The 71,886-nt window shown below is 47.8% G+C and overlaps 1 protein-coding gene across 1 annotated transcript; it reads right to left on the minus strand.

Annotated features, from left to right (window-relative positions):
* Nucleotides 1-851: 851 nt before the first annotated feature.
* Nucleotides 852-38,063, minus strand: LOC100750501 (guanylate cyclase D). Its single transcript, XM_027407496.2, has 19 exons — nucleotides 38,057-38,063; nucleotides 34,247-35,005; nucleotides 28,051-28,346; nucleotides 26,647-27,001; nucleotides 25,167-25,251; nucleotides 24,471-24,567; nucleotides 24,252-24,380; nucleotides 22,709-22,789; nucleotides 20,372-20,548; nucleotides 20,035-20,191; nucleotides 19,645-19,794; nucleotides 16,641-16,789; nucleotides 14,586-14,749; nucleotides 11,022-11,214; nucleotides 6,783-6,957; nucleotides 5,929-6,027; nucleotides 5,061-5,155; nucleotides 3,637-3,722; nucleotides 852-1,018 (listed from the first exon to the last, which is right to left on the minus strand). Exons 1-19 carry the CDS (start codon nucleotides 38,061-38,063, stop codon nucleotides 910-912), a joined length of 3,363 nt encoding a protein of 1,120 aa, XP_027263297.1. The 3' UTR covers nucleotides 852-909.
* Nucleotides 38,064-71,886: the final 33,823 nt, after the last annotated feature.

Consider the following 71,886-nt stretch of genomic DNA (forward strand, 5'->3'; position numbering starts at 1 on the left):
GTTTTCCCAGAGCCCCCAGGATAAAGTCCTACAGCTCCCCCTCCAGAGGAACCTTTTGAAGGAGAGCTTGTTTAGTGGCTTAACCTGCCCCTCCCCCACCACCACCCTAGGCCTCTCCCTCAGTGGGGAAATGAGTTACACGTGTGTGCCTGATTTTGCTGATTCTGGAATCACCCGAGGGGATTTGGGGAGCATTCTTTGAAGTGCCACAGTTTAATGAGTTGGGCTTTTTTCTTTCTTCTTCTCCTTGATAGAACTCTCATGTTCCTGACAGCCAAGGAATCTGCAGCCGCCTCCCCCATCCTGAGATTCTGGGAGCACACACTTGACTCTCAGCACAGTGCTCTCAGCTGCTTAAGGGGTGGGCTGCTTTTGATGAGGCAGGGGAATAGGCAGGGCTGGGCACTTCCTGTGGGCTCCGAGTTAGATACACTGTAAGCACTCAGAGTCCTCTCGATGCTCTTATAGAGGAAATCGCACCCGTTCTGTATGTTGGGATTCCATGTGCTGTGATGGGGGGAGGAACACTGTCCCAGCCTGAGGAGCCCTTGCCTGCCTGGCTTTTACTTTTCCCAGAAGACCTTGCCACTTGGAGCAAGGGCCCTCCTTATTCTAGCCTTGGCCCCTTAGTCGTGTGGTGGGGACAGGGTCCTCCATAGGACACAGGGGCTTGGGAACAATGACTGTCTACATCAAAATGGCTTGTCCAACAGAGTGAAAAACTGAGGGGTTGAAGGGGGTATTTTTATTGTTTCCCTGGCAGGAGGTAAGGACACCCTGGGAACCACTAGAGAAGACACCAGCTCATGTCACTCATGGGTGGCAGATCACCAGGGAGCTGATTAGGCATTCTTACAGGGTTAGTGGTAGGGCATCTTGTCTGCCATGGATCAGCCCACTGACTTCCTATCAGGGACCTGGCCCAGCCTCCCCTGACCTCCTGGGCTCAGCCAGATCCTGGCGTGCTTTGGCAAAGCCAATCCGGATTTCTTGGTTTATGCGGTCCTGCCATGGGTCTCTGAGGAGAACAGAAAGATGACTATTATAAACAATTCCTGGAACAATAATGATAGGTGGCTGGGGCTTCCACTCTTGTGTCTACTGAGACCCAGCAGCCTGCCCTGGGCACACTGGGCACACTGAGCACACTAGCTTGATCATCCCTACCTTTGCACTGTGGAAGCAATGCTCAAACATGTGATGTCTTCTCCATGGCCACACAGTGACTCTCTGTCTGCCTGTGAGGCCACCCCTCTGTGCCCTACTTGGGATATGACTGTGGGAGGCACTGGGGCAAGGGGTTCCCTGGACACCCCACAAACATGAGAAAGTAGACACTTTCTCATGCTCTGCTCATAGTGTCTGGAGCTGGTCAACCTGGGCATTGCTTTGACCAAGAGACTGAAGCAGATATCTGAGGGATAGTCAAGACTTCACAGCAATCCACAGAGGACATTAGTTGACACTGGGGGTAAAACCCAAGGCTTTACACATGTTAGGTAAGCATTCTGCCACTGAACCACACTCCCAGCCATCAAGGACAGTTTTTGATGGTGTTTAGCAAGGGCAGAGGGATGTGGAGTGTCTCCCTGAGGTGGGGGTGGGGCATGGGGAGGGCAGGAATCTCTGAGTTCTGCTGCTCTGGTCAGTGGCCATGCCACCACATGGTCAGAGCAGGGCTTCTGACTATGATCCCTGCCTGACTTTTTATGGAAATAGTGTGTGTAAGCAGATGCTTTTGGTGTGTGAGTGCCTACATGTGTGCTTGTGTGTGTGCATGTGCCTGTGTGTGTGTGTGTGTGCATGAGTGCATGTATATGTATGAGTGTGTTTGTGAGTGCCTGCATGCATGCTTGAGTGTGTGTGTGCATGTGTGTATGTGCATGAGTGAGTGTATGTGTACAAGTGTGTTTGTGTGTGTGATTTTGAAGGCCTGCATGTGTGTGTGTGTGTGTGTGTGTGTGTGTGTGTGTGTGTACATGTGTATAAGTGTGTGTGTACGAGTCCAGAGGCCTGCCAGCTCACATGCAGGCTCTGAGTACAGACCCTCCCCTGCCTGCCTGAGCCTCTGGGTCAGGCAATGCTCCTTTCAGCTAATCTCCAGTTTCCTCCCTCCCTGAGCCAGAAGATGAAAATGTTTCTGGCACTTTCTAAAGTTTCTGCTTAGGAATGGAAAAGCCATCAGCCAAGGAAGCTCTGGTTGATAAATGGTGACTAAGCCTGCAGGTCCCCAGTCCTGCGGCAGGGTGGCCAGAAACAGACAGGGCTTCCCTAAGTGTGTATAGGGAGACTGGGGACATGGCAGGAGGGGACTGAGGCTTCATCAGGGTGTGGCCAGATCAGGGTCATAGAGGGAACTTGGGAGTTGAGGCCTGAAGTACAGGAAGGGGCAAGGCTGTTGGGGGTGTGGCTCAATGGAGGGGCAGAATCCTAGTTCTGTCCCAGCCAATGCTAAAAAAAAAAAAAAAAAAAAAAAAAAAAAAAAAAAAAAAAAAGGAGAAGAAGAAGAAGAAACACTTAATGCCCTAAATAAATAAGCAAGTAAATAAATACATAAATAATTTAAGGGTGACAGGGCATCTTAAGGCATAGCAACAGCAAGAGTGAAGGCCTGAGGAGGGACTGAGGAGGGAGACTTGAGGTGTGCTTTAAGATGCAGCTCAGAAGTCCATGAGCAGGTGTCCAGCTGCAGGAAACAGCAGAGCAAGTGCTGGGTAGGGCAGACCCCGAAGTGGCTAAGAGCAACGGTTCTCAACCTTCCTAATGCTGGGACCTTTTATACAGTTCCTCATGCTCTGGTGCCCCCCAACCACAAAATTATTTTGTCGCTAATTCATAACTGTAATTTTGTTACTGTTATGAGTCTCAATGTAAATATCTGATATGTGAACCCAAGTGGGTTGCAACCCACAGGTTGAGAACCCCTGAGTTAGAAGTTCTGATGAAGGGAGAATTTTAACTGGATGCCGGGTCATCTGGGAGGGGCCCAGGGCAATTCCCAGCTCAACCTCCCCTGGTGGACTGAGCCCCTTGGCTGTCATAGTCCGAGGACCTTCTGTTATTTGGTAACACCTGTGCCTGTTGCCTTTGCCTGTGGAGGCTCTCATGGGGGCACGGGGCGAGGGACAGCCTGTTGGAGGAACCTGCTACTGTTCCACATGACCCTCAGTGAAGGACATGGTGTCCCCAATGATGCAGGGCAGAGAGCATGTTGTCAGAGGCTCAAGCTCTGAAGAATCTTCCTCATGCAGTCCTTTGGTGTCCTTTTGATATGAGCCCTGTGACTGAAAGACAGCAAGAAGGGCACTGCTGGTCAGACCCTTGCTGCTGCGTGTATACGGCATGCCCCTGTGTGGTATCCCTGAAAGATGGCCTATTTATGTGGTTTTGTGGGACCACAGGAAGCTCTCATGCAGGCAAACTGAACATCTTGGGACCCCAAAGTGCACCCAAAACAGCCTGGCTGAGCCAGACCTGGGAGCAGACACAGCCACTGCCCAGCCATGCAGACAGTGCTGAACTAGCACCAGGCTAATTATGTATTTTGCAGGTCTTATCATGTCTTTGATAATCTTAAATAACAGATGATCCCTAATGGGGACGTGTTCTGTCTTTGGGGAATGCCTCCTGACTCACCCAGGTCTGATAGACAGAGGTGTAGGGAGGGGCCTACAGAATCCCACCTTCCCTGTCAGCCAGTAGGTCTCCTCCGAGCCCTTACCCTGGAACAAAGAAGAAGAGGTGAGAGGACCAGGCCCAAAGAAACCTCCCCAAGCAAGGAGAAGCCTGGCTCTGCCTCTTGACAGCTGTGTGACTCTTGCCAACTTTCTTCACCAATCTGTGCTTCCTCTGTTATCTCCTAAAGCTATTGTGAGGATTAACTAATATAATACTTAACAGTTAAAGAGATGCAGGCAGGCCTGAAATGCTAAAACCTGAGGCTCGAAATGTGTAGAATTCCTTGCAGCCTCCCCTTGGAAGACTCAAGTGGGAGGGAGCTGTAGGGCACTATGCTATCCCACCCCTCTGAATTCCTCTGCTGATCCAGTCCTGTTTCTCAGGACACCATGCCATGCTCATGTCCCCAAGTCAAACAGTCCACACCCTCCCCCCACAGCCTGCTGTAACCCTGATGACACCAGCAGACACTGACCCTCAGGAGCTTGAGGACCATGCTCTGGGTAGGTGCCCCCTGCAGCTGCACCTCCTGCTGTGACATTATCCCACAGTGTCATGAGGTGAATCTCAGAGTGCCTGATTCTGAGGTCCAGTCACAGCTCATGGGGTCTGTAAACTAGGCAGCCCCTGCCTCATCGTCAGGGCTGCCCCTAGCAGAGGGAGCAACCTGGGGAGGGGACAGGGTGAAGTAGGAAAGTTGCTGACTTCATCAAGCATTGCATTAAAAAGGGGAGGAAGGAAGGAAGGAAGGAAGGAAGGAAGGAAGGAAGGAAGGAAGGAAGGGAGGAAGGGAGAGAGGAAGGGAGAGAGGGAGGGAGGAAGGAAGGAAGGAAGGAAATACCAGGGTTCAAGGCTTTTCTCTGCCTCAAAGGAGCTCGTGGGCAAGCTCAGCCTAGGGTCACACCATGGCGAGATGCTCATGGGTGCACAGGGAAGTTATGGCAGCCATTGGAGAAAGTGGGGATGTTCTTGGGCCAGGGTAGGTTTTAGTGAGTGGTGATGTCTGAACTGGGATCTGAGGGATACACAGAAGCCCAAGAATGTTATAGAGATGGAACAAGCTTAGAGTCATCATCAGATGGGGACACAGGCTAGCCTTTGCTTTTCTAATTGTATTTCCTCAACTATGTACCATGAGGATAACTTGTTCTTTTCATGACTGCTCTGAGGGCCATATATGTTATGTGTGCTGGGCACCAGGGCACTACACAGGTGGATCACTAGTAGCCACAACTTCTCTGCCCTGCCCCTGACTCTAGCAAAGATCCAAATGGCTCCCAGGAAGAAACTTTTTTTATTCTAAATTTGGGGAGCAGAAAGAATCACCTCTATACCCAGCTCACACTGGTCAGCTGAAACCGGTCCCAAGGGCAGTCCCTCACCTTTAGTTCAGTCTGACCTCTGACATCAATGATGTAGCCTTCGTCAAGGCTGAGCAGGGTCTGGACAGTGCTTCGGCTAACATGGATTCTGTATGCTGAGAAGAAAGGCAGAAATCAAGCCACCACTCCCTGGTGGTGTCTGCTTCTCTAAGAGCCATGACTGTAGCTCCAGTCAGTCTCACAACGAGATTATAATGCATGTGATTCTTTCTCCCAGACTTCTCTTTCTCATGGAGAGTTGATAATGGAAAGAGCCCCCAAGAAAAAAGCAAGCCCCATAGATGAAGTGCAGATCCCTGGAACACAATATTTACCTGTGGGGCTACTGTAGCCAGCTATGCAGTGTGTGCACAGAGCTACCTTAGGACCACATAGCACCACTTCTACACCTAGAGGCAGAGGCCCTAAGACCCGGCAGTTTGGGGCTATTTTCTCCAAGCCATCAGAGGAGGTCCTCCCCAAAGTAAGGACCTAAAATGTTGGAGATATCTACATGGTGGTGTTAGAGCTGACCTAGCATAACAGGGGTTGGCATGCAGCCAAATAAAATCCCAAACAGGAAGGGGGTCACCTCACTGTAAAAGGAAGACACCAAGGCCTTCCAGGCAGAGCCTGCTCAAGTTGGTTGCAGAGTTAGGGGGAGGGCCCTGGTTTCCTGCTTCTTGAATCATTATCTTCTCTGCTAATTCTCCCGTGAGATCATCACTAAAAGGCCATGGAAAGTTAAAGAACACGTATCCTTCCCTGTGCTGTTACCTAGGGTATATTGCCACCAGGTGGGGACACAGAGACTAAGTACTGTTTCCCATAGCCAGTCTGGGTTTGTTGAGACTTCCCCAGGGGCAGGGTAGAAGTTGGAGACACTCACGCAGCCCTGTAGATTCCATCCGGGAAGCAGTGTTGACAGTGTCCCCAAAGAGGCAGTACCGAGGCATGGTAAGGCCCACAACACCTGCCACACATGGCCCTGAAACCCAAATGTTCCCTGGGGAGCTCCAGGAGGCCAGACAGAGATCCCAGCATCAGCCTCCCCATGCCACCATGCCACCTGTTGTGTGTCCTGAGATGAGGACCATGCTGTCTGGAGCCCATGGTAACACCAAGGGAGGTGGTTCATGGGATAGACCCGCCATGTGAGATGGGGAAACTAGCCAGGACCAGGGTGAGAGAAGCAACCCAGGGAAGTGATAGCTGACCTATGTCTGGACTGGAAGATGGAAGGGCAGGAAAAGGCAGGTTTGAAGGCCTGGGGAATTATAGCTGAGTGTGGGTGAGAGGCTGGTGGGGAGCCACAGGGGGAGGCTGGAGAGGTCAGTGAGGACTTTGGGGCTACAGGGATCTCTACTTTGCACTTGATCCTGCAGGAGAGAGCTGCAGAGGAGAGGGGCAAAGAGACCCTGCTCTGAGGCTTTGCCCACACCCAGGTCAGCATGCATTTAGTTGCCCCCATAATTATAGGAGATGTCTACCTCTTCCATCAGACTAACGGCTTCTCCATGTGGAAATAGCTGCCCTTGACCAGATGATAAGAACAGAAAATTTCAAACCAAGTAAGGTTTGTGAATCTGAGTGTCCAGACCCTTTGGCATAAGGTAGCCAAGGGTCACAAAGCTTTTCTGGCAGAGTGTCTGGATACCAGGCAGTCGGATGCAGTACTTGGGACTGACCCACCACCCTGGGAGTTCTGAGAGGCCTGGCTGTGGCCCCCAGCCCTCTGCCTACCTGAGTGAAGACCAGCCCTGACGCGGATGGGCACATCAGGTGCATGCCTCATCCGGAAGTTGCCTGCATAGCTAAGTATGTCCAGGGCCATGTTGGCAATCTCAGCTGCATGCCGACTCCCATTGCGCTGAGGGAGCCCAGATGCCACCATGTAGGCATCTCCAATGGTCTCTACCTGAAAATGACAATGTCATGTTGGAACAGCCTGTCCCATACCCAAACCTACATGCCACCAATCAGGAGGCCCACAGCCCCCACTCCCACCCTCAGACTTCACACACTTTGTAGCCTCTGCCAGCCTTCAGGCCCAGGCATTCAGCACTGAGCCATGCGCTTTAGATGGGCTCTTTGCCTGTAAGGCAGATGGCAGGTCTGTCTGTCTCTGATAGCAGACCCAGGGAGCAGTGTGAATGAGGCCACAGCAGTCAGCCAGGGCTTCATCTGAGGAAGGTATCTGTCAGGCACAGTCTGGTGTCCTAACTTTATTGGCTTCCATGGATACTGGAAAGAAAGTGGGTTCTAGAACAGCCTGTAGCAGCCTGTGATTCTCGTCCTCATGAGGCTGTGGCAGGAGGATTGGTTCAAGTTTGAGGCCAGCAATGCTTGGGCTTTATAGTAAGACCTTGACTCAAAAGGAGAAGGGGTGGGGGAGGCTTGAAATAACTTGGTGGGTAAGGGTACATGCAGCTGAGATTGAAGGCCTGAATCTGATCCCCAGAATCCTCATGGTGGAAGGGGACAACTGACTCCCACAAGTTGTCCTCTGTTCTCCACACACATACACACAAGTACTCTCTCTCTCTCTCTCTCTCTCTCTCTCTCTCTCTCTCTCTGCCCCCCCCCTCTCTCTCTCTCTCTCACACACACACAACTAAAGGAGGAGACGGAGGAGGAGATAAAAGAAAAAAAGTCTGGTTCCACCCCAGCTTTGCCCTTTGCACAGGCAGTGGGCTTCCCTTGCAGCTACAGCTTCTTCTCTGTGAGTGGAATGAGTTGACAAAGCCAGCTGTAACACTGCCCCACAGAGCCCCTGCCAACCTCAGGACCCAAGGCCGGTATAGTGCCCCCTCCACTGCAACCCTCTACTGTCACCTCCTGCCACACCCCATGTCAGTCATGTACCCTGGCTCTTACCAGCTGCCCTCCCACAGCCCAGTACTTCAGATCTCAGGGTCAGCCACATGCTGGCCCTCACAGAGGTAGTGTGCCCAGAGATGCCTGGTGATGAGCAGTCCCTGCAAGTGAGGCTGTGGCTGCTTGTAATGTATGTGCTTCCTTCAGGGGCGAGAGTTACAGCAGAGGAGAAACAAGACCGAGGACTGAATTCTACTGAGCACACTAGTGGAGTCTAACTGTGCCACTGACTCACTTGACTCACTGTGTAACCTCGATGGGGGACATTGCCTTCTCTAAGCCTCATATGTGGCAAGTGCTAAATCATTGTACCAAGGACTAAATGCCAAGCTGGGTAACCACACCCTTGTCCCCTAGTCTCCTGCCTCATGCCTTGTACTAGGCCCTGAGCCCCAGCACTCAATTCCATGCTACATCCATAAAAGTGCTTACTCAGTGATGCTGATGTTAGGGTGGTCCTTTCACCCCCACCCCACCCCTCCTCCTAACCCCCACCCCTAGCCCACTCTCCCACCCTCATCCCCACACGTTGCAGGAAATGTTTGTTTGAATGACTGCTTTTCAGACCAGAAATGATTCAAAGCTGTAACTAGATCCTGCTGCTGATGGGAGGGAAACCGAGGCAGATGGTGGGAGTGATGAGAGACGCATCACACATCACAGAGACTGGGCCTGCTGTTTCCCACATCTGGAGGGGTGTGCAGGCCTTGTTTGATTTCATTTCCCTCTGCTGGGAAGATGCAGGCCTCTTGGCCAGAGTTCAGAGCACAGCCGAGGTATGATTCAGAGCTGGGAGGGACACATGTGTGAGAAAAGATTAGCAGGGGCAGGAGAGACAGGCCAGAGTGACTCAGGGTGGATCAAAGCACGGGGGCTTGGGGAGACACCTGTGGGGCCCACAGGAGGCTGGGGTGTGGGACGCCAGACACAATTTGGAGCTGTGGAATTCCTACCCTGGCGGCAGAGGTAGGGTCTGAGGACTCCAATGGCAGTGGCAGAGGCCTCTGTGGGTCACCCCTGTACTGTCTGCAGGAGCTAATGCCTATGGTAGCCTGTGGACACTCCAGTTCCTCCTGGCTGTGCTTCTGTCTGTGTGGCCCCAGTCAGGCCTCCTTCCTCTCTGGCCTCAGGATTGTCATCAAGGTCTGTCAAGGGGAATTTTGAGAGTGCCAATCAGAGCTCCTCACCATGTCTGGGAGGCAAGGGAGCAAATGGGAGAGGAGACTGGAGGACAGCTCACAGGGGAGCAGGCAGAGCGGAAAGAGGTGGGGGAACCCAGAAGAGGAAGGAGTCCATGAGAAGGTCTGGTGGTGTGAGACTCGAACACTCAGACAAATACGGAGATCCATAGGGAAGAAGCATCGGCAAATGCACACTGAGGAGAGGTGTGTCCATTCCAGAGGGTTGTGGGTCCCTGTGACCTGCCACTTTATCCTAAGAGAATCTACGTCATGAAGAGTGTGAACATCCTACAAGGTGCCGAGGACCCAATTGCAAGTTCAAGCCTCAGGCTCGCATAAGCCACTGCACCTCCACCATCTCATCTGTAAATTAGGGGGCCAACACTTTCTTCACAAACCCTCATCACACAAAAGCCCTTAACACAGCATCCTGTATACAGTAGGTATTGTTTAAGTTCTGGGACAGACACTACAAATAGTGCAAACAGCAGTATGCTAGCCTGCTCCATCCCTTGACTCCTTCCAGCATCTTCTCCTGCCCTATCCCCCAGGGGCTATAGCTCAGAGGAGTTGCTGGACCACACACAGGAATGAAAGCCAACAGAGCACAGTAGGATGACATCTTCCCCACTTTCTGTCACATCTGGAGCTGCCCTGGGGCACCAGCTCCTAGACCATAAGAGGCAGGGTTGCAGGAGGCAGGAGTGTGGAAGGCAGGGGTGTGGGAGGCTGGGTTGCAGGAGGATCTCTACGGCACAGTGGAGCTGCAGAGGAATCAGTGAGCTTATCTCCCAATCATAACTGACCACACACTTCTTATGTCTACTGTAAACTGGATGGAGGTTGTCTGATCCACAGATAAGGAAACAGGCCTAGAGCAGGGAAGATATTTGGCCAAAGCAACACATTTGGCCAAGCGGGGACCAGATCTAGGATCTAGAGATGCACTATAAACAGGTTACAGAAGGTCTTGTGCCCCTGCTAAGATGCTTGTCTCCTCACAGCTACTGCTGGTCCAGGTTGTGTCCTGCCACAGTGACCCATCTGGAATTCCCTACTCACAGTCCTCTCAAGTCTCAGGAGCTTGCTCGTGGTCCCCCACAGCCTGCAGAAGTGGCCTCACCCAAGCTGGACGGTGCTAGGGAGAAGTCTCTTCTTCCAGGAAGCCTTCCCTACTCTCCTCACACCTGCTCCTCACTCCCTCCGCGTCTTCTCATTTTCACTGTCACAGGGGTTATTGTCATCTTCCACCTACAGGACTGAGAGCTCCTGCAGAGAGGGAACTAGAGCTGGCTTGTCTCTGTATCCATGTTCCAAGCACAAAAGGGCCTGCCCATAAAAATGTTAAAGAATAAACACACAGACCATGGACGTGTGAATGGTATGAACAAATAAAATCAAACAACACACTCTCCATCCGCTCCTTGGATCCACATCTCTATAACGGCTCCCATCCATATTGGATGTTGCTTCTCCTGCCTCTTCAAGCTGGCCATATTGTCTTCCTCGGACAACAGAATTTATCAAGAAAAGCAGTGGGCCAATCCCAGGCTAGACTTCAAGAAGCCAGCATGCCTCTGTTCTGCCTCAGAGCCCAGCCATGCATGTGAACCATCTCTGAGAGACAAGCAGGCCAGAGATGAGTCCCTCAAGTCAAGGTTCCAGAGATGCAGAAAACCAAGCTAAGATCATAAAGCTACCCAGCTTGCCTGCAGCTAGCCAGAGATGTGTGCAAGTCCAGAGTATCTTCCAGCTCATTCTGAGGCTTGTAACCAATGGTTTCATTGTATGCTACTGGACTTTGAGATTTTTCACTATACAGCAATAGTCAATTGATGCAAATGCACCCATATGTAGATGGAAACAAATTTTCCCAGCACAGCTGCAGAGGGAGGAAGAGAAGGCGAGTCTCCTGTTGTCTCACCTTATACACGTCATGGCTGTCCAGAACAGCATCAAACAGCGTGTAGAGGTCATTGAGGAAACCCACCACCTCAATGGGCTCACTCAGGGCTGAGATGGTGGTAAAGCCCACGATGTCACTGAAATAGATGGTGACCTGGTCGAAGTACTCTGGCTCCACAGTTGTCCCCATCTTTAGAGCATTGGCGACAGACCTGAAAAGATGGAAGGGGACCAGGTGAGGACCCTGTTTTACAGTTTGGAGCCTGGGGACATGGGAGGGAGGAAGTCCCTGGTTGACTGGTGTGCCAGCTATGCTGTGTAGACCTGTCCTGAATTTCTTGGAAGTGAGCTGGGAGCACTGTGGCCACTCCTTGCTCCCAGGCTGTGGGCATTAGAAGCTCAACACTGGTATACATAGCTCAGTGCCCAAGACACAGGGAAAGGTTAGAAAAATAAGTTAAATAGATGAGAAGAAATGGCGGGGTGGTGGTGGTTCAGTCAGTAAAGCTGTTGTGCAAGAGGACCAGAGTTTGATTCCAGAACACACACAAAAGTCCAGGGTGGTATGCATGCTTGTAAGTCAGCACTGAGGAGGCAGAGACTGGAAGATCCCTAGGGTTGTCCATCAACCAAGCCAAATTGCAGACCATGAAGACAGACTATCTCAAAAAAACCAACATGGAAGGTATTCTAAGAAATGACACTCGATGTTGACCTCTGATCTCAAACACATGCACACACATGTTCATTCAAGCACCAAAACACTTGTTGGGGCAGGGAGCTGTTTGTGCTTACAGACATGCACTAGGGGAACCTAGGATGTTAAGCACACTGGGTTGCTCCTTCAAGGAAAGAAATACAAAACCCATTTTCCACCTAGAAGGCTGGAGCAGGCATGCTTTCTAGCCTGGTGACCTCTGTGCAATCTATGTGACCAGAGCTGACACCTGACCCTCCCACAGACCCTTCTCATAAAATTGTCTTTCTCAGTCATTCTATAGAACCCATCTTTATGGGAGGTGTCATGTGCACTTTACAGAGAGTTCCAGCATAGTCAGGCCTAATGTGTACTTAGCTTTCTTTGTTCCTCAGCTAGATTTAGGCATGCTGTGTTGTGCATTCAGGTTTGAGTTAATCACTGCAAGACTAGTTTCTCACCAGATTGTGTTGTGCTTAAATATATGCCTGAAGGAACAACTCTGGTCAGACTCCTGAAGTTTGAACCAACACTGGCTACTGAGTGGTGTTGCACCAAGCTGCCTTCTTGCCTCCAGGGCTGGTCCCTCTGATGCTCGCAAAGGTCGCAGAGACCCCTATAACTGTTGTCCAGAGTGGAGCTATTTTTTATCCTTTGTGGTAAAATTTCACAATGATGTGGGGTCCTTGGCTGTTGATGGATTAAAGTGGGAACAGAGAATGCAAAACATTCCTTACCATCAGAATATAAAGGCATATCGAAAAGTCACTCTTTTAAGTCAACTATAATAATCTAATGTTCTTGAGGAATCATGATAGGAGTGTGAAGCCCTGGCTGGAGGCTGCCCATTGTTTTCATGATGGCATTTATGCCCCTGAGATTGTGTAATAGTTGAAAATTATTCTTTGGTCTTTTATTAGTTACAAAAGGAAGGGAATTCTAAGGATTGACTGACAGTTCTATATATCCTAGTAGTAATTGTTCCTGTACTAGAAGTTGGGACTGTTTCAATTTTTCCCCATGAAAGATCCACTAGCCAATCCATACTGGGTGGTCAATTTCTCCCTTTATTCTGGGGTTGGGGGTTGCCCCTGGGAGTTTAAAGGCTCACCATCCTTGTCAGTTTTAGATTGCTATTTCTTATCTCATTGCTTTCCCTTTTTGCACCTTGGGAAAAGACGAGGGGTCTGGGGCATGGATGGAGCTTGGAGCCTCTAGCTGGGCATGAGGGGTCAGGAACAGCCTCACGGGCAGCTCCTTAGTGGCACTGCCACCACTTGAGCAAGTATGGGAGCCACTCAGCCCCTCAGCAATCCTCATCCCTGCCGAAATGTGTCTGGAGAATCCTCCTCTTTATTGTGGTCCTCTTGAAGAAGGTCCAATACATTACTGCAGTCCAGACTGCAAAATAACTGGCAGGGTTTTTATCCCTCTCCTTCCTTGTTCAGGAAACCAAGGGTTGAATTTTACAGTCACTTGCACAAAGTCACAGAGCTATGCTCTGAATGTTTTGCTCCCCTGTATTTTTAGCAGACACCTTAATAATTGTATAAAATGCTTTGCCTTAAAGGACTGAGAAGGATCTGTGCTACTTCACTCTCACTTTCGGCTGACACTCCTTGGGTGAGGTGACCAAACTCCTACTCTCCACTTCTATTTAAAGAAAAGAAATCTTACCTTTTCTGAGGGTTGAGGCCCACATGTTGGGCATCTGTTGAGAGAGACTCTGCAAGCAGCAGTGGGAAAAGTCCCTAGAGGCGAGAAGGCAGTTTGGTGCAACACCACTCAGTAGCCAGTGTTGGTTCAAACTTCAGGAGTCTGACCCGAGTTGTTCCCTTCAGGCATATATTTAAGCACAACACAATCTGGTGAGAAACTGGTCTTTCAGTGATTAACCCAAACCTGAATGCACAACACAGCATGCCTAAATCTAGCTGAGGAACAAAGTAAGCTAAGTACACACCAGACCTGACTATGCTGGAACTTTCTGTAAAGTGCACATGACACCTTCCATAAAGATGGGTTCTATAGAATGACTGAGAAAGACAATTTTATGAGAAGGGGAGGGTCTGTGTCAGCTCTGGCCATATAGATTGCACAGAGGTCACCAGGCTAGAAAGTATGTCTGCTCCAGCCTTCTAGGTGGAAAATGGGTTTTGTATTTCTTTCCTTGAAGGAGCAACCCAGTGTGCTTAACATCCTAGGTTCCCCTAGTGCAGTGGTTCTCAACATGTGGGTTGTGACCCTGTGTGGGATCAGATCACATGATCCACTAACACCTACAAAGACAACAGAGGATTGAACCATTGTTCTAAAGAAACACAGCTATTGCCACTGCCAAGCAGAGAGAAGCCTCTTTTGGGTCTTCATATCAGGACACTCTGAGCATAAATGACACCTCTTTCCAGCCCTCACATGAGGAGGCTAAGAGAACAGGGGTTACCTAAGACCATGGGAAAACACAGCTATTTACATTGCGAGTCAAAATTACAGTTATGAAGTAGCAATGAAAATAATTTTATGGTTGGGGTCTCCACAACATGAGGAATTGTATTAAAGGGTCATAGCATTAGGAAGATTGAGAATCACTGCCCTGGTGCATATCTATGAGCACAAAGAACTTTGTAACCCTATGTCTGACTGTCTGTCTGTCTGTCTGTCTGTCTGTCTGTCTCTCTCTCTCTCTCTCTCTCTCTCTCTCTCTCTCTCTGTGTGTGTGTGTGTGTGTGTGTGTGTGTGTATGTGTGTGTGTGAGTGTGTGTGTGTGTGCAGAGTAAATAGGAATGAATTGGAGGTCAGGTTCTTTGATCACCTTCGGAGTTCTAGGGCCCCTGAGCAAAGTAGGCTAGAGGCACACTCGAATCCCCAGGCCACTCACGGACTCACAGAGGGAGCATCTGTGAGAGCAGCCTTTCTGTCTTCTGCCTCTCCAGTTCCAGCTCCTCAGTCCGCTCCTGGACCAGGCCCTCCAGGCTTTGGGAATACTTCTCCAGCATCCGCAGCATGGAGTCAGCAACACTTGTCTTCTTTCCTTGGTTGATGCTTTTGAACTGGAGAGAGAACAAGATCTCAGTTTCACTCACAAGGATCAATGCCTCCTGCCTGAATCTTGGAAGTGAGCCAGGCAGTGCCCCTGACAGAGAAGATGGGCTGAAGTGGAGGCAGATATGTGAATCAGCAGGACACGGGGGCTCAGAGGGATGTGGGGGAACCTCTGGATGGGGCGGGTAGGAACAGAAGCTTAGCAGAGGAGTTTGTGTCCAGGCAAAAACTATCATCGACAATCATAAGCTAGATTACATGTCTCATAGTAACAGGTTACTCTGTGTTCTTCTCAAAGGCAGAGGGATGAATGGTTAGAGTCATTATAGATGGGTAAATGGATGAGAGGGCATGATGAGTGGCTGGAAGATGAGTAGTGGATAAGTGATAAATGGATGGATAGACGGACGGACAGATGATGGATAGACGGATGGATGGATGGTGGATAAGTAGAATATATAAAATTCCATTTTACTTCTACCTCTATAAATATCTGAGGGCATTAGGACCAAAGAAAACTAAAGATTAAGGGGAAAAAAGGCTAAATCCAGGAGCGAGATTTCCATGTAGAAATTGATCATTGTTTACATACAGGCTTCTTAGCAACAAACCAAAATGGAAACACAGATCACATGATCCATCAACACCCATGGAGACAACAGAGTATTGAACCATTGTTCTAAAGAAGCACAACTACTGCCACTGCCAAGCAGAGAGAAGCCTCTTTTGGGTCTTCATATCAGAACACTGTGGCCATAAGCGACACCTCCTTCTAGACCTCAGCTAAGGAGGCTAAGAGAACAGGGGAGGTTAGTTACCCAAAACAGCAGTAAGAGTTGGCTGGTTCAGGCCTTCTGGCACTGCCCTCCCTGATGTGTGATGCAATCCCACCTTAGTCAAGCTAAGCACAGTGATTGCCCAACCAGCCTCAGACAGGGGTCTTTCTCAGTCACCCTTCATTCAGAGCCAGTGGCTCCTACCCTGGATTTCTAGCTAGGATGACATCTAAGCTCCCCAGGAAGATGGCAGCCTGGGGTTTTAGGAACCTTTTGCTCATTCTAACTCTTCTATCCTCCCCCATCATTGTGACCCTTGGAGCTTATTAACTCTGGTCCAGACGGTCATCTGTGAAGTGGGTGTTACCCATGATGCTATGGTATGCATGGGGGTATGTGCCAGTGTCCCAAGGAGCCTTGTAGGTTGTCTCTTGTCTGCCATGCTGCCTCTGTCCCTCCTTACCTGCACCTCTGACCTGTTGAACTTCACCCTGGTAACTTGGTGCTGTGGCTGGGGACTATGAGACCAGAACAGGATGTAGAGCTGTGCCCCTGGGTTTCATGGGTTGGCCATGGAGAAGAACTACCCTGTTCAGTCAGGCCCACACAGCCCTGAGGACTCGTGAAGACTTGCCTCAGCCCTCCCACTGCAGTCCCAAAGCAGGCTAGGGGGGACCCCAGAGCCCATCTAATCTCCTCTTCACTGACTGGGAACCAGGCCTGTCTCCATAGTCACTAAAGGCTCCCCTGCTCAGGTGTGAAGAGGCCAGGTCCTGGGTGACACTCCCTAGCAGCTCTTCAGACACACAAGCCAGTCAAGACCCTGGTCAGGTCCCTTGGGAACTTGTCTCTGCCTCATTTATCTTCTACAGAGCTGTGGCAATGGTATAAATGAAGTAACTGGAAAAAGGCAGGACACTCAGGATTGCACTGGCAAACATGGCACTCACTCTACTACTGTCCTCCTCAGAGTAGTGCTGCGGGCCTGTGTCCCCTGACTACTCATCATTTCCAGGCCCTGGAAATTCATGAAGCCTGCACTGGTCAAGTCAGGAGTGGACAGGAGTGCTTCTAAGCACCTGCGTCTCTGGGGAGCACTGACTTGTCTCTGGGGAGCACTGACCTGTGTGTAGATCTGGTCCAAGCTTGGCCTGTCCTCTGGAGATTCCTCCCAGCACTGCTGCATCAGCTGGATGCACTCACGGGGGCCCTGGTCAGGGGACACCAGTGGCCGGCACAGAGGAGGGGGAGATGCCACCTTCTGGATGATCTCTGCAGCAAATCCCATGGGTACCTTGGGTCAAGAGGCCCTGAGGGATTATGGGAGGAGTTTCGTGGTAGGGCAGGGGAGGGGGACTTGGGCCTTAGGAATGTTCCCAGGACTTTTCATCCATATCTTCTGCACAGCTGGCATGCACACAGCCTTGCTATTCTCCTGGGTCTGTCTCAGGCTGTGGCCAGAGGAAGAGTCTCAGACTTGGGCCAGGAGAGCTAGGTTTAAGTTCCAAATCTGCTACTCTCTATGAGGTGGCAGAGAAGATGGAAATCCCTTCAGCCTCAGTCTCCTAATCTGTAAAATGGGGTCAGAGGGCCTCTTCTTGAGGAGGTGCGGAAGGTAGTGCCTGTCGAAACCTGATAGCACAGCTATCCATACCCATCTCAACACCCAGAGACTACACCACTCTTCACCAGAGTGACGAAAATACAACCCTTATCATCCAAGACATCTTTGCCCTGCCAGGTCAAAGGCCGCAGAGTCCAGTGCTCTAGCTCCCTGCTTCTGCCACTTTGCACCTCAGTCCCACACCCCACCCCAGACAACTGCCTCTGACAAAGCTGAGTTCATCAAGACTGAGTAGACGCGGGGCTGAGCTCCATGCTCAGCCTCTGAGCCTGCAGATCAACACAGGACTTTGGTCATCTATGTGCATTCTGTACAGGTTGGGCCATAGCAGGGTAACTTCCCCTCTTCCTCTTCAGTCCCCTTCTCCCCCCCCTAGGTTGGCCACCTTTTTGGGGATAGTGAGAGATCTCTGTCTCTTTATGTTTTGGGGACGTGTTTGTTTGTTTGTTTGAGACAGGGTCTGTCCCACGCTGGCCTCAAACTTATTACATATTAAAGATGATCTTAAATTTCTGATCCTCATGCATCCCCAATGTTGATCCCAATTCTACAGGTATGTACCACCACACCTAGTTATACTATGCTAAGGTTTAAACCCCAGGCTTTGTTCATGCTACGATAGCACTCTACCAACTGAGCTATATTCCTAGCCGTGATTGTCCTGTTTTAGAAACAGGGAAGTCCATGGCTTGTCTGAAACTCCCAGTGCAGTTCAGGCTGCACTCAAGCTCACTATCATTCTGCCCCTGCTTCCCGAATGGTGAAGTTACAGGTCTGTGCTACCACACACTGGCTATTAATGTCCAGCATTATAAACAGGTAAACTAAGGCTCATACAGGCTGATGAAAAGCAGACCTGACAGTAGGCTTGATTTCCACTGTCTGTCTACAGGGTCTCAGCCTCAGGCGTCAGACTCCAAGGGCCTCAGACCACAAGCACTGAGAGGCTGTGTGCTCACAAAGAAGTGCGTGCAGATGGAAGTGATATGGAGCGTGCACACACGGGCAGCTGTGTTTTAAAAGCACACCAATTGCACTGTGATGAATGAAACGTAAATCCATTTCAAAGCATTGCAGATTTCTGAATAGCATCTGTCATCGGGTATTTCTGCAGTCAGCAAATAGTAAAAGCTGAAGACAGTGTGGAGGCTCCAGCATTCTGTGTAGGGTGTGGGGGGTGAGTAGGGGGTGCATGTGCACAGATGGCACACATGTAGAGGCCAGAGGTCAGTGTTGAGTGTCTCCCTCAATCTACCTCCATCTTATTTTTAAAGATGCGCTCTCTCACTAAACCTGGAACTTGCCCAATTTGGCTAAACTGTCTGGCCAGCAATCCCCACGCTCCCCCCACCCCGTCTCTTCCTCCCTAGTGCTGTGCCATCACACCCAGCTTTTTATGGGTTCTAGGGATCCAAACTTGGTTCCCCATGATTGCCTGCCAAGCACTTTGCTGGCTGGGCCATCCTCCCAGACATGGGTTTCAGCATCTTTGAGGATAAAACAAATGCAAGCATGATAAGAAAAATGGCCCTAGGCTGGTCCCCAGGTCCTCTTTCTATGCCAGGCCTACTGTTCACACCAATTGCACCTCTGTTCTCAACAGTGCTGGCTTCTGGGAAGGAGGCTGCTCACCTGGTCCTTAAGAATGCCATGCTTGGATGAGACCATCATCCAAACCCCACTTCCTCCTTGAGAAGTCCTACCCTGCTTTGAGCATCACTTAAATCTTCTCTGAAAAAGACTCATCAGTCAGTCACCTCCCAGGGCATCAGACAGAGCACTACAGACAGTGCCTGGGAACCCACAAAGGGCCCCATGTACACAGGCATCCTCCAAAATGTTAGACGCAGGAAAGAATGTGAGACCCCCATTAGCCTATCCCCAAATCACCTAGGCAGATTTTACTGAGCAACTACTACCATGTTTCAGGCCCTTGATCTAGAGTGCAAAGCTGCACACAGAGTGACTTTGTGCAGTGGCACCCTGATACCCATATTACAGGTAAGGAAACTGAGGCTTAGACCTAAAGAGGGTCTATTCAAAATTGTGGAGCAAATGGTTGTGGAGCCAGCTTTAGACCTAGATCCCAAAGCTAAGCTCTGGGTCCTGTATTTTCCAAGGCCAGAGAGAGCACATTCCAGGAAGCAACAGGCTTGGACTGAGCCCTATCAGAAGGTCCCTGATTCCGGCACCTGAAGGTTCTTTTCCTACCTGGAGGGCCTTACCTAGAAACAAGGCTTGCAAAGCCCATCTGTGTGGTCTTTCTTTTCCACAGCAGGCAGATGTGCAGCACAGAGGCCAAATGGCCCCCTAGATCTGAAATCTTGCCCCTGCCCAACTTCCTAAACCCAGGCCTGAAATGGACAGTGTCCACTGCGCAGGACTTTGGTGGAGGAAGGGGAAGGTCAGGCCCCTATCTATAGGACAGGTCTCTGGGACTGGACAGACACAGTGGAGTGGGGGTGGGGGGCAACTGCAGGAGCCCTGACAGGAGGATGCATACCTTCTGCTGAGAGTCCCCAGGAGCAGTAGGGTGGGCCTCGAGTAAGTACCTCCTGCAGGACGATGCCCAGGCTGAAGACATCGCCTTTGAAGCTGGCCTTGCCAGGCCCCCCAGACCTCCGCAGCTGCTCAGGAGCCGTCCATAGAAGGTCTACAACCACAGAAAAGGGTCTCTTGCTGCCATCTCTGTACCTGAGAGGGCTTAGACCCATCTGTTCTCCTAGATTCCCAGGTTAAGGGCCTCAGGTTCTTCCAGAACAGAAAACCTACTAATTCCAGGTCCCAACACAGAAACTGTGGGGCACTGGAGGTCTCCCCCTCTCCTTGCTTTACAAACACCAATATATCACACCCTACTGGTGGCCCCCAAGTAGGGTGCTGCCAAGCCGACCTTCTGGGACTGGCTGCGGCCTAGGAGAACAGTGAGATTCCAGGAACTCTTCATAACCATAGTCAGTGATCTTGAGCATAAAACGACTGTCTACCACACAGTTCCTGGACTTGAGGCGCCCGTGGGGGAAATGCCGATGGTGCAGATACCGCATACCCTGGAAGGGGACATATAGGGTTATTGAGGAGTGAGAAGGACAATGGTATGTCCACAGGACTCAGAGGCCTTCTGGCCTCAATTCTTTCTTTGTATTGCCAAATTTCAAAGTGGTGGGATATCTGAGCATGTTCCATCTCCCACCCCTCCCGTTGACTCTTAGCTCCTGGGAGGCTCTCACTCTGATCAGATCCAACAGCAGGGAGGCCTTGAAAGTCCAGTCTAGCCTCAGGGCCTCATTCCGAAGCAGATCCTCCAGGCTGCCACGGGAACAGTGTTCCAGTACCATAGCACTAAACTCGGGTCCCACAAAAAGGCCCAGGAAGGTAGTAATATTCTCATGCCGCATCTCCCGCATCTGCAGGGGCAAAAGGCACCTTAGGAAGCCCCCAAGGACCCTTCATCAAGACCCTGGGATAGACAGATGAGTAATGGGGTGTGAGGATGGAGTGAGCTGATGGGTGGATGGTTGGGCAGATAGAGAAGGGAATAAGTGGGTAGACAGGTAGATGGGTAGTGGGTCCAGTAGGTGGGTGGATAATTGGATGGACTGATGGGTAGATGAATATTGATGGACAAGGATTGGATTAGTGAATAGATAGGTGGATGATCAGATCAACACAACGATGGATAAATGGATAGATTGGTAGAAGAATGAATGAATGAATGAATGAATGAATAAGTGAAAGCATCATGGATGGATGAGTGGAGGAGCTATAGATACCTCCATAGAGTCAGCTCTAGGTCTATTTCTCAACCTGACTGATGCCATTGATCTGAACACTATTGATCCTCTCCCCAGCAGCCCACAGGATTGCAGGATGGAGAGCACAGGGGCTCCTGCCTGCAGTGAAGGAAAGCAACCACCCCAATGGAGGACCCAACATGGACATGTGGAACCTTTGTCTGGCAAGGCCTTCTTCACAAAGATGGCTCAGAGCTAGGCTAATCGGGGAGGGTTACCTGCATGTTCTCCTTCCTCTGAGATGCCCAAGAACATCAGCAGGCTGTGAATGAATGGCCCCAAAGTCATTCACTCTTGCCATGGAGAGGTGACCTTTGTCCTCCCTGAGTGTGCTCTTTGACTAGTGTGAACCACTGAACACAGTAGGGGAAGTCTTGTATGTCTTGGGTTCAGGTCTTAGGAAATGGCAGCTCCCATTTCCCATCTCTTGCATTATCCCAAGTCCTTCCCTGAGTCCAGAGAGACCAATAGACAGCCTTGGGAGTATAAGAAAGAAGTCAGATGACCCTGGGCTCAGCCCTCACCTGCCTGGCCCATGAATGAACAAAGAAACCACAAAGTTTTCTAAAAAGGTCCCAATAATAAATATTTTAGGCATGTCTGCCACAGTGACAGGGAAGCAGCTAGACACAATACATAAATGAGAGAGTGTGGTTGTGTCCCAACTTATTTATGACAAGTAGTGGGTCAGATTTGGCTTACAGGCCATGGCTTTTCTAATTCTGACAACTGAGCCCCACAGACTGATCTCCACCCATCACAAAATTGAACAGAATTGCCCAACTGGGTCCTAACCAAATTTCTTACAAAAGTATAAGATATAAAAGTTTTTGGCCACTGCATTTTAGAGTACATTGTTATGCACCAGAATGGCACAAAGTAAAGGTTCTGAGAAGTTCTGTGGCTACCCTCAAGCAATCCTCAAACTTGGTTGATACCCATATAAGACCTTTCTTTCTTAGAGAAGCTGTTGACACTGGCTACAAGGGAAATGCCTAACTACCCCCAGTCACTTAATCTCCTTCTCACTCTGGTTGCAGGGAAATGACTAACTGCCCCCGTCACCTAATCTCTTGGAACTGCATTTCTGATAGCTGATTCTGGGTATTATAAAAAATAACAAAAGTCACAATTTGATAAAATTCCCCATTTCTCAAAGGCACGCCATTTGCCAGTGACAGTTGTAAGTTGTTCTCTACATACCCTGCCCTCCTCACATCTCTCCTGGGCTGGGTAGTATTGGCTCTGCCTTACAGGGAAGCCAGGTATTCCATGGAGGCCGGAAACCTGGGCTCTGCCCTTCCTCCCATGCGCCTCGCTGATGGTGATAATCTTGGGGGAATGTGCTTATGTGGTCTATGATGGTGATTGAAGCTCCCTCAGGAAAGAGAAACTCTTCTCCTAAGCCCAGAACTCTGCCTGGCACATGAGTAAACAGCAGATGCAGGGATGGATACAGGGAAGCAGGTACAGGCTGAGGACCCTTGGTGGTACCCAGATTCCATTGATGGGGGAGGAAGAGCTGTGCCAGACATTTTTGGTGAAGCTTATGTTTGGGATATTGACATGGCTTGAGGGATGCTGGCTGATGTGTGATGGTGACCATGATGATGGCTAACTGATGAGATACTGTCACTGGACAGTGATAACAATGAAAGCAGTGACTCTCTTAGGCCAGAAGCTTGCTTAGGGAGTAGGGACCAATCAAGACCAGTGAGGGTGTCCTGAACACGTGCCTCTCTGGCCCTAGCACCCCTCCATCTATGGTCTTACTTTCCTCAGGAGGCTGAGGCTGCTTGGCCTCAGCTCAGGAGCCATGTCTGCTTCAAACTTCTTCAGCCATACCCAGTCTCCCTGTTTAAGCAAGAACAAGAGTTTGAGTCAGAAGGTAGTGGTGCACACCTTTAATCCCAGTACTTTTGAGGCAGAGGCAGGTGGATATCTTAGTTGGAGGCCAGCCTGGCCTACAGAGTGGCGTTCCAGAACAGCCGGAACTACCCAGAGAAAACCTGACTCAAAAATAAAAAGGAAAAACTTTCCTGAAGAAAAATGGAGGAGTGGATTGGTGGTGGGGGAGGGAAAGGGGAGATTGGGAGGAAAGAGGAGAGGGAGAGACTGGGAGGAGAGCAGGGAGGGGAAACTACAGTCAGGATATAAAAAAGTATGTATATATGACATGAACACTCAACAAAGGAAAAGCAAACAAGAGTTTGCCTGCTTTAGTTCACTAGCTGGGTGATCACAGTGCAATTCCACCATCTCTTGGTCTTAGAGCCTACCCTATACATGCACCCTCTTCTGTGTTCTGAGCTGGGCACAGCCTGGTCAATGGGAATAGTAAGCAGCCATTTCTGAGACTCATGGGAGGGGCAGGCTCTGGCTGGTGGACCTGAGGCCTACTCCTCACTCTATCTCCCTAGAGCCCTGTGACCTAGGTAGGTAACTTCTAGTGCGAGCCTCAGCTTCCGACTCTGCAAAGAAAGACAACCAACAATAAGGACTAAAAAGGTACAACTAGCAAGCAGGTCCTGGCTGGAGGTCAGCTTTTCCAGGAAGGGTTCAGGTACCTGTAATACCCAAGCTGTGACTAGGGGTTTCAGAAGAGACATGAAAGAAGGGCAGGAGAGATGAAGGCCCAGCTCTCAGTGTGGTCCCAGCCTTCTGCTCTGGTCCCTAGTGGATTGCCTCTGCACAGCTCACCTGCAGCCTGCTGGCTGCTGTGTTTGTGTGCCATTAAAGTCTCCATTGGGTAGGAAAAGGAAAAGGTGGGGTTGCCTAGGGGTAGTGGAAAATAAGCGACAAGAGCCTCATGCTGCTTCTTATGGAAACAATTAGCCAAACTCAGTAACCGCGGCAGCCATAGGAAAAGAACCAGATATTAGTAAATAGTTGAACTTGACACAATGGCATCTGAAAATAGCTGTGCTCTCAGCAACCATAATCTTGTTTGACCTTTGACTCTGTAGATTCCCTGTCATCTGGAGGTCCAGCTTCTTCCTGGAGTTGTCTGAGGCTGGGTACTGCCTTCACCCTGGGTTTTAGGGACTGGAGATCTCACTGTTTGAGCAGGTGGGTGATCTGGGCCAAGGCCAAAGCCAAGTGACTGAGACTGTCTGACTGCCAGGGACAGCCATGAAACATGCTGGTGGGGGCCAAGTGTCTGTTTCCCGTTTCTGGAGCTGCTGCCCATGCGCTAGGGGAACCAGAAAAGTCCCAACAGAAGGAACCCCAGAAGCCAAAGACTGTGTCTTTGATCGGCTTCTTCTAAACTGGCCACAGCCTTCCAGAACTGGTGTGGGGCGGTGACAGCCCTCACCTGGTACAGGGCCACATTGGTATGCTCCAGGAGGGTGGGTAGGCTTCTTGCCGACCCCCGGATCACTGACGTTGGGCTCCCACCTTCCACCACACTTCTTGACTCACTGCCAGTGTCCACATGCAGCCTCTGGAACAGCAGCAGAGGTGGTGAAGTTAGGCCAGACCCAACCTGCCTCTCTGTCTACCTGCCCACCCAGCCCAGGCCTGCATCACCCACCCGCCGGCTGGGGATCCGTGGGAGGAAGGTGAGATCCTGGGCTGTCAGCAGGATCCGATGGGGGCCCCGCACCAGCTGCAGCTGCTGAAGGCCAAGCCTGGAAGTGAGAGAAAGTAGGGACTTACTCAGGCTATTGCCCTGCCTCTAGTCAGCACCCACCTCCTAGTCTTTCCACATCACCTTCAGTGCCAGCCTCAGAGCTGGCGGGCACCAAGTACTGTCTACACAGAGACTATTGGCCTTGGACTCAGGTCTGCAACTTCCCAGGGCCTGGTGGGCCTAGCTGGTGCATAGACCAGTTTCCTTGAGGCTTTGTTAGAGGTGAGAGTGGAAGGTTACCCCCTTCCAGATATGGCTGAGGCTCCAGAGCATCTGAATTCGGGGAGAAGTATTCGCAAAGCTGAGGGATCCCTGGGATGGACCTGGTTAGCCCCTCACTCTGCAAACAGGAGCAGAGGCAAACAGAAGCTCAGAGGCAATCTCATCCAGAGTCACAGGTTTCTTCCTCAAGTCTCAAACAGACCTCTCAGGAGGCAGCCAGGGCTCCTGGCTCTTCTTGGGTGAAGCCAAGAGAGGAAAAGGAAGCAGTAGGCCCTGAGAGCAGGAAGTGGAGGTGGGGAACACCCCTGCAGGTTGCCAATGGAGACCCCATAGGACAGGGATGCAGATAGCCTGAGCCAGGCTCATCAGCCTCACCTGATGAGATAAGCAAGAACACCACCAACCAGTGCCAGGACACAGGCCAGTGTCAGAGTCAGAAGGCCACCAGGGGGCTGCACACCTGTGCAGGGAAAGACAGGTGTCATTAAAGCAGTGACCATCCCCTCAGGGTCCTGCTGCTGCCTTCTAAGCCCTGCCCTGTGAGGTCTCTAGCCATCCCTGCCTGTGACAGGCTGAAGCCCCTAGAGGGCAGGGCCTGACTTTGTCTTCAAGAGTGTCAGTGGGAGAACAGGGTCTTTGTTCTGTTCTCTCCTTCTCCTGAGAGTAAGCAGTGGTGGAACAGAAGGCAGGAATCACTATTTGTAGAAGAAAAGAGGGGCAGATGAGCAGGTGAGGGCTTCAGCTCCTCCCTCCTCAGGAGGCTTCTGGGTATTCACATTCTTCCTGGCTGGGCACGCTGCTATGAACTCAGGGGAGGAGCTGATGTATAACGACCAAAGAGGCAGGGGGTGTGGCTCGGTGCAGTGCTTGCTTATGATAAGGAATACACCAGTTAGAGAGCAGATGTGGTCAAGCAAGCTGAAGTGGCACTGGGGTGAGGAATACAAGCATTCCTGTCAAGGGAGGCCAGATGGGGTAGTATGTGCCTGGGAAGGTGCAGGAGTTGCTGTGTCTGTAGGTAAGGGATGGAAGAACAGGGTTGTCTGAGCCTGGGACAAAAGGATCCACAGAAAGTTTGAGGCAGAACATGCAGGGACATATACAAGCCTGGTTAACCTGTCACTGCTGCCGTAATGATCACCTGTGCATTGGGGAATGTGCTTGTACATATGTGACTGTACACATGTGTGTTCACTTCCCTGTGTTCATAGTCACATGTGTCATAAAGGATGATGGCCAGGATAGATGAATGACAGAAATCAGACCTGTGTGGGCCTCCTGTCCCACACCCCCCAGTGGACATAAGGGAAATGAATTCCTTACTTGGAGTCAGCAGATTTGGGTCCAGCATGAGCTCAGCCACTGCCTTCCTGTGTGACTCTAGCAAGTCACCAAGGTTTTCTGAACTTCAGTAATGGCCTACTCACAGGGCTGTGGGGCATCTCTAGCCCTGATAAACTAAGCGAGGCCTTGCTGGTCTCCTCGTGCTTCTCAGTCACTGGTCAGGCCTCCCATGAAAGGATTTGCTCTTGCTACCTTTTTTGGACTACTCACGTAGAGAGTTTTAGTGAACAATGGGATGAGTAAACGGATGGAGAGATAAGATAGGTAGACTGTTGGATGGGTGTATGGTGGGTAGATGGATGAATAGGTGGGTTGGTGGTAGACTGATGGAAGGATAGGTTGGCCAGTGAGAAGATAGATGGATTGGTATATGGATGGATGGATGGATGGATGGATGGATGGATGGAGGAAGGATGGGTGGACAAATTGATGGAAGAAAGGATAGGTGTATGGATGGGTGGACAGACAAATGGCAGACAAATGAGAGATTGGTGGGTGAACAATGAATTACCTCTTATGCATAGTGTGTTAGGGTCAAACCAGCAGCTGGCATCATGGGCTGGAGGGTTTCCTCCAGGAAAGTGGATAGCCTTTCCTAGGGGCTGCACCTGCCATGTACTTGTGTCCAGAATGTGGGTGGGAACCAACTGGCTTCCTTCACCATCTGTATCCAGGATGACATATTGGGCTAGCCTTCTGCCTTTCCCATCCATCCGGATTCTCTGGCTAAAACCAGGCACATCAAGAGCTCTTATGTGGTCCCCCAAGTGAGCTCCTGAGAGCCATGTTCCATGGTTCTCAGAGTTGTTCAGGGCATGGGCCAACAGGATGACAGCATCATAGATAGTTCCAAAGAGTGGGGACACCTGTGAAGAGAAAGTCCTCCATCCTTTTACCCTAGACATCTCAGGAGCCTGCAGGATTGCTTAGACTCTTGTCCTCTCCCCAAACGGTCCACTCTTTGGTCACACATTACTCCAGTCCCACTGAGAGCCTCACAGCCTCCATGATTGCCACTACGACTACTCTACCTCTAACTCAGATGTGTCTCAAACCTTCCAAAAGCAAAACTCTTGGCTCTAGCAGGTTCTCCCTTATTGATGTCTGTGAAGGTCCTCCTCTGGATGCTTCCTGATCCCTGAGCTCCACTCAAGAGTCATCTTCTCTTGGAGGCCTTCTGGGTCCATCCTGTCCCTGTTGTCCATTCCTCTATTCCAACCTCTCTCCATCCCCTGATCCTTGTCTACTTTCTTGGCAGAACCATCACTGTTTGAATTTATCTTGTTACTTGATTCTTGCTTGTGTCCCCCAATAGAATGAAGCTTGTCTTTTTTATCACCAGGTCCCTGACACCTGACATGGTAGCTCATGAGAGACTCAGTTCACATCTTTAAAAGATGAAAAACCTCCATCGGCACCCGTGTCCTTGTTACCACCTCAAGCCTCTACTGTTCTTCATCATTAAGAAGCAGGCATTGGAGTTCAGCTGAGTCTTAGAAGTCAAAACTAAGTCAGTAGTTACACCCTACCACTAGCACTTTTCAGAGTCACAATGGTGACCTTGAAAAATCCACACCAACACCTTCTTCTTTTAGTCTTCACAGCCCGCTAGAGAGATTTGAATCAAGAGACAGAGGGTATCACAAGAGAAAAAGCAGATGGAAATTAAAATTATGGGAACTGAGTACACTGTCACAACATAGAAGGAGGGAAGATGGGGGTGGGGTGGGGGGAGCGCACAAGCCAGCACGTATGGGCTAGGCAGGCAGACACAGGCCATGTGGCCACAGTGGGGTGGAGCTGGCTATCCCAGTGGGTCCCTAGCCCAGGCCAAGAGGTCTGTCATGGATGAAATGTGCACATATACTGGCTCAAGGCCCCATCTTCTAGGCTGAAGAGAATCAGGCACACCCACCTGCTCTGGCTCCAGGTGGAAAGTGGCTCCTCCACTCACCTCGAGAACAGTGAAGGCTTGGTTCTCAGGATCAGACTCCAGGCTGATAGTGAGTACTGCGTCGTAGGCCTCCTTTAAGGGCCCATGGTCATCCAGGGCTAGGTAGGAGTGGTTGCGGTAGGGCAGGGCGAAGAGCAGAGTGTCATAGGGCAGGAAGACCAGTCTCCCATCTGTCAGGCCCTCCTCCCAAGCGCAGCGCAGCAGGGTGCTCTGCTCCAGGCCCCCCAGCAGTGCCGAGTGCATGCACAGCATCACAACTGGAAGTGAACACCTCAGGGTCATCTTTGCACTTCAGCCCTTGCCAGAAACCCAAATCTCGAGGCTCTCAGAGCTCCTAAAATCTGTGGTTACACTTCTAGCTCCAGCCCCTAAGCATTCTGGGTATGAGTGAGATTTGACCTCAGTCTGAACCCACAGTAATTACGGCTGAGGCTACCAAATCTAGGTGAAAAAAAAAATTGTCTCAATGGAAGATACCCTTGTATTAAGATGACCCTTCAGACCTTCCACCCCAGCATGCCACAAGCATCTGCCACAGCTTCTCATCCACCCCAACCCTCATGCCCTGATACTGCTGATATGCATGGACAGCTTTTTATGGCAGTCCCCAGGTGCCCTTATGTTCAGTCATTCATTACTGCATGTGACGGAATACATGCAGGTATAATGCGTAATGCCAGCACTCTGGACACTGAGACACCAAGGCAGAAGGAGTCTGAGTTTAAGGCCAGCCTGGGCTTACATGGCAATAGCCTGTCTCAAAAAAAATCATAGTAGCATGAAGATGTATGTTTATCATTATTGAATTTCCAGGTGAGGAAATTTAGGCACAGAGAGGTTGATGAGTTTCCCCAGAGCATATAGGCACCATAGTGGTAGAGCTGAGATTTGAACCCAGGGCTTGCTCATTACCAGTTTATAATTCTTAAAAAGATGTGGTGTGTGTGTGTGTGTGTGTGTGTGTGTGTGTGTGTGTGTGTGTGTGTGTGTTTGAAATAGAGTCTTGTCACATAGCTCATACTAGTCTTGAGCTTCCTAGGTAGTCCAGGCTGGCCTTGAGTTTGCGATCCTCCTGCTTCACTATTCCAAGTACTGGAATTCTGGAATCATAGGCGTATGGCTTCATGCTTAAGTTTTTAAAATTAAGATGATTTCCAGGGCCTGGAGAGATGGCTCAGGGGTTAAGAGCACTGACTGTTCTTCCAGAGGACCTGGGTTCAATTCCCAGCACCCACATGGCAGCTCACAACTGTCTGTGACTCCAGTTCCAGAGGATCTGACACCCACAACACAGACATACATGAAGGCAAAAACACCAATGCATATAAAATAAAAATAAGTAAATTATCTTCAAAATTATGATTTCAATATCAGACAACCTATCCTTAAAAATGCATGCTTTGATGAGTACATACAGACACATGGATTCAATAAATAAATACATAAATAAATACATAAATAAATAAATAAACAAATAAATAAATGCTTTGGTAGTGTAAGTACATTTGAAAATTGAACAGAAAAAAATCACCGTTATTTAATCTGAGGGAATGTTCATCACCCCCACTGTCACCCCTGCCCTCCCTCCAAGTCTATCGCCCATCTCAATGGATTGCCTGTGCTGTATGTTTCATCTAAAGGGACTCATCTGACATGTGATCCTCCATGTCTGATTTCTTTTATTTGAAGTACTGCAGGCCCCTTTTGGTCATGGCGTGTGTCAGTACTTCATTACTTATATGGTTGTATACTATTCCAGTGTCTGATTGATCATAGTTTGTTTCATTCATAATCAGCTTGTGACCTTAACTGTGGCCTTGGGTGGCATCTAAAGGTCTAAGCACTGTAAGATGATTCGGTAGGAGAGCTCTGCCTTCGTCTACACTAGACCAAGGATAGGTTTATCGTTGGTGGCATTGTTGGGAGGTGATGGGAAGTGGGGCCTCTCTGGAGGGAGTGGGTCCCTAGGACCATGCCTCTGAAGGTTATCCTTGCTCCTTCCTGACTCTGGCTCCTGGTGCTGTGATGTGAGCAGCCCCTGCCATCAACACGATACTCTGCCTCACTTCAGGCTCAGAGCAAGGGGACTCAGATGACCTTGAACTGAAGCTGTGACCTAAAATAAGCTTCCCTCCTTCCAAACTGTTTTTTTTTTTTCTGGTACTTTTTTCACAGTGTGGAAATGCCTGCTACAACCCTCAAGACAGAGGGAACCCTACCCAGGATGAAGGTCCACACAGATCCCATCTGCTCCTTCACTCTCTTCCTGCTTCAGGTCCCTGACAGGCTTGCAACCATGACTCAGAGAACCACCATTGGCTGAGATGAAGCCAGGTCCCTACTGCCATCCTTTCCCCTAGAAAACCCAGGAATATGGAGCTACCACAGAAGAGCAGAGGGGCCCGAGGCCTCTCATCACACAGAGGTCAGAGCCTGGATGGAGTGTTTTCCTTGGCTGAGACCCTGAGTGCTGTGTTGTTTGAGCTGGTGGCCATGAGTTGTCTGAAACCTAAACAGTGGGAAGAGCTACTGAAGAAAGATCCACTGGGATAGACAGACAAAGAGCTATGGCCACGTCCCACATGCTGTGCCACTGTTCTATTTAGGGCTCTTCACCAGACATGCCTTTTCTCTTTTCTCTTAGGGGGAAGTTGGAAACACTGTTTTGTATTTGGCCACAAGGGAGAGCTAAAAACCACATAAGTAGGAAGAAAGCCAGTGCAGGACACCTCTCTTGACTGGCCATGCCCATCTCCTTTTCCCTATGCATTAGGCATTTTGAACTGCCTCATGCTGTTTAAAGGGCTATTGAAAAGCACATAACATTGGAAAGAAAGAACAATGAAAGCACAGACAGGTTTTGGGGACTTGTCAGAGGTCACAAAGCTACTAGGACCAGCATGGAATTCCTACAGTTCTCACCATTGTCTCCTGCATATGAATCTCAGCATCATGGCTGGAACTCACTTCCCTGCCACAGGGCTAAGGCATGGCCTTATGGGTTCCTTAGCTTCTACTATACTGCTCCAGCCATGAAGAATCAAACTCTTCCTTGGCCATGAGGTGGGTGCTCCCTGCAAAACTTGGGCTAGCTGGCACATCTGTCTAGGATCTACTGCCTCATGTCCATTCTGCAGTTGACTTCTGTCTTATTCATTGCTCAGTCCCACCCTAATGTCATCTCCTCTGGGAAACCCTCTTCACATCCAAACAAACAGGCCATTTCCTTTGGGTTATGTTCCTTCTCCAGTTTCAGGCTCTGGCCTCTGAGACCTAGCCTGTTGCTGCCTTGTCCCTAGAGCTCCGCTGGAGGGCACATTTCACAGAACTAAGTATTCAAATGTTGAGTCAAGTATCTCCAGCAAAGAAAGGTGGAATATTTGGTCCCATTCATAAAGACTAACTATGCTAGTTTGGACTCTTGTCCAGCACCCAAGAGTCTGGGCTTGAGATTTCTGAGAGTGAAGATACATCTTGGTTGTTGGGCTATTTGTAACAACTCATGTATCATCTGCCAGAATCAGCTACATTGAAGTAATATGGGACCAGGACCAGGGCCCTGAGCACATGGTCTGAAGGTCCAAACACTGAAACAGAGGGAATTGGCACCCCAGTTCTGCTATAATCTATGCTCACTTGAACATTGCAGATTCTTCCACAATAATAGGGGTAGTAAAAAGAAATCCAACCAACAACATAATTCCCATGAAAAAACATGAAAAATCAAGGCAGTGTGACTGCTTGGAAATCAATAATTACACAGGAAGCAGCCACAAAGAGAACAGAGTAGATGAAGTTCCAAATGGAGAGTTCAAAAGAATGATTGTAAGAACGTTCAAGAGAATCAAAGAGGCTACAAAGAAATTACTGGATGAACTAAAAGAGGGCACAAATAAACAGCAAGTGGAATAAGTCAGTGCATGATACAAAAGGGAGTCAATACAAATAAATACTGGTGAAAGAGAATAGTAAGTAAGGTGGCTTAGTGGGTAAAGATACTTGCCACCCAATGATGCAGATCTGAAAACCTGTGCTCAGTTCCTAGAACACACATGTGTACCATGGTATGGTCATCCAAATACTCACATCATAAACACACACACACACACACACACACACACACACACACACACACACCATTGTCATCAACATTATCATCATCACCAATTTAAAAAGAAATACTGAAAAGGTCAAGTTCAAATATTGGAAGTGAATAGTTCAATAGCTCAAATAAAAACGTAATGGAAAGCCCCAGAGCAGGATGAGTCAAGTGTAAGACAGAGAATATCACGTCTTGAAGTCAAAGTACAGAAGTCAAATATTCAGACAGTGGTAGAAATAATAGGAAGGTGTGAACAGAACATGCGATATTAATTCAGTACCGCTAAAGGACTAGATCTGAAGAGTCATGGACGTAGAAGAAGGAGAATTTCATGCTAAATGCATGGAAAATACATTTAATAAAAACAGCAGAAAATTCCCCAAATCTAGTGGGCTATCCAGATACATAAGGCATTTCGAATGCTACACAGACAAGACATCCCCATATCATACTACACTTAAAACACTGAATATACAGAACAAAGAGTGTATGTTGAGAGCTGCAATAGAGAAGCACAAAGTCACATCTGGAACAGGTCTATCATAATAATAGCAGATTTCTCAACCAAAATTCTTGCTAAGAGGTTATGAACAACAATCAATTCCTGAAAGATAATTAACTGAGAACATGGACTACTATACCCAGCAAAGTTATCCTTCATATTATCATTCTATATAAAACAAAAATAAAGACATTCATGACCACTGAGCTATCATGGGAACACAAATGAGGAAGACAAACACATCCATAAGAAAGAATAAACTACGCTGGAAAAACGCATAGAAATTTAGGATTGGGAAAGTACCAAATATTACAAAAACAACAAAGTAACAGAAATGAATGCATACATTTCAATAAAAATCCTGAATGTTAACAGTTTCAACTCCTCAATTGAATGACATAGATTAATATATTAGATTTTTAAAAACAGAAAAAACAAAAACAGGACCCATGTATTTGTTGTCTATAAGAAACATACCTCAGTGATAAAGACAGCTTTTTGGTGAAAGGACAGTAAAAGATAACCCAAGTCAGTGGGACTAGAAAGCATGCAAGTGTAGCAATTCTAACATCTGGCTAAATAGACTTCAAACTCTAAAAAGTCATAAAAGATAAATAAAGTCAGTGTATTTGGTTAAAGGGGTGATCTGTTAGGAGGATACTGAAAATATGAACATGTATGCATTAAACATTGATGCACCCAGTTTTGTGAAACAAACCATACTGGATGTAAAGGCACTGATTGATCTTAACACAATAAGAGTGCATGACTAATTTGCTGCATTTTAGGACACAAAGCAGCTCTTAACAAGTAAAAAAAAAACCTGAAATAATTTTATCTATTCTATCTGATAACAGTGTAATAAAACTATAAACCAATAGCAAGAGAAACTACACAAACTGGAGATGATCCAATAATGAATGGATCATCAAAGAATTTGGAGGGTGAATTTTAAATTCTTAAAAATAAGATGAAATTTGAAAACACAACAGATAAGAGCCTGTGGGATACAATGGAAGCAGCTCTAAGAGTTACATACATACATACACACATACATACATACATACATACATACATACATACATACATACATACATACCTGTGCACATGTGCGCACAAGCACGCACGCGCACACACACACACACACACACACACACACACACACACACACACAGTTCTATTTTATTTGGTTCATCTCAATTCTATTCTTTTTATTCTCTCCTATTTATTTATTTATTATTTTTAATGCTAGTCATGATTAGATCTTTGTTATACTCCTGGAAATTTCATTTTAAAGGCAACTGCCAAGAATGCCCTGGGCTTCACAACCAACATTTGAGTCAGAGCTTATCATTCTGTGTATCTGCCTGACTACTGTGTGACAAGTCCCTTGCTTTCTCTGAGCTGCCAAAGGAAGCCTTCAGCAAGGATGGCTTACAGGGTCATTATAGGATACTTGACAAGTGCTCAGTCCAGTTGATATAGACAGTGCCCCCTTATGGTCATGTGAAGTCCAAATTGCCTACAACAGGGAAGGACCTAGACATACTTACTTTTCAGACCATGCACGCTGTGGAGCTGCTTGCAAACCTCCATGGCCTCCTTCTCTCCGGGTCCCAAAGAGGTCACCAGTCCAATGGAGAGTCCATGGGCCCTGAAAGTTGTAGCCAGCTGCTGGGCTGTGGCTACCCAGATGTCCTGTTGAGAGGACACGATGGCCAAGCGAGCCCAGCCAAAGTGCCTCATGACAGACAATAGCACATGGGCAGCAGAAGGCAAAGTGGACACCAACTCACCTCCTCCCTCTGGAGCCCCACAGGCCCAGGAGAAGAGGGACTTGCCCCAGCCTTGGGCAAGCATGGCTGCTGCTGGGCAGTATCCAGGATTGACAGGGCCCACAAAAGCAGCCACTGTGTTCTTGTGGGACACAAATGTGGCCAGGGCATGAGGGGTCTCACAACCTGTGGGGAGGACCTTGAAATCCAGCTGTGAGCCCAGCAGCAGTGAGTCATCCTGGTTGACTCGATCTACAGCTAGCTTTGTAGCCATGCTGGGGAGTGCCTGGGCAAAGATGGGGTCACAGTCCCAGGGACCCAGCACCCCAAGGGTGAAGGTCTCTCTTGCCCATGCTAGCAGAGAAAGGGAGTCAGCCCACAAAAGGACACCCCAAAACACCACAGAGAGAACAGATATGGAAGAGGCTGCCCCTAGATGATGGACAGTGAGCCCCCATGGGCTCTGGCAGGGCAGGCAGGTCTTCCTTGCTGGTGCTGTCCACTCCTGGTATTCAAGGTGCAGGTCCTGCTGCGGCCCTGGGGGAAGAGTGTGGATAAGCCTTGCTGTATCACCTTTCTGCCATTTCTCATACTGGTACATACAATACTTGGAGCCATGAACTGAAGGACTGCCTAGGACTGGCTCAGAGCTGTCATGTACAAGCTGAGTCCCAGGCTTTGCCTATAGAGACATTGCCTACAGAAATAACATCAACACCCAACCCCTTGCCTCCCTGCCAACTAGCTTCCAGGCTGTCGGAGCCTTGTCTTCCTCCTCTGAAAATATGGACTGAAAAATTGCTCAGTAGTCTTCCTGTGACCACAAAATGGCATCACAGACAGCATAATGCCAGTGCTCAGGTACTCAGTGTCCTACCTCTTTTACGCTGTGACCGCTGTTTCATCTTTCACTCATCTTTAGGAGAACCAAGCTCTCCCTGCCTTGTTGCTGTTCTCTATAAGCCTAGCTCCACCCGAAGGTCCTGGCTGCAAGTCCAAGGCCCTGAGAGCAAAGCACATGTGCAAGTGCTGTAGCTGGGTGTGTCCAAGAGAATTGGAGCTACTGTGCTCACACTACACCTGTGTGTTCCATTCCTGGCATCTTTCATAGACCTGCCTGGACCAAATGGCTTCTCTACTCCACTGCATAGAGGAAGGAACTAGGAGAAATGGCATGGGGTTAATAGAAAGATCGGCTATTACCCAAGTCCATTCAGCTCCTCCTCCACCCCAAACATGATCTCCTCAACCAGGATACTTGGACTTCTCTCTGAGTACACTTGTCTCTGTCCTCTAAAACATCAGTAAGATTCCTACTGGGCAGACTCAGTGTCTCAAGAATTCTGTAGCCAATGCCCTTCAGGGACTTGTAGAGAGCTGAAAAGCCTAGCAGGCCAGCTTCGGAATAAAGCAAAGGCTGCCTTTCACCCAAGCTCTGTGTCTGATTCATGGCTCAGAGTCCACATCCCTTGTCATCCCCACTCTATTCTACTATTAGAGCCTGAGTACCACCCTGAAGCCCTTCTTGGCCACTGCTTAAAACCTGCTATAGCCTCTTCTCCATCTACAGGGCTCAGCTATCTTTCTGCCCACAGCATTTATGCAGTCACACTGAGAACCCCAGAAGGAATAAAATCTGTTCCCCCCAGGAAACTGCCAGATGAGTTAGAGAGGCAGGTATCAGCCAAGGGAAGAGTTAGTTATGAGTTTGGGCCATAGACAGAGGGTGAGTGGGGATGAGCAAAGACAGTGAGGGCTTCCTAGAGGAGGCAGAACTCACTCCACCCTACACTTGGGGCTGTAGCTCAGGAGAAGGGAAGGTTTTCTTTGAATGTCATCAAAAAGGGTCTGGGTAGGACAGCTCTTTAGAAATCATGTTTGATGTTGAGAGAGAGAAGAACCTTGGAACCATATAGATGACTAGCTCCTAACTTTGGGCTAGACACTGAGGTTCTTTGAGCCTCAGTTTCCCAACCTGCAAAATGGATGTGCACATCGTTACCTGGTGGATTGTGAAAACTAGAATGTGTCATATATTTGGTGCGTATGAATGCACTGCACTTACTAGATGGAGCCACTCCTCCTCTTCCTCATTACCACCCCCACCATCTCACAACAAGGCAGAAGATGCAAAGAGAGCTGAGCAGGAAGGAGGTAGGAGGTGGAGTCTCAGCTTCATGCAAGGCCTCAACCTCTCCATCTGTGGAATTTCCAGTGTATAGGGCCAACATTTTGCCTGGCCAACTGAAGCCTATAATACTCTGCTTCTCCAGTTCAGGGCTGGAGGATGAAAGGCTGTTCTCCTGTTTGCCTCCGAGTCCTGTGGACCCAGCTGCCCCCTGTTGTGATACTGGAGTGGTCTCCTAGTATCCAGCTGAGGTCCACCCACCCTCAGGACTACTGGGATGAGCTCTGGCCATACAGTGTCTTTGCCTGTCTTTAGCTGAGAACCAAAACATGTGCCTTCATTGGTCAAAGTGGCAGTCATTTCCATCACAGTCTTTTCTCAAAGTGTCCCTGGCTCAGTTTGCTGGGGCCTCCCAGAAGCTCCCAGGGAGACTCTTAACTCTCATTTTTAGAGGAGGAAATTGATTCTGGGTAGACAGTGACTTGTCCAAGGTTTCACAAAAGGTAGGACCAAATCAGAACCAGAACTTAGCCTCCAACTTCCTAGCCAAAGACAAATCAATACCCACCTCATCATCATGTTCTCATTCACTCACTCTATCTATCTATCTATCTATCTATCTATCCATCCATCCATCTGACCTATCTATCCATCTATCATCCTTCTATCTGCCTCATATGGAACATCAGAGTCTTAAGGATGTAGATGCCTAAGTCAACCCCTTTATGTCCAGATGGGGACACTGAAGCTCATAGGGGAGGATGCACCTTGGTCCTAAAAACACTGATAGGAGCCCTGACCTGAGATCCTGCTAGTCAGACTCCTGCAGTCAATGGCCTACAGAGACACACAGAGGGTCACGACATCAGCAGGCCAGTTGTAGGACATGGCAGGGGTGGCCTTTCACTACATCTCTGACCCTGATTTGTAGCACACAGACCAGACAATTCTGTGCCCTAGTTTCTTCATGTGTGCAAATAGACCTCAGTGTTCATGTTATGTATCTAAACACCTTTCTTCACTGATGCTCCATGTGCTGGAAGAACACCTAGAGACAGGGATCTCTGTTTCTGAGCTTAGCCATGTTCTCCTCCAAATATTCCAGCCTTCACCAAGGTTTAAGCTCCTTTTGTCAGTCTGCAATGGCCACAATAGGTGAAAGGGCCACCCTGAAGTGAGGAGAGGATATGGATCTTTTAGAATCGGTGATGGCCTTAGGATTAGCCACTGCTTGGTTTATGAGGCTGAGCACATGGAGTTAAAGACTCCTATCAGAGCCCTGGAGTTCAGGGATAGAGAGATCTTTGTCTGAAGACACCAAACCAGAGTGACAGCAGCCCACAGGACAAGAAGACACCAAACCAGAGTGACAGCAGCCCACAGGAGGATTCCTATCAACCCAGGGTCACCACCATGCCGACCCCAGCTTTCTCTTCAGGGCATGCTCCCAGAATACTCACCTGCCATGGTGGGCTTTAGGGTGGTCACTGCATCTTTGTCAGTCCTGATGTTCTCACACCTGGTCCTCAGAGGTCAGACTTTTTGAGCTCCCTGTGACCTGGGGCCTCCGTGGTGTCCTGGCTACTGCTCCTGTTGTCTGCCGGCTTCATGAGACTCCTGCCTGGGGAGTGCCTCGGATATGGTTCATTCCCTCCCTGTCCCCCTTAGGAGCCCAGAGAAACCATTTGGAAAATTGGATCTGTTCAGACCCCAGGCCTCTGGGGAGCCACATCAGAAAGGAAGGGAAAGTTGAGGATAGGAGGGAAGAAGAGAAGGTAAGAGAGTTCTTCAGCACTGTGGACAGCTCCGGTCACACTGGAGCACCCCAGGAGGCCGGAAGCCTGGACAAGTCCCAGAACTCAGCATCAATAAGCATCCATCAAGTGCCCAGTACAATTCATTCTACCCACAGAGGCACTGTTATTAATTTCACTTAGAGATAAAAAGTCTGGCCTAGAATGTTTGGTAATTTGATAGGGTACAGAACCAGTAAGTGGCATGGCTGACTGGCTGAAGTTTGAGGCTTCTGTTTGTTGCACCATGCTGGTCATGAATGAGACTGTTTTCTACCTTCCTTTTGGCGTGGATAAGACCTCAATCCAGTGGGCTTGTGCACATCCCTACTCCACCTGCTCCCTCTTGCCTGGGCAACCAGCTTTTCTTAAGGACCCTGTCTGCTAAGGGCTGCATCATGCCCCACCTCTCACCCCTTAGACAACTTTGTCAAGTGGGAATGTGTCTTGTTTTCTTTGTCACCTCATTCATTTAACTGGAACTTACTAAGCACTCGTTTTCCAGTTCTGCCATGGAGTGAGTCAGAGCTACTTCCCCCTTCCTTCAATTAATTTCTGACATCTCCCCCAAATTCATCTACCTCCCAGTTACTGTCCTAGATAATTGAGCCCCATTGTCGTACGGGAAGAACAAAGATTTTTGTTCTTCACAGATCTTTTCTGTGAGACATAGGGTAGGGAGGGGCACAAGAGTCAACAAATAATAAAGTAGGTAGATGTCATTTTATTGTTGAAAAGTGACAGGTGTTATAAAATGAAGCAAAGGATATCAGCTACCATATACATAATCCATCACAAGAATTTAATATTACTATGCAGTCTTTAGCATGATTTTAACTATTAAGAAAGAGCAGATATGTCATAAGTTAATTTGGGATGTGTTTTTATATAGCCTGGGAGGGCTTCAGGACCCTGTTGATGTGCCAGACATGGGCCCCTTAGCTCTAATATCCATTCTCTGACCCCTCATCAGGCTGGCTAAGCTCAGAGGGAGGAGCAAGGGAGGAAAGCTGGGACTCTGCATTCATTGCAGGGGCTAACCCAGAAACCCCTGGCTTCTGGCTTGTTTCAGTCAATAGGAGACACTCACAGACATCAGGAGGACAGAGAAAGGGAGACAATGAGAAATATTCCCCTCACTCTCTAGATGTATTTTGAGTTCATTATATTCTTCTTTCTATTTCTGTGTGTATTTGAAAATTTTTATAATTTAAAGTAATGACATCAACAATATAAGGATATGATTTTTACCACACACTCCTAAGCACCAATAGTTTAGTTTTTTTCTTATACAGCACTTTAAAAAAAACCCTGAATTATATTTTTCTTTTCCTTTTTTCTTTCTTTCTTTTTTGGTGTTTCAAGACAGAGTTTCTCTGCATATCCCTGGCTGTCCTGGAACTTACTCTGTAGACTAGACTGGCCTTGAACTCAGAGATCACCTACCTCTGCCTCCCAAGTGCTGGTACTAATGGAATGCACTGCAATATCCCAGCCCTGAATTATATTTTTCTATGTCGCATCACATAATTCCACAAAGTTGGTATTATCCTACAGGTTGCATAGGTTCTCGGTCTGAACACAGGTTAGCCGGAGACTTCTGCTTTGTATCTGACAAGCTGCAGTCGAGGAGCCAGGCCTGGGTTTCATCTGGAGACACAATCAGGGAAAGATCTGTTTCCTAGCTCCCTTGGCCTTGAACTGTGGGATCTACTTGCCTCTTCAACCAGCAACAGGGAGAGTAGGCCAGCAAGCCAACTTAACATAGTATAATGTTAATTGATCTAGCATTACAGTCTCTGCTATGTTCTTTGTGTGGAAGTCAGTGACAATTAGCCGCTCAAAGTCATCCAAAGACAAGCCGTTTTCTTCAGGGAGCAGGATCAGGAATTGAACTAGGGCCTGGGCCTCACTTCATCACCACCTGCAGTTCTGTGAGGGGACAGCATAGCTGCCCCCCCCCCACTGCCTGATTCTGTTTCTCGTTCCTGCCCTGTTCCATGTGTGGGACATGTCCTTTACCCAAGTCCATCTGTTAGGGAGGTCCCTGTGGACTCCATTCTTACCACAGGACTGACAGTGACTGGCAACAGTTGTGCCCTTACATGGCTGCTTGGCACGAAGATGGCTTGTGGTCCAACAGGGTGACTTGACTGTCACTGGGGATAGGACAGTTGTTTTTTTTTTTTAATAGAAGGAACAATTAGATATTATCATAGGGATGTGGGAACTTCCATGTGGATGAAAAAAGCTTCTGTCCTGAAGGATCTGAGTTTAGTCCTTACAGGGTGGCCATTTGGCAGGATTGTAGGGCAAGGCAATTCTTGGGGCTAACATTCTGTATTCTTATCATAGCCCTTCTTGCTCCCTCTGGGACACTAACAAAACTCCCCTATAAAAACTGTAGGCAGGTGGTGGTGGCACACACCTTTAATACCAGCACTCGGGAGGCAGAGGCAGGTGGATCTTTGTGAGTTTGAGGCTAGCCTGGTCTACAGAGTGAGTTCCAGGACAGTCTCCAAAGCAATACAGAGAAACCTTGTCTCGGAAAAACAAACAAACAAACAAACAAACAAACAAACAAACTGGATCTGTCACTCGGGCTTATGCAGTAGCTCCCTTCTTGGATTGGCCCTGAGTCCTGAGGAGTCCACACAGCCAGGAGTAGGTCCAACCCACTTCTTCAGGAGGACCTCTGCACCCTCTAGAGCAGTAGTTATCGATCTGTGGATTGTGACCTCCTTGAGGTCAAAATGCCATTTCAGAGGGGTAACCTAAGACCATCAGAAAACACAGATATTTGCATTATGATTCATAACAGTAGCAAAATTACAATTATGAAGAAGCAATGAAAATAATTTGTGGTTTGGGATCACCACGACATGAGGAACTGTAGTAAAGGGTCACAGCATTAGGATGGTTGAGAACCACTGCTAAGGGTCAAGGTGCTCCAGAACCCCAAGTCCAAGATGACAGAAATGGGCAACAAATGAACAGGCACCCTCCTGCAGCACATCTGTGGGATGAAACTGAAAGACACCTCCCCACTGCTCCCATCTTCACTCCTCGGTTCCTGGCCCATTGCTCCGACTATGGGAAGGCACATTTGGCCACTAAACCGCACCCCATCATGTAGGATGCTGTTCCCAACTGACCCTGTCATAGTCCCCAGCACTCCTTTTCTCTATCCCATCGGCCAGATGAGGTGGAGCCAGTGAGATCCCTGTTCCTGTGACCTTGCAGTAAAATGCTCCCTCAGTCAGGGCATCGTTTGACACTGGAAAAAGATGGGGTGGTCTGTGTGACCGTAATCATGGCTCCGGAAAAAGCACTGGAGGTGAGGGAAACAGATGCATGTGCAGTTCAGCTCTAACTCTGTATGGAAAGGGAACTTCTCTTCCGTGAGGGAGAGAGAACTGATAGTCTATCTCCAGATAGCTAGCCTCCCCACTGCAGGAACTGTTGCTCAGCAGCGACCTCTGCTGTTGGCCGCTTGAACACACAGCAGTGGCATAACCATAATAGAAGTCCATGCAGCCATAAATAGACTACATTCTGGCTGTCAAAGCTACTTTCACCTATTGATGAAACCCTAGGGTGTGGAAGAAGTGGCTGACTGACAACCACAGGACATCTTGTATACCTAAGTGGTAAGGAAATGCACATGCACACACACAGACATGCACACCCACGATAATAATACATTATATTAGGCTGGGCGTTGGTGGCTCATGCCTTTAATTCCAGCACTCGGGAGGCAGAGGCAGGCCGGTGTCCGTGAGTTCAAGGCCACCCTGGTCTCCAGAGTGAGTGCCAGGATAGGTTCCAAAGCTACACAAAGAAACCCTGTCTCGAAAAACCAAAATAATAATAATAATAATAATAATAATAATAATAATAATAATACATTATATTAAATTTAGTGCATGTTCTGGCTGGTGTCTCAGGTCTGTTTCTCCAATAGTTCATCAAGTGCCTTCCCATAACAGCCAAAATGATGAGCTGATGAAGGTCATGGAAGCTTTTCAGGAGGCCTGGACGCTGCAGGAAATAAGCCTATAGTGTTGGACTTCTCAGATGTGCTGTGGACCTTGCAGGATGACCGGCCTCCTTTTATCCTCTCTGAAAACTATCCCTACCTGCCATTCCTTGAAGTGGGAGTGGATAACAGTCAGGACGTTGCTTCAAACAGTGAAGTCAAATGCATGCTGACCTTACAGTTTCATAAACAAGTCAAAAGGTAGGACTTTTTCTGGAGCTAGAAGGAAAAGCTAGGAAGCCACTGTTAATGAATTTGCCTAATCATGTCCTAAAAAGGCAAATCCAGCCACCAGCTGGTTAAAACCTATTGTTTTTCTAATTTGTGAAAAAGTATGTAGTGCAAAAATTTATACCCAACTGCCATCTGATTATAAATGACAATGAAATGTTAATTCTACTCTTTTTTTTTTTTTTTGGCTTTTTGAGATAGGGTTTCTCTGTAGTTTTGGAGCCCGTCCTGGCACTCACTCTGGAGACCAGGCTGGCCTCGAACTCACAGAGATCCGCCTGCCTCGGCCTCCCGAGTGCTGGGATTAAAGGCGTGAGCCACCAACGCCTGGCTTAATTCTACTCTTTTTAAAAAAATAAATTTAAAAACTTCATAGCTCCTGAGAAATTATGCTCAAGGTAGACTTCTGGCCTCCACCCCCTACCCCACAAATGTGCACACTCTCCAACTGCACCCACACCTACAGCCCCAGCCCCACCGGACAAACATGCATACATGAAAAGGACAGAGAAGAGAAAAGAAGGAAGGGAAGGAGGGATGAAGGAAAGATGTTCTAATATGGCTTTAGGTCATCTGGGCCCTGGGGTGACAGCCTCCTGGACTGTCATCTAGGATTCTGGCTACCCCCTTAGTATCAGGTCCAATTAACAAAATGGCATCAATATAATCTACTGCCGGGATACTCTGTGGGTTATCCAGTTTATCCAAGATCCCTCGAGCCCTGTTATGACAGAGAACTGGAGCACTGGATAACTCTGGGGACAAAACAACAGAGACCTCTGTTGCTTGGCACACCACTTCTAATGTACTTCCTGCTAGGAATGGGATGGAAGGTGTTTGCAAGGTCAAGAGCCGCAGAGCAGGTGTCAAAGACTGGTGACCCAGTCCAGTAAAGACAGCTGGAGTGGAAGATTTCTTTGGCATCGTCTCAGGCTGCACTGGTGACAATCATCTTTGCCCTCCAGGAGCCTTCCACCTTTGTTCCTCAGTCAAAATGCCAGTGTGGGTGGAGGAGAGATGGCTCAGTGGTTAAAAACACTTGCTGCTCTTCCAGAGGACCCAAGTTCACACCCCAGGATCCATGCTGGGCTGCTCACAACAGCCTGCAACTCCAGGGAATCTGACCCCTCTTCTGGTCTCCATGAGTACCCACACACATGTGGTGCACATATACACATAATAAATAAATAAATATTAATTTTTAAAAAAGCAATGCAAGTTAATAGGGGTGTGACAAGGATGACTGCCCCGAGTCGGTCTAGCTTTTGATTCCACTTCAGGCTTTTGGGGATCAAGTATTGCTTTGGCTGCACTCTGGCAAGGGATATATGGGTGGGGTGTTTCAGAGCTTCTGCTTTATATTTCCTCTCTTAGAGCCCTCGTTCCCCAGGTCAGGGAAGTCAGGTGGTTACCTGCCTACTCATGTATGCATGCCCACTTTTATCACATCTTTCTGGAACCAGGTGAATAACCACCACGTCCTCCATGGGGAAACCCAGGCCAAGAGTGTCCTGCTTGCTCTTTCCCAGCAGCTGGTACTCAGTGGCGGTCAGTCTGTGTCTAGTAACCTCCTAGCTTCCCTCCCTCCCCATGGAGGAAAATCCATATCATCCACTTGCCTCAAGGAAACCTGTTGTCCACCCTTGTCCTACCTCTGAGAGGCTCTGAGGCTGGGGACTGCAGTCTGGGAGCTGGGTGTGAAGCAAGGCACGTCACCGTGATGACCCAGATAGCATTTGACTATCAAGCAGAACTGCAGAAGGCTGCCATCTTTCTTCCCATGGATGAGACAGAGACTACCACAAGGGGAGAAAAGGAGGGAGCCCTCTGAGCCCTAAATGGGTACCCACTCAAAACACAATTCTGCTCCATCCTTGTTCCCTCTCAACAGAATTGTCATTGAATGCAGGTCATGCAGGGCCCCCTGTGATGAGAGCAGCTGAGCAGGTGGGGTTCAGGATAGCCTTACAAATGACCACTCAAATCCTTCACGATCGAGGAAACAAGATGGAAACCACTAGCAAGGGGAAAATTCGCCTTATAAAATGCTTTTGGTAAACCCCAAATGGACTCAGATGTCCATGCAAAGCCTAGTGGCAACTTGCTTTTGGTTAATTTAAAAAGCACGAATTTTGAGGTCTTGCCAGTGGGCAGTGCATTCTCAGCTCCCCCGACCCTCCGCCCCAGCTTTCCCATAGAAAACAACCACTTTCATTGAAAACACCTTCCTTGCATATGTCTGATGGACGACTAACCAGGTGGAAGGCCCGGATCTCTGTCTTCACAGAGTGTTTGTCCCTTTGCTGTCTTGCCCCGGGAGCCAGATTCTACTTGGCCATGCATGTAGAAACACATTGCTTATTTAAGACATTTTGTGCATGAACAATCATGCAGAGTTAACTTGGCCTAATGCCCACTGGGGCTGGAACGTGTTCTTCCTCACCTTGCTGCTTCTTCAGTAGCCCAAACACTGAAAGTCCCAAGACTAAACAATAAGGCCAGGGCATCCATGAGAGAGGATGCTGCCCACAGCAGAGGTAAATCAGCCTCTCCTGGGTTAATATAACTACCCAGGGCTAGCTTGCACACTTCAAAGCCAGATGTTTGTACACAAGAAGAAAACTATCTTTTGAAACTATACCCAGTTTATCTGACTGCAGCAGATCAGTGGAATGCGTGCCCTTTCCTATGTTCAGTGGGCAGTCTGATTACCTCTTTGGACAGTGCTAACTCGCTTCTGCTCACAAGCTTAAGTCCCATTCAAGTCTTGCCTATCTTTTGTTTTAAATGATTTTATTTATCTGCAGTGTTTGAGGTTGAACCCAGGACCTTTGCATATGCTAGGCAAGTACTCTACTACCCAGCTACATGCCCAAGCCACGTTGTAACCACCTGTTTTCTCTGTTTTATCTCAACTAGTTTCATGCCAGAACATCCTGCCTGTGGGATACTGCAATTAGTTAAAAGTCCCCACAGATCCCAGAAACACTTCCACAACCACTCTGTACCTATGGCTCATTCTGGTAATTGTGGCCACTCGTTTGTTTCTGCTGGTCAAGACTTCCCTATTTAGACTCCCAGGCTCCCATTACCCACACTGATCTCTGAAAGTCCGTTGCATCACCCCCACAGTTGCCTCTGACTACCAGAGGCCTTCAGCAAGAGCAGGGCCCTATGCATGTGTGTATTCCTCTTTGCTCTAATGGAGGGAGCATCTTCCTGCTTCTCCTCGGAGGCTAGCAGGTGCCGTATTTATCTCCCCCAATGTGTCTGCTTCTTTTGATCTCCAGATGTGTCCCTCTCCATGTTCCAGTTCTTCTTTATGAGCAAGTTCTTTGTTAAATCCAAACTTCAGCTCATCCACCCAACATATGAAAAGACTACTGAGTGATTGAAACAAAATGTTAGACCTTGAAACCAGCTCCTGAATTAGTGAATTTGAAGCATGTCACTTGACCCTCATCTTACACCACCCCTAAGTCAGTTTCCCAGGAAGATTGTTCTCCAGGACAATGTGGTCCTCCATCTTCCAGTCAGCTAAGCTCACAGTAATAAAGCCTTTCCTTCCCCCTCCCTTGCCTCATGACTTACTGGCGTCTGTCACCAGGAGTCAGATCCAGCTTTTTGTATGCTAACACTGTAGCCATTTGCAGGCAGTTTTGGTTCTTGGGGTTCTCCAGGCTCTGCTGGAATGGAACCCTGGCTGTGGTCTGAAGCAATGAAGTGATGAGAGCGTGCTCTGGGGAGGTTTTTATGCAGCATGGAGATGCCTCAGAAAGGCTTGCAGGGGCTGCCTGTACTAGCAAAGGAGTTCAGGGCAACTTGAAGTTTTAGGATTCTTGCACCCATCCCTGATATCCTAAATGTCTGCCCCATGTGACTTTGGATTCCATCCTTGTCCATCAGTACCCCTCCTTTAGAGTAGAAGAGGTCATGACTGAATGCTGCCATAAGATCCTGAGTTTGGGTCTCCATTGTACCTTAGCTGTCCCTGTAGGGTGGTGAGGGATTCCTTTGAGTTATCATGGAAGCCTTCCATCAATCATGTGCCCTCAATATCTGGTCATAATTTACATTCTTTATTTCCTACATACAGATACAGGTCACATAGCAGTCGATGACAGACTGTATGTGTGAGAGTGTGACTGTGTGGTCTAAGCATGTATCGGGCTATATGCCATCAAGGTTTGTGTGTATAGACTCCAATGGTCACACAACAATGCAAGTGCCCAGCAATGTGCTCCTCAGACTGGATCTCCGTTAAGGAATACGTAACTGTGAGTGTGTTCTCTTGGTCCCTCCACTATCTTTACAATCATTGTCACAGGGGCTTAGTGTCAGAGCCCTGTGACATCCCAGTATTGGCCCATGCTATCACCTATGACAATTTGCTTGTTTCCTTTCTCCCTCAGCAAAAAGACTATCCTGGCATTGCACAAATATAGGAGAATATTCCTGTATTTCATGACCCAAGTTTTTGTTTATTTATTTTGCAGCTCCAGGAATGGAGCCCAGGTCTTCTATGTAACAGACCTATACAACTCCATTGTCTTGTTGGGATGGTCATTTCCAGCACCCCTAATACTAGGATAGCAACAGGAATGTAGTCAAACTGTGGCAGCTCCGAGAGTTCCTTGCTCAGAAAGGTCTACGCTCAAGATGGGGGCAGGAGGGCTGGCAAGATGGCTCTGCAAGTAAAGGGACTTGTTGCCAAGCCTGACCACTGAGTTCAATCTGGGGACCCACATGGTGGCGGGAGAAAGTCAACTCCAACAGTTTCCTTTTGCCATACACACACTCTAAATAAATTAATTAATAATTTAAAAAATTATAAAGATGGGACCAGGCCGTGGAGAAGGTGCTTTCAGGAGCCCCACAGACAGCTGACTGCCTGGGGCAAGCAGAGGCCTCTGGTGAAAAGCTACAGCAGACCACAGCATTCCAGCTGAGAAAATAGAAATTAATCTTGTGGCCAGGGGGTGGTGGTGCACGCCTTTAATCCCAACACTCAGGAGGCAGAGGCAGGCGGATGTCTGTGAGTTCAAGACCAGCCTGGTCTACAAGAGCTAGTTCCAGGACAGCCTCCAAAGCCACAGGGAAACCCTGTCTCAAAAAGCAAAAGAGAGAGAGAGAGAGAGAGAGAGAGAGAGAGAGAGAGAGAGAGAGAGAGAGAAATTAAGCTTGTGTGGTTGTGTGGAGTGGTGTGGCTTAACTTGAATGTTCCAAATGCTACAACTGTTGTCCCATTTTGCAGATGAGGAAAATGAGACCCAAACACGGTAACTTTCATGGGATGATGCAGTTATGCAAGGCACATGCTGTATGCTCTAAAAGTTTCTCTCTGGATTCTGAAGGGGACAAGCAGAGTAGAGCATTATGCTCTAGTTACCTAATGAGGGGAAGGTACCTGAAATGTAAATGTTTAACACAACCCTTGGTTATTTTGCTCATGAACCTGTAATTTGGGAATGGCTTGGCAGGAAAAATCATTGTATTCACTAGTTTTTCATTGCTTTGACCAAACAACTGACAAAACAACACAAGTGAAGAAAGATTGGTTTGAGCTCACATTTCAAAGGCTCAAGTTCACCATCCTTGGCTCAGTTGATTCTGTGTCTGTGTAAGGTAGAACACCAAGCCAGACACACATAAGTAAAATAATAAACCTTGACAAATGTCTTAAAATATGCCAGTCATTCCCTTCTGTGTTCTTACTGAAGTAATGACAATGGTGTAACATAGGTGGCACTTCTTTGGCACTGTGTGATGTTTTTGTGTCACATAAACTTCATTAATGTCATAGTGCAAGATTAAGAGGGCCTTCTCCTGCCCTGATCCCTGAGGTATCCCAGAGCCACACATGGTACACGCTGTACACAGTAAATAATCATCAAATAGTTAACTTTACCAATGAAATCTAAAGCTCAGAGAGCCCAAGACACTGTGACAAAAGCTAGTGACATCTCACTGTCTGTAGTCTATTTCTAATGTACTGCTGTTGGGCAGTACAGTGTTTCAATTTCCCCATCAGGCAACTGGGATCCTAAGGTTTCTGAGCTACTGACAGATGAGAAAATGCTCTGCAAATGTGAAAGAAGCACACAGATGGGGACTCTGTTTATCCTTCACCGTGCCATTGAGACCTATGCAGGGACTGGTGCAGAGGAAGCCCTGGGATGCTGTTACGAAAGCCCAGTGAAACGGGATGGTGCCTTTGACACAAGTGATACTGAGACAGGGAGGGAAGGCGGGTGAGCGGAGCAATCATGGCTGTAGCAGTAGGTGTATGAATAGAACCATGGGTTGGTAGGCAGATGGTAGGTGGATGGATGGACAGATGGATGATGATGGGTGGATGGATAAGCAGATAGATGGATGAATGGATGGATGGTAGCTGGATGAGCATATGGATGAGTAGATCAAAGGATATGTGGGTGGATAGGTGGATAGATGATTGGCACCTGGATGGGCAGGTGAATGAATGAATAGCAGAATGATGACAGGCAGACAGAGTAAATGCACTTTAGAAGCGGAGTCACTGCATTTCTTCCAGCAGAGGGCACCAAGACTGCACTCACTGGCCTCCATTAGAGTTCTTAGTAAACTGTCTCCTACCAGCGGGTACACCTGTAGTGAGAGCTGGGATTCACAGGCAGCAGTGTCAGAGCTCTGGGAAGTGAGAGACTCAAGGTGCAGAGGACCAAGCCAGAGTCCACGGGGCACAGAACAGAGACAGAGAGCACAGATGTTCAGTGGCACCACCACCTGCCATGGAGTCTCAAGGGAAACAGTGGCACAATTGCCTTCCTCACGTGTCTAAGAAGTGAGCGGAATGTACTGCAGGGTGAGGGAACAGCGGTGGGCAGGCTGCAGGGGCATCTACCAGCTGCATGAAGCTGACAGCAAGTAAGTGGGAGATACAGAAGCTATGAGCCATAGTGTTTGGCAAAAAGCAGCCCACATAAGTATGTGAACTGGACCCTAGCAGTGCCCTGGGGCATGGGGTGCATGCATTTGTAGCCTAAATAGCTGTCCATTTTTTTTCCCTTGGCCAGTGCTCCAGTAGGACCAGCCTGGCTCGGTGTTTGCAGGAGTTGCAGAGTGTACAGCATGGATGCTGACCTTCAGGGCTCCCTGGCCCTGGATGGTGAGCCAGGGAGGAAGCAGGTCCTCTGTGCTAATAAACCACCAGGTGCCATCCCTAGACAGGCAGGCCCTGCCCTTCTTCCTTCTGAAGGGGCTGTGATGTGCCTATACCCCCAGCTCTTACACTAAAGCTTCTTCAATACTGCCTCATCCTGGCTAACTCTAACAGGTCTAATGTGCTTCATTCTGCAGAGCCTTTTCCAAAACCAGTCCAGGTACTGACTCAGCTGACCACCCCCCCCACACACACACACACCAGACAACTCTTCAAGCCTGTGTTGTCACTGTGGACAGAGGACAATATGACAGGAGCTAGGCTGATATTTCTGCTGTACCTGACTGACCCATGACTCTGGAGCCTAAGCTGTCTCGCCTGTGATGTAGAGGACAATGGTACCTGCCTTGCAGGATGACTATGGAGGTCCTATGGAGTGATGGGCACACCTGGTACTGTGGATACACAGCAAATGTCACGTTAGATCTGAGTTCTAGAAAAGCATGGAAGCCAGGTTATAAGGTGTAGTGTCTGCCATCCTGATGGGGTGTCAGTCAGCTCCCAAACTGCAGATGGGTCTGTCCATGTTCCCTCCCCCACTGAATCTTCATCCACACTTGCATGGAGAACATTTCAGGGACCGGGCTAGAGCCAGAGCTGGCAGTTAAGGCAGGAGTCACCTCCAGAGGGAGGGGCTGGTCCTAAGTAAAACCTGAACAAAAGCAGCAGTTCCCAGGGAAGCGGAGTGCCAGGCTGGTGCCAGCTGTGGTGTGTGTGTGTGTGTGTGTGTGTGTGTGTGTGTGTGTGTGTGTGTGTGTGTGTGTGCATAGGGCATGTGATTGTACCAGCTGGGGTTGCTTGTGGAGCTGATGTCTGCACTTAGGGTTTGGTCTGTGGCCGGCTTTCTGCCATCTGAGTGCCATTTCTGGCTTTCGAAAACTTCTTTGAGATAGAGGCAGCCAGCTGGGCCAGCATGCTTCCCCAAGCCAGCCTCATAGTGGCTCTTACTGCCACCGGGTGTAGGTGGGGAAGAGAAGACATGTGGCATCAGCTCCCAGTCCTCAGCCAGGGTGCCATGGGAAGGGGGCTCTTATTAGTGGTAGTGAAATGGGTAGGAACCCGGAAATGCTGGCAAAGGAGGAATTGGACAGCAGTGGTGGGAGGAAGCAGGAGGCAGGAACCAGGTAATAGTGAGGTCAGAGGAGGATTCACAGCAAAGCAGCTAGGGACAGGAAAGAAAGAAGAATGGAGAGAGACAGAGTCACAGCAGAAACAGAAGAACAGAGAGGAGGAGAGCTAGATTTTGAGGAAGGTTAAGACAGGAAAGGGATACTGAAAGACAGAGGTAGGGGGATCATAAAAACAGGAAGGAGGCAAAGGCTGTGTGTGTGTGTGTGTGGGGGAGTCCTGAAGAGAATGAGAGGCAGAAAGAAAGATTATGCAACAATAGACTAGGAACAAATAAAGAAAGGATGCGGCTCAGGACCTGTGCTTGGAAAAGGCAGAGAATTAAAGAGGTCAACCCTCTCCCACGTCTCGGATGAGAAGATAGAAACCCCCAATGCAGTGGCAGCATTGGGCTGCAAATATGACATTCAAAAAGACTGACAAGTAAAATAAACTTGGAGGAAAGAGATGGGCAGGAGGCCCCAAAGGGGAGGGAAGAAGGTGTGGTGGGGCGGGGCTTAGGAGTTCCTTCTGGTTAAGAAAGCAAATGTTCCCCTTTCAATACATAATTAAAAGACAAGCTCACAAAATAAGCCTTGATTTTCTGAAGTCTGTATTATTGTGTCAGACTGAGCATTGAGTGAGTGAGGGCAACTAACATTCGCTTCTCTCTGCCTCCCCTGTGCCAGGCCCTGAGGCATGAGGAGGGTGGAACCCAGCACCAGCTGTCAGCCGATAGGCAAAGAGAGGAGGGTGTCCACACACTGGGCCAGTGGCTGTCATGGGAGAGTTATATATGATTGAATGAGAAGACAGTGAGAGAAGGAACCCTGTGGCATTGGCATAGAATTGTGGGTGGAGGCATGAGCCCATAGAGAGATACATTCTTCTGCTTTCTCTGCTGGCAGAGCCTGGAGAGGGCACTGCTCTCCCAAAAGCAATGGAGTCAAAGCCTCTTGCAGACATGACTGACTCCAAGTCCAGGGGTAGGGATTATACACAGTAAACCTGGAACAGCTTGAGATGTAAGAAAGAACATGCTCAAAGAACTATGGGACATTCCAGAAAGAATCAGAAAGGGTCCTCATAGGGCAAAGATGGATTACTCTGTGCAGCAAAACAAATAATGGTCAAAACTGACTGAGTCCTTGAATAAAATAATGAGACCAGGAGCTCAAGCTAGTGGAGATGGAAAGAAGGAAGAAGGGGACACTCAATGATGCATGGATATTTACTCACCCTCGAAACACCTTCCCACAAAATGCTGTTCATTGTGAATGGGATGGGAAAGGATCCCTTTTCTCCAAGATTTTACAGTGGGAAAGCCTGACAAGCTCCCTTCAAGAAACCAGAGAGCATACCATCAGTGTGGGGATAGGGTGAAGTCATGTGCACCTGACAGGAGGCTACGCCTTACAGAGCAGTGCCTGGAACATTCCCGTTGGGGAATTAAACCTGGATTTAGTCACCGGGCGCCTCTAGACAAAGCAACAGTGAAGGGCATCCTACAGGAAACGGCCTGTAATCCTCCGAGAGTTTAGGGCACATGAAAGGCGGGAAGTCTGCAGTTCTGTCTCAGTCTCAAGTCTAAGAAGTGGACAGAGAGAGACTTTAAACTGGATCATTGGCTCTAAATGACTTTACAGGGACAATTGCAGAACCCCACAAGGAGCCTAAGGAACAGATGTAGATAATGCGTCCGCGCTCATGCTGTGGTTTTTGATGGTCCTGTTGTATATAGGGAAACAATCTTGTTTTGTAGGTCATAATAGTTTGTCCAGGAAACATAAATATGTATTCTGCTTGTACATTTGGATGCTTACTGTGTGCATGCACACAATAAAACTTTGAAAAGAGAGAGTTTTTCCATAAACAATACCAAACCTTCCAGAAATAATAACCCCTAGCTTTTACAACTTAGCTATATCAAAACCAAAGCCTATATGTGAAGTAAAACCATGTTTATATAAGCATGAATGTGAGCCCCCCCAAAAAAAACCCACATGAGACCTCAGGCACCAGCTTCCAGGAGCCTTTCTTCAGATGAGCCAGCTTTTTACCCCTGTCCCACCCTCCTACCCACCTGGGACAAAGGGCTGTGCCAGCCAAGGTGCCATCTTGGACCAACAGTGTCAGATTACTGGAAAAGGTACAGCACACAGAGGGAAGAACCTGTGGCCTGGAGCACCTCCTGGAGCACTCTTACCAAACTACTCCTGCACTTTTTGCTCTAGATTTGTCTCTAAGAAAGACAACTCCCTCATTGGAAAACCAATACTTTTGGGTTTTTAGTCATTTACAGCCAAACCCAATCCTAGCATTCAACAACAGGGGATTAAAGGAGAAAGATTATACTTCATCTCATAAATGAAAAAAGAATGGACTCAAAAAAGTTAGATGTCCACTCAAGATTCTAAAAATAATTCAGCATACTTGTAAGAGACAAAAAACCCTTTAATATCACAAAAGAACACCTAACAAAGGCCCAGGGGCAAATGCTGGCTCACCAGGGCATTTGTTGTTTAAATCCTCTTTAGAACTCCACAGGAGACAAAGAATCCTGCAGTTGTAATTTCTATTCCATTCCCTTCTGGAGACCCTAGACAGCACAATAAAATACGCCAAGAAATGAGAAACATAAAGATATGGAAAGGAAAAAAAGCTAAAGCCTGTTGTTTACAGAAGATCCCATTGTCTGTATAGAAATCATAAATAGCCATAAATAATTAACACAAGAGTTCAGTGATCTGCATCAATATAAGATAAATACATCAAAACAGACACAGTGTACATCCTGACAACATAAAGTTTAGAAACATAATTATAAAAGATGTATTTATAATAGTAACAGAAGTTCAAGTGTCCTTTGAAACAAATTTAATAATAAACAAGGCTTTTATAAGAAAAACTTTAAACATTGTTGAGAACCACCAACAGAGACCTATAAAGAAACAAGACATTTTAGATTTATATATTAAAAGATACCGATTATCTGAGTCAATAGTGGATTTTTAGATTGTATGTCTTTCAAATCCAAATTCTAGTGACTGTCCTGGAGAATTCTGTAAGTCACTTGTATATGGGCTTTTAAAGAAAATTTGCTTTGTTATTTTTAATTGTGTGTGTATGGGCTATGTGTGGATGTCCTTGGGGGCCAGAAGAAGGTGTAGGATTCCTTGAAGCTTGAACTATAGGTGACCACCCAATATGAGTGCTGGTAGTTGGGAGCCATACAGCTTGACATGAACCTTTAAGCCAAACTTGGCAGGCCACATAGTTATAGAACTGTCTTTTGATTATAAATGGCTTCTAGAAGCATGAGCACCCAGAAGGAACAACATGACCCAGACGTCAATCCTTTGTTTCAACCACAGGCCCACTTACCTAAGCAACCCTCCCGAGTCCCACCACTCACCTAGGCAGCCCTCCTTCGTCCCACCACTTACCTAGGTAACACTCCCTCTCCCCACTACCCATGAACTTTTTACCCTGCCAACATCCTCTTCCTATAGTTTTCTAACATCCTTCTTAAACTAACACCTGGCTCTTGGCCTCTTCTCCCCCTCCCCTTTACCTCATACTACTGACTATATAAGCTAGCCTGGAAAAAATAAAATTTGCCACTTGATCAGAATCCTGTCTTGTGGTCATTCTCTCCCGTCTCTTGTCCCCATTCCCCTCCCTGGATATCTTGCCCTAGGTTGCTGTCCCGATAACTACAGCTGGGAACTGAATTCATTAGAGCAGTATGTGCTCTTAAACACTGAGCTATCCATAGCCCACAATATAAGGGGCTGCTGCGTCTTTTCCTTCTCCTTCTCTTCCTTCATCTTCAAAGGGGTGAGAAAAAGGCCAAGATGCTCCCCCCAAGGGAAAATAAGGTTAGCAGTGCTGTCCAACCAGCTATTGAGTCGGATCACAGCCATATGGAAATGAAGACAATGTGGCTGCAGAGAGAAATAGTGAACACAGAGAAGAAATGAGAGAGCCAGCCCAGAAACCAGCTGTGCACATACAGAAACCTGATAAATGACAGCTGCACCAGGAGGAAGAAGAAAAAAAAATCCTCCAAATGTCACTGGCACTTGTGGTTGTCTTTGTGGAAAATTGCAACTTGATCCATACTTAACAACCAACATAAAAAACAGTTTCAGATTGATCGAGGTCTTTAACATTTGTCAGTCAATTGCTTTTTGTCAGCTTTTGAAGACAAGATAGGAAACATTCTTTTATGAACTGAAGTAGGGGAGAACTCCAACAAGACATTTAAAAATGCAAACAGAAACGGAGCCTGTAATAAACTCAGTTACTATGGAGATTGGAAGCTCTGTTTGTGGAAAGGTATCCTATTGAAAACAGAAATGCAGATGTGAACTGGGCCTGGCAAACTGTATTTTCCAAAGACAGCTAGAACAACACATGTCTTAAATGTTTTCTGAGGACCCTGCCACGCCCAGTCATACCCTGGAACTGCTCAGATGCTGGGGACTGCCTTAAGTGATAGGCCTGCATGGTGCCATGTAATTACTGAAATTAGGTCATAAAAGGCCACATACTTCAGCCTCCATCCTCTGTGTCAACTGTCCCCACAGTCTCACTTGTTCTCCAACTGGTGCCAATATTTTGGGAGGCTGTGGGGCCTTAAGGTTGGGCCTAGCTGGCAGAAGCAACCAATAGAGATAAGTCTTGCAGGCTGTAGCCCTCAGCTCTCTGCTTCCTCATCTCCTCATCAGCTGTGCTGTGAGGATGCTACTACTAGCTCCCACCACTGTGAACGCCACGCCTTCTGGGAATGTGAACCAAAATAAACCCTCTTTCCTCGTTTCTGTCAGAGGTCATGATCACAACAATACTAAAGTAACTGATTCACTCGCCTGTTTGCCCCGTGCTCACCACACCCAATCAGGTGACACCAGGCAGGTGACACCAGCTGCAGGAAGACTCAGACCTACCCTATCTGAATGTTGATATTTGCCCAGCCTGAGAGGTGGAGACATTCACAGTGTGGCACAAGAGTGGCTCCAGACAACCCTGCATAGGCACACTCAGAGCAGGGAGCTGTGCTGTCCCCACTGCCTGTCTATCCTCTGCAGTCATGTCCAATAAGAAAAGATTTGGACCCAAGGAGTTGGAGTCTTTGATCTGTCTCCAAGTGCTGTGTGACACAGGGCAGGTCATTTTTCCTCTCTGGGTCTCATATTCCTTAGCCCCTAGGTTCCTGCGTGTATCATTTTTATATAGACTGTATATATCAGGAAATCCAACTATATAAACTGAGTTGAAGGGATGCCCATAATGTACTCACTCAGCAAACTCCTACTTACAGTCATTCATCAATACCCATCTCTTGTCTGGGAAACTGCCTTTTCCTTTACCTCATCAAACCACCATGTAACCTTGTGACTCCTTCCATCCTGGCATACATGACTATTTATTTGTTTGCTTGTTTATTTATAGCATAGCACTAAACTTGACTTACTCATCATGCAAAATACATACATGAATACTGTCTTCTTCAAAAAAATATAAAAATAAATAAGCAAGCTGTTAAACCAGGCTCGTTTCCATTAAATAAATGAAAGGTTTTTTTTTTAAGATTTATTTTTTAATGTATGCTTTAGATATGTGTGTATGTGCATGTGAGTGCAGGTGTCCAAGAAGGCCAGAAGAGGGCACCAGAACCCTTGGAGCTGGAGTTGCGGGTGCTTGTGAGCACTAGAAACCAAGCTGAGATCCTCCAGAAGAGCATTAAATGCTCTTAACCCACTAAGCCATCAAACCAGCCCCAAATGAGTTTCCTTTCCTAACCATTTGAAGAAAATTGGAATAGATGCCAATCTGGCATCTACAGCATCAAATTCTTCTTGCAAATTTTCTTTGCTGCTTCTAACATCTCCTGGGTTTCTTCTTGAGAGCAGCTAATGAAAATATCTCTCATTTGACAGGGTATCATTAAACAGTCATCATGTGTGAGCGTGACACCATTCCAGGCAGCTTGTAAACTCTAGAGTTGTTTCTCTTATTTTTTCACTTAGCTTTGGGATGCTCCTTGTATTCTGTTCAAATGGCTTTATTGTCTGTTGTTCTTCAAAAGCAATACGGGCATCTTTTGCAGCTGTCTTCTTTGTGGTGGCCACCATCATCCCAGCATTGAAGTGACCTCCTGTTTTGATCATCGGCATCTTTGGCATCTTTGTCAGTAGAGATCATATGGGAACCATCTGTGTACTCCAGACCCAAACTCTTGGCTAGTCTACACCAGGAAGTAGCTGCTGAGCTCAATATTTAATCAGTATATAAAAAATCTGTTCTTCCTAGAGGACCCAGGAGGGCCTGTTCTGCCAGAGGCGACAGGACCTGTTTACAGCCCTCCTTGGGATCCAGTCCCAAGCTTCTTTGGGAGTTCTGTGTAGGTGCCATGTCACAGAGCTGCTGGGCAAAATCATTGTCATCCAGACAGCTGGTCCCTCAGCAGATCTCAGAAAGACATTAGAGTCCCTTTAGTCATCAACACTGGCAGTATTCCAGTAGGAGCAGTTTCTTTCCCTGTTAAGATCTGCAGGGAGTTTATGGAGATAAGAATTGGCATCTATGCTGTCTGGAACACATCTTTAACCCTTTTGTGGTTTTTTTTTCAAACATAAGACTCCATGCTGTGTGGGGGGATCAATCATGACCAATGTACAATCTCAAATGGTTCATTCTACCCCATCTCCCACAACCTGAAGCCAAGAACACCTGCTTTCTGCTTCAGTCTGATCCAAGGAAGGCCAGATGTTCACCCATTCTCATCTGTAGCTCAATCCAGCTCCATCCTACTCTGTTTTAGAGTGAATTTGGACAAGAGGCAGCCCGACCTGCTGTCCGTCCCACCGATCCTCTGCCTGGTCCTCTATATCAGTGGTCTCAACCTGGGGGTAGGCAACCCTTTCACTTGGGTCGTATATCAGATATGTACATTGCAATTCATAACAGTATCAAAATTCCAGCTATGAAGTAACAGCAAAAATAATTTTATGGTTGGGGTTCACCACAACATGAGGAACTGTGTTAAAGTCACAGCATTAGGAAGGGTGAGAACCACTGCCCTATACGCTGCAGCACAGACTTGCACCCAGTCTCAGGGAAGCCCTCTTCTAGAGAGGGAGACTTAGGTAGGAGACTAAGCCAGTTGATGCTGTGATACCCACTCTGGAGCCCAGAAGACCATCCTAGCTTCAGGAAACAGTTCATTACTGCTGACTCATTCTCACCTCCTGCCTCTGTAGCCATGACAAGAAGAAGCCTCCTCTGCCTACAGGTACCTCAGGGTCCCCAGTGACCAGAGCTCATTCCCTCCCTACTTTATTGTCTTTCTCCCCGCTTTCTCCAATGCTCATTTATTTCTATGATCACATACCCCCAAATAAATTACATGACCTAAATCATCTCAGGATCTGCTTTGGGAGCAACAAAGGCAGACAGCCAGGGGGAGGCTGAGAAAGAGGAGAGAGGGTAAGAGCTTGAATCAGGAAAAAGCCATGAGAATGGTCAGACCTGGGTGACCCTGAGAGGGTCCCTGAGCAGAAGGAGTGGGAGCTGGCAATGATTAGATTTGCAGAGAAGGGATAGAGAGAGGGCTTCCAATTTGGACGATACCTTTCCAGCAATAAGAGATAATGGATTTTGATGAATTCCAATTTTAATGAATTTTAAATACAATTTTTTAAAACTCAACTTGGATTGAATTTTTAAAAATCTCAATTCTAAATTTTACATATACAGAATTATAGTTTATCCTCATAGCAACCTCATAGCAACTCAATAAATATGTTGATTTCCCATTTGTCAAAAAAGAAAAGCAGGATTTAATGTGGCTTATAAACTCTCTCTCTCTCTCTCTCTCTCTCTCTCTCTCTCTCTCTCTCTCTCTCTCACACACACACACACACACACACACACACACATCTTTTGAGATAAGGTATCATTCTATAACCCAGGATGGCCTGGAACTCACTATGTGGCCAGGTTGGCTTCAACTTTTGAAAACCTCCTGTTTCAGCCTCCCAAGTGCAGGGATTGCAGGTGTAGTGTCCCAGCTAAGATTTCATAAAATTACAAGATAGTATGATGTATATAGACTTTATATACTCAGTTATCAGCAGACTGTCAAAGAAGTCAAAATCGAGGACATTTAACAACATGGAAATTGTTTCAAGCACTTTATTAGTTTAGAATAATTAGCTTACAAACTAATATTTATTGCTAATATTTATTGCATTTGGGGGTTATGTCCGTATGTATATAAACAGTGGGTTACAGTTTTAGACTACATAAGGACACAAAAACTGCTAATTTCATTTTTCTAATTTAGTTTAATTTCTATGATAAGCAACCACTCTACGGGGTAGAATTTCCCACTCAATCATTTCTGAGTCCCTGTCCCCATCTCCCTTTTCCTATTGTGATAGGTAGGTTCTCAGATGTCACCTGTCTGCAGTGGCATGCTCTGACACAGCCATCTCATTATCTCATCTCAGCCCTGGCTGGCCAGCTCCCATTGGCCACTGCCCATCCTTATCACCAGTCATGAGACTTATTGATTCCAAGCAGTATTCTTGGCTGCTGCAATATTCCCTACTTCCAAAGCCCTGGAACCATGGGACATGACTTTATGTGGCAAAAGATCTGGTTAAGACAATGCTCTTGGCCGGGAGTTGCTGGCGCACGCCTTTAATCCCAGTACTCGGGAGGCAGAGGCAGGCGGATCTCTGTGAGTTCGAGGCCAGCCTGGTCTCCAGAGCAAGTGCCAGGATAGGCTCCAAAGCTACACAGAGAAACACTGTCTCGAAAAACAAAAAACAAAAACAAAAACACAACAAAACAAACAAACAAACAAAAAACCAATGCTCTTGAAGGGAGGGCCTATCGTAAGAGACTGACAGACATGCAGAGAAGACTTGTACAGGGAAATATGCAGCTGCTCACAGAGGACTGACAGCCACCAGCAGCTGGCAGAAGAAGGAAAAAGTCTGACCCAGAGACTCCAGAGCTCTGCAACCTGCCAACACACTGTTTCAATTTCTGACACCAACTTGAAGCTCCAGGCCCCTGGAATTATGAAAGGATACACTGCCTCAGGAACCGGACTCAGCTGCTTACTATGCAGGCTGCAGGTCATGACACTTGTGTCCACACTCCAGGGACTCAGCTCCTCCTTCAGCTATCCTGAGTCTTCCCAGGACAGGGGACGTATATGAAGCTATCTTGGTCTGTCTTCCTGGGTTCCCCTCAGTCTTCATAGGCTCCCCTCAGTCTTCCTGGGCTCCCCTCAGTGGTCTCTGCCTTTCCAGCCAGGCCCTGCTCGTCCACCCCCAGCCTCTGCCACAAGCACAGACAGCCTGCTCTCAGGCCCCAGAGCAGCCTTTTGCCTCTGTAGCTGTTTCCCACATAATCTCTTCCTGGAAGAGACAAAGCTGGGTAGGTGTACCCAGCCAGCTCCCTCACCTTTCTTCCAGCTCTCCCTCACTCAAAATGCTATCTGCTCTGGGGTGTGAGGGCTTGACCCTTCATCAGGCCTTGTGAATGAGCGGCTGACCCTCCAACCGTAAAGGCCCAGTGGGTCCAGGAACACTCCCTGAGACCCTCCCTAGCATGAAGGTATCATGTCCAACGGCTGAATAAGGCCAAGAGTTTGAGGGAGGAGTAGAAAATGTTTAATAGCTTTACTTATCTTCTGGCTACACACACACACACACACACACACACACACACACACAAATACATGCATGCACACATACATACACACAGTGACAAGAAATACTACAGAAAGATTAAAGTACTGTCTTTGAGTTACACATATTTTCATTCATGGTCCTTTTCCTGTGTATTTCCCAAAATATCTAACAGTAACAGGTCTTATTTCTATAATTGAGGGGGAAAATGTTATTTGAAAGGCATTATTTAAAGGAGATAACATTTAAAATGTATTTTTAAAGTAGGTGTGAAAGAACCAAGTCCAGGAACCACATCAGAGTTTCGTGAAGATGGCCATGCTTGCTGTGAGCCAAGCATCGCACTCTGGGCTCCTGAGCAGCCAGGAAGCGTGAGCCATGCTGTGCTCATGAGTGAAGCCGACCAACTGCTCAGAGGACTGCTATTCTTAGGTCTAGAAGCAGACAGGAATCTCTGCCAAGGATCTGGGAGGCACATAGTATTAATCTACTTCTTTCAGAGGAGAGTGAGGCAGGCTAGAGAAATAACTCACAGATACAGCTACAAAGGGGAGCTGGGCCTCGGGCCCATGAAAAAGCCAAGTGGGATGCTCCCTTTAAAACAATGGCAAACAGGGTGACTTCTCTGCTCAAAGCTTCCTAAGGCTCCAAGGTCACTTAGAAAAAAACAGAAGTTCCCCCAGTGGCTTTTAATGCCTCTCTTAAACTGTGACCTCATTCGTCACACCTGGACTTCTCTGTAGGCTCCACCTCAGAGCCTTTGCCCTGCTGCCCTTGACCAGGAACACCCTCCTCTATGTCTAGCCCTCCTAAAGAGGCCTGTGCTGGCTGTCATGAGTTGTGTTTTGGAGGGCTGCAGTCGGGACCAGCCGAGCAGCTCTGGGACCGTTCCTGAGTCAGGGAGTGTGGATGAGGGAAAGGCTAGCTAAAAGAGTTAATAGTCAGAGACACAGAATATCTTATCAGGAGTGCAGATTCAGTCTATTCTGAATGCCTTTTCTTTATTCATACACCATCTTATGTATTCAACCAACAGTGAGGACAAAAGGCAGAAGACTTCTATTATCAGGTATAAGGGACAAAAAGTCATTACTTCCCTTAATCCTTTCAGGTACTCCAGGCCTTCAGAGTGAGAGTAAACTCAGTTGGGCCCAAGTCTGTTGTTATTTAGATAGAAGACACTCACCACCAAGGGTAGGACATCCTGCAGCTAATGTCTTAAGGACAATAGGAGTGATTTGAGCTCTCTGAACTCGTGGCAAGATGAAATGGACTCCCATTTATGGGTACTGTCAGTTGGCCCACTATAAAACTGTCACCCACTCACCCCATCCTTCTAGCCTCAATCTATTTCTATCCAGGGCACTTGTCACCTTCTAAAGTCCATTGCTATTGGTTGTCTACTTCCTCTACCAGAAGGCATGAAGCTTGTGAATTTTCTTCACTGAGATCACCCAAACTCTGTAGATAGAACTCGTGTCTAGTTGAGTGCTGTTAAGTGACTGAATGCTCAGAGAATGTTCCTTATGTTGAGCATACAGAGAATGTGGCCTTTTTTGTCTGTGGAAAGGCAGGGCCAGGGCCACCACTCTCCACAGACACTGTGCTAATCTAGTCCTAGGTTAGACATCAGGGATACAAATGACCCAGTCCTTAAGGACTTCTCATTCTGAGGGACATATGCCAATTTACATAAGGCAGAAAGCAAGACTCATTTTTCACTGGAGAAAGTATCAGGATGAATTTATGTGCCAGAGTCATAATCTCATGTAAATTCTCTCACTAAGGTTTAAAAGACTCACAAGTAGGGACAACCAACCCCATTTGCAAGCAAGTGAACTGAGGCTCACTGACCCAGGTAACCTTCCCAGAGTCAGTCATGAGTCATTCTGCCAGATCTTGATGTTCACAGTAGAGATGAAGGCAGGAAGACTATTAACAGGAAGAGAAGGCTGAACTACATGACCCTGGTGTTAGGGACAACAGGAATCGAGGTACAGATACGTTGACACGTAATATGTCCAAGGGCAGTCAGAATCAGGAATAGGCTTGTCTGCCTAGTATGTGGTCTTGGCCCATGCTAGGTGGGACAGGAGCCTGGTGTCCAGATCACTACCACAAGAAAGAAAAAAGCTGTAGCCATGGAAACAGCCAAGCCCCAGGCCTACATCCTCTTTGGCAGAACTGTCCCTCTGACCTTAGCCTCCTTGTGCCTGCTCCAATCACAGTTCCCCTGGGGCTGGATGCCTGGCGCTTCAGCAGCTCGATGGGCTCTTGATCAAAAACCTGCAAACAAACAGCTGACCTGAACAAGGGAAAACTCTTGGTCCCCAGACTGACAGCTGGGAACCAGCATGGGACTGATCTAGACCCCCTGAATGTAGGTGTCAGTGAGGAGACCTTGGAAATCTATGGTGCCTCTTATAATGGATCAGTACTTATTGCTACCATAGAAATGGACTTTAGGAGCCCATCCCACATGGAGGGATACTCCCTGAGCCTAGACACAAAGGGGTTGGCCTAGGCCCTTTCCCAAAGAATATGACAGACTTTGAAGACCCCCCCCATGGAAGGCCTCACCCTCCCTGGGGAGCAGAAAGAGTATGGGATGGGTAGGGCATTAGTTGCAGAGGCAGGGAAGGAGAGGAGGGAGAGGGACCTGGATTTGACATGTAAAATAATTTTCTTTCTAATAAAAAAAAAAAACTGCAAACATAATCTCCGGGCCCTTCTCTCAATTGCTGTGAGCCTAAGGGCTGCTGTAAAACAGGCAGACCTTTCTTACCATGATTCTTAGCAATGTAGGCTTAAATGGAGCAACCATCCCACCATTTTGTATTAAGTTTCATCCTTTTATGATGAACTTTAAACTTCAATTCTTGTACTGTGGTATTTACAATTTATACATGGACTACTATTTATTGAGCACAGACCATGCACTTTGAGGCTTCTTATTTAATTTCTTTCTCCGGCAAGCTGCATTGCGCTTGTTCCATCTTGGCTTCACTGAGGACCTGTGATGCTTGCAGGGCCACAAGTGATCAGGACTGAGATTCAACCATGCATCTAACAGCTACATGAGGTAGGTACCTTTAGAGTCTACCTCCCACTCCTACAAGGGGGAAAGCTGCTATCCCTTTGAAAGAGTGTTAACACAACTTCAAAGGTATTCTTTCCTTTTTCTGATTCACTCTTTTAGGGATCTAGAGTAAATTTGGCTCACTTCAATACCGAACTGAGCATGCCCAGAAGTGTTCATGGAAGCTCTCATTCCTTTCTGAACATGTGCTCCCTGACCTTGCACTGATGGTGTTTTGAAATGTGCCTGGCTCTGCATGCTTTTCCTGTACTAGTATGTATAGGCTTCCAAATAAATTCCCATGCTTCCTTTGTTCCCAGAGAGCACTGCTTCACAAATAACCCCAGCTCGGCACTCCCCTAGTTGGCTGTAACATTTTTCTCCACTCACCTTTGTCCTGGTTGTGTTTTTTTTTTTTTTTTTGGTGTGGTACTCACTAAACTATGGTCCCACTGCCTTGGGTTATAATTCATCTTCTCATCTTTTCACTTATTCTTTATTCTGGCATCTGTCTTGTGGAAATCACAGGAGACATGGATGGGGTTTAAATCTAGCTCCTTCATCAAGCATTCAAATTCCACCTAAGTAAAACCTACCATGAGCCTTCAGTGTTGGGAATTTTATCTATGACTTAACCTTCCATTCTTATAACAGTATATGTTAGGAACTGTATTCTATTTTCAGGAAAGGAAGCAAACTGAGAACAGGGAAGCAGTTTGCCTAAGGCCCCACCTCTACCCCCCCAGCCCCCCAAACACACTGGCAAGACAGATCCCAGGATCCATCAGGCTGAATCTCCCTGCTTTAATTCTGACCTCCAGTCACACAGTCCATTCTTACTTCCTCTGACTTGCCACCTCTTGCCTGAGTTCTCTTACATAGCACTACTGAAGGGACCAGCTCCCCATTTAGGCAGCCATAACAGCCAATCAGAAGTTAGCTGGTGGTGCTATGCTTTACGGCTCTGGGTGTGCTTTACGGAAAAGTGCACAGCAATGACGTGCAGAGCAATCGCCCTGAGAGGGCCTATGGGCCATAACAACCAGTTGACCAATCAACACAGGGCAAGCCCTCCAAGCCTGGAGGCACACCAATCCTGAGCCTGTGTGTGCCCCTAGACACTCCCCTTATGCTACCCTATAAGATCTCGGTCCCGTGGCTTCTTGGCATCTTTTCCCAGCCATCTGCCTTGGTGGGTGGATGAAAGGCCCAAGCTAATGGGGTTAGCTTGTTAAAACAACTGCAATAAAAGACTCTTTGCTTTTGCATAGAAATGGGCCTCTTGGTGATTTGGGGATTCAGAATTTGGGCACAACACTACCAGCTAACTACTGATTGGTTCCTTGCCACGAGGCAGGCATCTGACCTCCTAGTGACCAAGGCAAGGTCAGGCAAGCACGTGTTAGGCTGTTATGGCTGCTGAAATGGGGAGCTGGTCCCTTCAAGATGATCTCATGTGCAACATGAGTCATAGTTGCCCCCCTACTGCCTCAACAAAGCAGTGTTAGGAAATTGGGACATCTAGCACATGCCCACTGACCTTCATGGAGCCTGACCAGTGGGGACAGTGTGAAGGCAGATTTCAGGCTTGTCAGGCCAATAAAGGACTTGGGGAAACTGAGAGCCACCCTTTGCCAGGCTGGGGGATGGGAAGGCCTAGGTAGGGGGAGGGTATTGCTGGTTGGACAGGACTGTAAAGAGAGGAAAGAGAAGAGAAGGTCACAGAAAACGAAGGAGGGAGAGGCAGAGAGGCAAGGGCAGAGAAATAGCAAGTAGAAGACAGAGACAGAAGATTAAACCAAGGCTGCAGAAATGGCTCTTCTGAGAAAGCACTGGCTGTGCAAGCATGGAAACCTGAGTTCAGGGCCCAGAGCCCACAAAAGGCCCCCACAGAGGGCCTGAAGCAGTAGGCCACATCTGTGGTTCTAGCATTCCTACAGTGAGATGGGAGGACAGAGCATCTCCGAAGCTCTCAGGCCAACCAGTCTGATAGTCTGACTTACACAGTGACAAACAACAGACCCTCTCCAAAAAGAGGTGGTGAGGACTGATAGGCAAGGTTTTTCTTTGGCCTCCACAGAGATCACATGCACACATGGGGGGGGGGGACGACAGACCTCTGTCAGAGACTGAGTGTGGGGCGCAGGGGATCTGGCAGAAACTGGGGCTCTCTTTCTTTCTCTCCCCACCACCCTGTCTCTGACAGGATCCTATGTAGCCCAGGCTGGCTTCAAACTTGCATTGTCGTTGAGGTGGCCTTGAACATCAGACCTGTTGGGCCCTTCCCCCATTGGGGTGTGCTGACCATCTTGTGACTGGGAGCTTACTTCTTGTTTCTCTCCTTCCGATAAGGCCTGAATGCAAGAACACAAAATATCCACCCATCCTTATTGCCGGAGGGGCCTGGGGACATGAACTTCTGACCTGGGTAGTTTTCCACTGTGCCTGCTGACTGGTATATAAGTCTTCCCTCCTTTGAAATAAACGACATTCTCCTTGCAAGAATGACTCGTTGTCTTGTCTTTATTTGAATCCTCAGGTCCCTCACCCGAATCTGTGAGAAGTGTTGTAGCGTGGGTGCTACACAGACCACCTTACTTCCAGTTCCTAAGTGGAAGTGCTAGGTTGACATGCTTGCCCGGGATCCAATCCAAGGTTTGGTTGATGCTAAGCAAACACTCTACAACTAAGCTGCATCTTCAGCCCCAGCCCACCTCTTTATAGACCAAAACCAAGATCCAGAGTGGAAAAATGAATGGCCTTAAGTCATACTGTTTTCAGGCCTCTATAAACAAATCCTAGTTGCCCATATATCTGCTTGATGAATGTTTGTCTATTTAACCAACCTTAAATATCCCCTGTCATGAATGAGTACCAGGCTAAATGCTTAGGGAACAGAGGGACATTAGGTAGTAGGGACAGGTATCACAATATACACTAAATGCCACCATAAAGGAGAGTGTGGGATGGCGGAAGTCTGTGTGGGCACAGGGTAGCTTCCCAAGGAAGATACCAAAGGCCAAACTGAAAGTAGAATAGGAAGCAACCAGGAGGAAGTGTTGGGGGACCGTGCCAGGCAGGGAAAACAGAGAGAACCAAGTACTTGGCAGAGGGCTTACAACATTCAGCTCACATCTCTGGTGCACAAGGAAGCTATAATAATTTTTTTACTAATCTGACTTTTCTCCCAAACTCCTCCCTGTCCCCTCCCTTGGTTGTCAGGGAAATTTTACATCATATTACCTAACTTGTTTTTAAAATATGGATCTGAGCTGATCATTTTAAGAACCCAGGTACTGTCCTGCCTTCTTATGTAAACATGTTCCACCTTGAGTGCAGACACGTAGCTCAGTTCCTAGAGTGTTCACCTCAAATGCATGAGGCCCTGGATTTCAGGCCCCAGCACTGCAGAAAACCAGGTACAGTGGCCCCAGGACTGAGAAGTAGAGGCAGGAGAACCACAATTTTAAGTCTTGTCATCTTTGTCTACATAGGGATTTTGAGGCCAGCCTTGCCTAAGACTCTGCTTAAAAAAATATAAAAATAAGTGACTAAGGCAATCAAATCTGTCCTTCAGGTGGCTTTGGCTCTATTTGGATGGTGGTGTTGGGAAGTGGCTGGGGTGTGGCTGGAGTAGGTTGGGAGCTTGGTATGAGCAGTCAGGTAGAGGATTACCCTAAGAGACAAGCACAGCAGGGTCATCTGCCTCCACAGGCCAATCTTCCACCTGTCCAATCACAGGGCTCCTCAATCAGGTCCTCATTAGCAGGGGCTAATGAACTTGGTGTCTTTTTAGCCAGGCCATGCTTCAGGGATGACTCTTTCTGAGCTGGCTACCCTCGAGCTCTGAGAGCCCATATGGCCTCCTTGGTCTCTACCCAGGGGTCTCCCCTCAGCCTCCAACACTTACTCTTCTGACCCTCAGTTCAGTTTCCAGGGCATTAGGAACAAAGGACAGATGGGGCAGGAAAATGCTCAGGCCTTTTTGCTTGGACAACACTGTGTGTCTGACCTTACTGGGACACCTTACTCTCTTGCTGTGTGGAATCTATACATGGAGCACGCCAGGTTTTAACTACTCCTGCTTTGGACATTTTCCTCCCAATCTTTAGTGTTATGAACAATGCTTCAGGAAACACTTCAATGCATGTATGTATGCAGGTGTTTCTTCAGAGGGCAGACACCAGGGAAGGACTCTCTGAGGCAAATACACAGTGTATTTTCAAATTTAGTAGAATGTGTCAGACGGTCTCCAAAAAGAACTATACCAACATACATGGCCAGCAACTCCTCTTTTTATTTTTTAAGATAGTCTTATTTTTAACTATGTGTCTATGTACAGCTATGTGAACATGAATGTGGGTGTCCACGGAGGCCAGAGGGATTGGTTTCTCTGGAGACTAAGTTGCAGGTGGTGGTGAGCAGGTTCTACCTGCCTGAGTTCTGGAAACTGAGCTTGGGTCCCATGGGACATCAGAGAACTCACAACTGCGAAGCCACTGTAATTGGAAGCTTTTATGTGTTCCACCAGGTCCCCTTGGACTAGTTTCTCTCCTCCCACTGGGTCCCCTCAGCTGTTTATAAGATAACCACTCAGAGGCTTAATATATATTTATAATTGTTTGGCCAGTGGTTTGGGCTTATTACTGGCTCTCTCTCTCTCTCTCTCTCTCTCTCTCTCTCTCTCTCTCTCTTATAAATTAACCCATTTCTACTAATCTGTGTATCATCATGTGGCTGTGGCTTTTACCAGTGATGCCCTGATATCTTGCCTCCCCAGGGGCTACATCGAATCTCTTTGACTCCACCTTTCTCTCTCTCTCTCTCTCTCTCTCTCTCTCTCTCTCTCTCTCTCTCTCCAGATTTCCTGCCTGGCTTTACTCTGCTTAGCCATTGGCCGAAACAGCTTTATTCATCAACCAATAAAAGCAGCACATATACGCAGCATACATAAGGACATCCCACAACAAGCCACCTTCCATCCCCCACATGAATAGCAACTCTTATCAACACTGGGTATTGCTATGGGCTGGGAGTGGCTTGGCCCTCAGTGGTACATGAAAACTTAGTCACTAATGTGATGATAATGTTGAAACGTGGCATGGACCTTAAGAGTCCTGGGAGAAGTCCTTAGGTCATTGAGAGTTGAGTTTGGAATGAATTTAGGCATTTCTTAGGACCCTTCTCTCTGGCTTCCTGTCTGATAATATGATCACTCCCTCCCATCCACCTTTCAGCCATTGTGACATCATCTATACCATTGAGCCCCCACAACTGTGAGCTGAATAAACTTCTTTAACTGAGTACTAAAAGAGAGAGAGAGAGAGAGAGAGAGAGAGAGAGAGAGAGAGAGAGAGCGCACGTCTAGTGTTTGCTACAGTAAAGAATACAGGTGTCATCAAGAGTTTGTCAGTCTTATGGATGAAAACTGATCTCAATCAGTGTTATTTCAGACTTCAAGCAGCAAGGAGGACATAGTTGCATGTGAATCCTTATCTCCTTGTCACATTGCCATTGAACACCTTTCCCAGCTAACTGATTTGGCTTACCGGGTTTATGGGCTCTCTCTCTCTCTCTCTCTCTCTCTCTCTCTCTCTCTCTCTCTCTCTCACACACACACACACACTTTCTACATGTAATAAAAATGGTCTTTAAATAGTTTAAAAAACTTGTCTCTGTTCTGAACATGTGAAGATTTTTTTTCTTGACATTATTTTCTAAAGAATACAGTATGGAGACTAATTCCACGGCCTTTACATTGTCTTGCATGACTGTGTATGAGGGACTGGGGTGGGCATGGATTTGGGTCTCCACAGACGACAGCCCTGAACCAAACCCTCTGCAGATGCAGATGGCTCCAGTCCACTGCACTCTGTGAATGTTCTCTCTTCACAGCTTTTCCCTAAAAATGAAGACACAGAATCTGGAGAAAGGAAAAAGGCCATCAAGAGAGGGACAGCAGCAGTGGGAGAGAGGCTGGGTAAAAACCAAGTATGGTGACACACACATGTGAAAATGCCATAATGAGCCCTACCATGTGGTATGCCAACTTTAAAATTTAATTTAAAAAATAGATGATCAGTTCTTTTTATGTTAGTGTGAATTGGCTTGTTGTTGGATGCCCATAAACTTCATTCAAGTGAATTTGAGCAGTGTGGCTTCCCTGCCTTTCGGTTGTTTCACAATTTGATGAGAAGACACTTGATATCGCTGTGGTAGCGGCAGTGCCAGGGCTCGCTGTGTGACTTCCATGGCTTGTTTCTCTGGCTGAACTCAGCTCTCCCACTGGTCTCTGAACTTTGGGGAGCATGGAAATGGGAATGACTTGGTGGGATAAGGATGAGAACGAAAGCTCAGAGCAATCTGGGCAAGTCACTCCTCCCCTCCTTTTCTGTGTTTGTTTTCTTTTCCATAAAATGGGACTAATAATCTAGAACTCCACCCCGCCCCTGAGGTGGTGGAGGAGATTAATTTAGTTGTGTGTTAACTGAGCACAGGTGACTCAGTAAGTGGTTATCATGTCAGTCCTGTTCTCTCCTCCCAGCTCCAGGCCTGGCCCCACCCCTCTACAAAGACTGGCTCGCCATAGGTAGGGATCTACTGATGGATTGCTTTTATTTTTAAGGTTTATTTATTTTTAGATGATGTGTATAGGGTTTTTGTTTGTGGGGTTTTTGTTTTGGTTTGGTTTGGTTTGGTTTTTGTTTCTCTGTGTAACTTTGGAGCCTATCCTGGCACTCACTCTGTAGATCAGGCTGACCTGGAACTCAGAGATCCGTCTGCCTCTGCCTCCTGAGTGCTGGGATTAAAGGCGTGCGGCACCAACACCAGGAATGTGTAGATATTTTGCCTGTTTGTGTGTACGCTCGTGCAGTGCCTGCTGGAGCTGGAAGAAGGCGTCAGAGCCCCTGTAACCAGAGTTAACAGATGACTGTGAGCCGCCACGTGGGTGCTGGGACTTGAACCTGGGTCCTCCAGAAGAGAAGCCAGAGCTCTTAACTGCTGAGCCATGTCTCCAGTGATGGTTTTACTCTGAGAACAAAGGGATCATATTTGCTCTGGATGACCCAGAAGATCTTCCCAGCCCCTGAAAGCCTTCCTGTCATCCAGAGGGGCCCTTCACCCCAAGATACTCACAGACCCTGGGAAAAAAACACAGGCTGGCGTCTGTTGGCTCAGAGCCTCTGAAGCAGCCTTCCTTCTATAAGGCTGCTTGGGGTCCTTGTGGGGGCCAAACACCTTGAGTCTGAGACTGATAGGCTGGGAGTGTCGGTCTGTTTTCCCTGGATGAATCTGATTTTATGGAGTGTGGCTCCTGAGTGAGCACACCCTTATACTTTTTCTTATCCTCAGTGCCAGGTCACAATCTCATACACTCACAGAGATCATGACCCATGAGTGACCAGCTATCAGCTGAGTTAGGGGATGCAGTGGCTGAGTCGGTGGGGCGGGACTCTGCTGTGTGGAGAATATCTTAGTCCTGAACAAACAGGGTTGTTTTCAGGCCTGCTCCCATCACAGCAGAGTAGCAGCTTCTGGCAGCAGAGACCATGACCTTTGTGACTTTGGTTGGGACTGGACAGAGAGGACTGGCCTGCATCAGGGCTAGACACAGGAGTGCATCCTTAGTGTCTGACTCTGTTGCTGGCCACCGTGGCTCTGGATTGGGCTCTGGATTGGGATTTTGCAGTCCTTCTGCCTAGGGCATCTATGGTGGGGATGGAGGCAGAAGTATCGCCCTGGGCTATTGTCTCCATAATGACATTCCCATGAGTAGGCTTAGCTGCCAGATTTTCCCCAGGCTGAGCCTGCATTTCCAACTGGCAGACCCTCTCAGGTCACACGTTCTCTTATATGCAGAATCTAAGGCCTCAGTTTGGGAGGAGGGAGACTAGCAAGAACTGGTGGAGGAAGAATGGGAGAGAGGGCATTGGGGGCATGAATACAAGCCAAGTACAATGTCATATATGTGTAAAAATGTCATAATAGAACCCATCGATTGGTACAATAACTAAAAATGCTGAAACTGTGAGCTGGGGCGTCGGTGGCACACGCCTTTAATCCCAGCACTCGGGAGGCAGAGGCAGGTGGATCTCTGTGAGTTTGAGGCCAGCCTGATCTACAGAG

Source organism: Cricetulus griseus, chromosome 3 (genome assembly GCF_003668045.3).
Source record: "Cricetulus griseus strain 17A/GY chromosome 3, alternate assembly CriGri-PICRH-1.0, whole genome shotgun sequence".
Classification (NCBI taxonomy): Eukaryota; Metazoa; Chordata; class Mammalia; order Rodentia; family Cricetidae; genus Cricetulus; species Cricetulus griseus.

Coding starts and splice junctions, on each gene's coding strand:
- LOC100750501 (XM_027407496.2), bottom strand. Junction 11,215..14,585: donor CTCTCACAGATGCTCCCTCT/GTGAGTCCGTGA, acceptor CCATCTTTTCAG/GTCTGTCGCCAATGCTCTAA. Junction 6,958..11,021: donor ACAGCCATGACGTGTATAAG/GTGAGACAACAG, acceptor TGTCATTTTCAG/GTAGAGACCATTGGAGATGC.